Source organism: Nicotiana attenuata, unplaced genomic scaffold (genome assembly GCF_001879085.1).
Source record: "Nicotiana attenuata strain UT unplaced genomic scaffold, NIATTr2, whole genome shotgun sequence".
Lineage (NCBI taxonomy): Eukaryota > Viridiplantae > Streptophyta > Magnoliopsida > Solanales > Solanaceae > Nicotiana > Nicotiana attenuata.
In genome coordinates, this window is record NW_017670351.1 from 525 (window position 1) to 72,613 (window position 72,089).

General features: G+C 41.1%; 1 protein-coding gene across 1 annotated transcript; it reads right to left on the reverse strand.

Moving 5' to 3' along the window:
- Positions 1 to 36,548: 36,548 nt before the first annotated feature.
- On the reverse strand, positions 36,549 to 41,753 carry LOC109238244 (growth-regulating factor 4-like). Its single transcript, XM_019404671.1, has 5 exons — positions 41,433 to 41,753; positions 41,083 to 41,317; positions 39,483 to 39,861; positions 36,962 to 37,425; positions 36,549 to 36,870 (listed from the first exon to the last, which is right to left on the reverse strand). Exons 2-5 carry the CDS (start codon positions 41,279 to 41,281, stop codon positions 36,863 to 36,865), a joined length of 1,050 nt encoding a protein of 349 aa, XP_019260216.1. The 5' UTR covers positions 41,282 to 41,317; positions 41,433 to 41,753; the 3' UTR covers positions 36,549 to 36,862.
- Between the last annotated feature and the right edge of the window lie 30,336 nt (positions 41,754 to 72,089).

A 72,089-nucleotide genomic window follows, 5' to 3' on the forward strand; every position in this document is an offset into this window, starting at 1 on the left:
TTGAGATTGGTCCTGATGGACAGTTTCCTGAAGCAAAGGTTCGCCAGGTTTGGAGCGAATGTCAATACTTGGCGGCGAATACTTATGTACGGGATCGATCTAAAGGAGAAGTGTCACCTGAGTACCATGCTTGGTATAGAAGGGAAGTTGCATTTGGGAGGCCAGCTAAAAGACCTCACCTCCAGGACTTTGCTGAATCATCACAAGAACAGTGGGCTTGGTTAGCTAAAGAAAATGAATACAGGGCCCGCATAGGAGCATTGGAAAAACAAGTCCAAGACCTCCAGTTTGAAAGCAGCGTGCAAGCTGCGGCTGATGAGGGTGAGAGAAAGAAATTGGCCAAAGAGAATGAAGCCTTACGGGCCCAGATCCAAATGATGAAGCTAGCAGCCGAAACTCCTGTCAGGAGTGCCAAAGATGCAAAACTTATAGAAAATCTAAGGCAAAAAGTGAATGACTACAATTTTGATCTCAACAAAGCAGAAAAGGAATTAGCTGGGGTTCGAAAACAATTGGCTAAAAACGCGGAAGAACGAGCCCGCATTATTAAGCAGTTGAGAGAAGAATATGATAATGAGGTCACATGATTGAAGAAAAAGGTCATTGCCACAGAGAACAGAATGATCAAACAGGAAAAAGAATTCAAAGTTGAAAGAGAGCACTGTTACACGGCATTGGCACAATTAGAAATGGACTTGCAACAACTCCAGGAGTAAAACCAGGTAGCCGAGCAAACTTTGGAGGCTAGGGCCCAACAGATAGGGCGGTTGCTTCAAGAAAAAGGCCGAATCAGAGAGAGAATCTTAACCGTTGCTCACTCCATTACTAGGAAATGCCAAGTGTGCGAAAACATGACCCGTACCACCTTCTTTGCATCAGTGATGATATTTGTGAAGCAGATAATGAGTGACCTGGACAGACTTCAAGGGGAACTTGCATATAGGCCCGCGGCGAGACCGAGCGATGTCCCGCGGGCACCAGGAGCTTTAATGTATTCATGATTGTCCTTTGAGTCTGTATTTCCTTTTCTACTAGTGTTTGTCATTTGAGTCTGTATTTCCTTTTCTACTGGAGTCTGTATTTCCTTTTCATTAAAAGTCAGTCAGTTGATTGAGTCTGTATTTTTGTTTGAACTAGAATAGGGATGGTGGAGTCTGTAGTTCTTTTCTGCATTAGAGTCTGGTAGTTGTTTAGTCAGTCAGTTTTGAGTCTTTGTAATAGACGTAGTTGCTATCAATAAAATTGAAATTCCCAAAAACATATTTTGCTTCTACTTTACATTCATTCTTCACGAACTACGCTCGGTCTGATTCACGCGGGGTCGTGATACGTAGGCAATCTCCATAGGATTTGACCGTAACCAAGTAATAAAATGGAAAAATAAGAGAGAAAATGCAAAACGAGAGAGCGGCAAGAAACAATGGAACAACAAAAAGGGAAATGGCACATAGAAATAAGGAAAAGCCGGGATGACGCATGCATCCAAGCAAAGGAATAATAGAAATGGTTAGCTGTTTAGGTGCATTCATTCTCCAATGTGCGGTTATCTATCTGTTAATGCTCTAACCACTAACAAAGTTGTTGTTGATGAGTCCAGGCAAGTGGTTAAGTTGACTGGCATTCTGGCAACCCATCCCTACAACACCCGCTCTAAGGATAAGTCAAACATGGTCAACCAGGAATTAGAAGCAAGCATTGTCGACCCGTCTAGGGAGGAGGAAGTAGTGGACGTTAATGCAATGAAGGAGGAGATGTATAAACTGAAGCAACAAATGGCCGAGATGTACTAGGCCTGGTCAAAGGGACATCCACCACCAGCCTATCCTGCTAACCCCACCTACCTCCCACCACTAGCTCAGCTTCAAGATCCTCCCACAGTGAACTCATCTCCGGCTTTCCCTACTTACCAGCAGTACTACGGAACCACATCTCAAACACCACCACCTCCACCACCCAAACAAATTCCATGCCCTCCACCACCAACTACTCCTGTGTTTGTGGCTCCTCCACCTGTCGCATTACACAGGTCTTCTAGTGAACCTTTGTTCCAAACCCATGATAACCAGTATTACCCGCCCGAAGCCACCTTTAAACCACCAGAACCATGCTCTTACACTCTCCGTCTTGATCTCTCAGCTGAAGAAGAAAAGCCTCCCAAAAACCCTGAGCAAGAGGAAATGATACGGAAGGTTAAGAGCTTAGAACAGTCATTCAGAAATATGCAGGGGCTCGGAGGACAAGTGAGTGTAGCCTACAAGGACCTGTGCCTGTTTCCTGATGTCCAGTTGCCAGCAGGATTCAAGTTACCCAAGTTTGACTTATATGATGGACATGGTGATCCGGTGGCCCATTTAAGGGGGTTCTGCAGCAAAATGAGAGGAGCTGGGGGAAGGGACGAGTTATTGATGGCTTACTTTAGTCAAAGTCTAAGTGGAGCAGCCCTGGAGTGGTACACACGACAGGATCATGCTCGATGGTACACTTGGGACGATCTGGCCCAAGCATTTGCATGTCATTTCCAGTATAATCTCGAAATTGTCCCGGACCGTCTGTCACTGACTAAAATTGAGAAGAAGCCCGGAGAAAGCTTCAGAGAGTATGGTTTCCGGTGGAGAGAGCAGGCGGCAAGAGTCGATCCTCCAGTGAAAGAGAGCGAGATGGTTGATTATTTCCTACAGCTTTGGAACCCACCTACTATGGTCACTTGGTGTCAGCAGTGGAAAAATCTTTCAACGAGGTCGTGAAAATGGGAAGTATGGTGGAAGAGGGTCTCAAGTCTAACAAGATTATGAGCTATTCAGCAATCAAAGCAACTACCCAGGCTATTCAGAGCGGCACTGGAGGGGTATTGGGAAGAAGAAGAAAGAAGATGTTGTAGTAGTGGAATCGAGAGCTTGGTCCAGGGGTCCATCACCATATTATCACCAACCTCGCCCTCATCCCCAAACCTACCCACACACCCCATACGGCCCACCGTAACACTACTACCCACCTCATGTCCCCAATTTCTCTGTCCACCATGCCCAAACATACCCCCAACCTCCTACCCATGCTCAATGGCGCGCACCCACCCCACAAAATACTTACCCAGCTCAAAGCACCTACCCACTCCCAAGAACCAACAGAAATACCACTGGAACCGGTTTTCGACCTAACCCTGCATTTAAAAATGATAGGCTGCAGAAGAAGAAGACTTTCACTCCATTGGGTGAATCTTACACTAGCTTATACCACAGATTGAGACAGTTGGGCATGTTGAGTCCGATTGAATCCAAATTGCCAAACCCTCCCCCAAGGAATCTGGACCACTCTGTGAGTTGCGAGTATTGCTCAAGTGCTCCGGGACATGACACAGAAAAATGCTGGCACTTGAAAACGGCCATCCAGGAGCTCATTGACACCCGCCGAATTGAAGTGCAAGCCCCAGAAACGCCTAACATCACCCAAAATCCATTACCAACCCATCACGAGACCCATATGATTGAGCTAGTATAAAATGGAGAGCATAAGAAGCCGTCACAAACTGTAATGATGATCAGGGCTAGTGAGAATAGGTCAAACTAACAAGGGGGAGAGCATTGATCAAGGTAGAAGAGACAGTTAGCAAACAAGTTGTAGTGGTAAAGAAGGAGCTTTCGAGCAGTGTTGCAGTAAAACAAGAACCAGCTAAAGTGGTAGTGTTGGGGGCAGCTGTCAAGCCCGTTGTGATTGTAAAAGGGGCTCGCACAGAGCCAGTTATCATCAAGCCAGTGACTCAGTTACCAGTAATCAGTGAAAAGGCCGTCCCATGGAATTACGGCCGAGTGGCAGTGACGTATAAGGGGAAGGAAGTTAAGGAAGAAGTGTGTGAAACCCATGGGCTGACTCGCTCAGGAAGATGCTTTGCTCCTGACAAGCTGAGAAAAGCTAAAATTTCCAAAGATAATCCAGTACCAGTAAAGAAAGCTGTAACTGAAGAAGAGGCAGAAGAATTCTTGAAGAAGATGAAGGCACAAGATTATTCCATTGTAGAACAGTTGAGAAAGACCCCAGCGCAGATCTCATTGCTATCATTATTAATCCACTCAGATGAGCACCGCCAGGCATTGATGAAAATTTTGAATGAGGCCCATGTTCCTGATAAGATTTCTGTGAACCATCTAGAGAAAATAGCAAACAAGATTTTTGAAGTCAACAGGGTTACATTTTCTGATGATGAACTGCCTTTGGAAGGCACTGAGCATAATAGAGCAATCTACCTCACGGTGAAATGTGAAGACTCTGTGGTCACCCGGGTGCTGGTTGATAACGGGTCCAGTGCAAACATCTGCCCTCTCTCCACCCTGGAAAAGTTAAAGGTGGACAGTGAGAGAATCCACAAGAATAGTATTTGCGTGCGAGGATTTGATGGAGGAGGAAAGGACACAGTTGGGGATATAGTGTTGGAACTGACGATAGGTCCGGTTAAATTTACTATGGAGTTCCAGGTGCTCGACGTGGCCGTCTCTTACAATCTCTTGTTAGGCCGACCCTGGATCCATGCAGCAAAAGCAGTGCCATCTACCTTGCACCAGATGGTTAAATTCGAGTGGGACAGGCAAGAGATTGTGGTGCATGGGGAAGATAGTTCGTGTACTCTGGGTGGTGCCATTGTGCCTTTCATAGAAGCTGAGGATGACAAAGGTCCATGGGTTTATCAAGTTTTTGATACGGTATCGGTTGAAAAGATCCCGGAAGGGGAATGTATTCCTGTGCCAAAGGTAGCTGCTGCATCCGTCATGGTTGCGTCAGAAATGCTGAAGAACGGATTTGTACCTGGAAAAGGCTTGGGTGCTTCTTTACAAGGCATCGTACAGCCGGTATCCCTTCCTGCAAACCTGGATACTTTTGGTTTAGGCTTCAAGCCCACTGCTGCAGACATAAGGCGAGCTAGAAAGATGAAAAAGAAAGCATGGACCCTTCCAAAACCTATTCCCCGCCTTTCCCGTTCCTTTGTCAGGCCTGGTACTAAGAAGCGCCTAGCAACAGCAATGCCCAGTGGTGTGGTTGATCCCGACAAGGAGCTGATCGAAAGGTTTGAAAAGCTGTTTGATGAGGTGAATGTGTTGGAAGCTGGAGAAGGTCCAAGCAGGGCAGATGTTCAGTTCGTGGGGCCCCAGGCAAAGCTTAACAATTGGGAAGCAACTCCCCTTCCTACCCGGAGGGAGTCTTGGTAGTTAGTTTTGATTTCCTTTAAGTTTAATCTGGATTATTTCCAAGGTTGTAATTCGGATGCTATGTTCCGTCCGTTTGGATGAGTTAAACCTTGTTATCTTAAATATTAATGAAATGCAATTTTCCTCCTTTTTCATTCCTGATAGTTTTTATTTTGTCTTTCTTTTCCTTCTTGTACAGTCCCTTTTACGCTGGTTTCAGTGATATGTCATGCATGAGGAGTCTTCAGCCCAATCTTAAATGCCAATCTAACTCCGACATAATAATACAAGAAATTGAGTGTGATGACGAAATAGAATATGATGATGAGGAAGCTTTTGAGGAAATCAGTAAAGAATTAAGCCATTTTGAAGAAAAACCCAAACCTAATCTGAATGACACAGAGGCAATCAATTTAGGGGATCAGGAGAATGTGCGGGAAACGAAAATAAGTGTCCATTTGGAACCTCAGCTCAGAGAAGAGATAATTAAAGCACTGTTTGAGTACAAAGATGTTTTTGCATGGTCATATGACGATATGCCTGGTTTAAGCACCGATTTGGTGGCCACAAATTGCCCACCGACCCAGCATGCCCTCCTGTCAAGCAGAAGCTAAGGAAATTTAAAACAGACATTAGTGTGAAAATCAAAGAAGAGGTCACCAAGCAGTTTGAGGGAAAGGTCATCCGGGTCACGCGGTATCCCACCTGGTTAGCCAATGTTGTGCCTGTGCCAAAGAAGGATGGAAAGACTAGAGTGTGCATAGATTACCGTGATCTCAATAAGGCGAGTCCAAAAGTCAACTTCCCACTGCCAAATATCCATATATTGATTGACAATTGTGCCAAACATGAGATTGGTTCCTTCGTGGATTGTTATGCGGGCTATCACCAGATTTTGATGGATGAGGAGGATGCGGAAAAAACGGCATTCATCACGCCTTGGGGAACGTATTGTTATAGGGTCATTCCATTTGGGTTGAAGAACGCAGGGGCAACGTATATGAGGGCGATGACCACCATGTTCCATGACATGATACATCGGGAAATTGAGGTCTATGTAGACGACGTGATCATAAAGTCGAGGAAACAATGTGACCATGTCAAGGACTTGAGGAAATTTTTCCAGAGGCTCCGCAGGTACAACCTCAAACTTAATCCAGCGAAGTGTGCGTTTGGAGTCCCATCTGGGAAGTTGTTGGGGTTTGTGGTAAGTCGGCGCGGTATTGAGTTAGACCCGTCCAAGATCAAAGCGATTCAGGAGCTACCGCCGCCAAGGAACAAGAAAGAGGTGATGAGTTTGCCGGGCAGGTTGAATTATATCAGCAGGTTCATTGCACAGCTCACAACGACTTGCGAGCCCATCTTTAAGCTGTTAAAGAAAGATGCTGCAGTTAGATGGACGGATGAATGTCAAGCGGCATTTGACAAGATTAAGGAGTATTTGGCTAGTCCACCTGTGTTGGTCCCGCCGGAGCCGGGAAGACCCTTGATCCTTTATCTGACAGTTTTGGATAATTCTTTTGGTTGTGTACTGGGGCAGCATGACATCACAGGAAAGAAAGAGCAGGCGATTTACTACCTCAGCAAGAAGTTCACATCATATGAGGTGAAGTACACTCAGCTTGAGAGGACGTGTTGTGCCTTAACCTGGGTAGCGTAGAAGTTGAAACATTACTTGTCAGCGTATACCACCTATCTCATCTCTCGGTTGGACCCGTTGAAGTACATTTTTCAGAAGCCCATGCCCACAGGGAGGTTGGCGAAGTGGCAAATCTTGCTTACGGAGTTTGATATTGTCTACGTGACCCGGACTGCAATGAAAGCACAAGCGTTGGCTGATCATTTGGCCGAGAATCCAGTTGATGATGAATATGAACCTTTGAAGACATACTTCCCCGATGAGGAGATAATGCATGTTGAAGAATTGGAACAAGTCGGGAAGCCTGGATGGAAATTGTTCTTTGATGGGGCTTCCAAAGCCAAAGGCGTCGGGATAGGAGTAGTGTTGATTTCAACCCTGTTACGGCTCAACTTCGTTTCTATTGCACCAATAACATGGCTGAATACGAGGCGTGTATCCTGGGATTGAGATTGGCTATAGACATGGGTGTTCAGGAAATCTTGGTCATGGGTGACTCGGATCTTCTGGTGCACTAGATTCAGGGAGAATGGGAGACACGAGATTTGAAGCTCATACCGTACCGGCAGTGTTTGCATGAACTTTGTCAACGGTTTAAATCAATAGATTTCAGGCATATTCCAACGATTCACGATGAGGTTGCCGACGCTTTGGCCACTTTGGCGTCAATGTTGCATCATCTAGACAAGGCTTATGTGGACCCGTTACAAATCCAGGTCCGAGATCAGCATTCCTATTGTAATATGGTGGAAGAAGAGCTTGATGGTGAGCCGTGGTTCCATGATATCAAAGAATACCTCCGGATGGGAGTGTATCCAGCACAGGCTACAGGGGATCAAAAGAGAGCAATTCGACGCTTGGCAAGCGGCTTTTTCTTTAGTGGAGGGGTGTTGTACAAGAGAACTTCAAATCTTGGATTATTGAGATGCATGGATGCTAAACAAGCTACAGTTATCATGACCGAGGTACATGCAGGAGTTTGTGGGCCTCATATGAGTGGATATGTATTGGCAAAGAAGATTCTCCGAGCGGGTTATTATTGGCTTACTATGGAACCGGATTGCATCAGTTTCGTATGCAAGTGTCATCAATGTCAGGTACATGGAGATTCGATTCATTCTCCACCATCTGAATTGCATACAATGTCGGCACCATGGCCGTTCGTTGCTTGGGGAATGGATTTCATTGGGCCAATCGAGCCAGCGGCGTCAAATGGGCACAGGTTCATTCTGGTAGCTATTGATTATTTCACTAAGTGGGTGGAGGCGAAGACCTTCAAATCTATGACCAAGAAGGCAGTGGTCGACTTTGTGCATTCGAATATCATCTGTCGGTTTTGGATCCCGAAGGTAATCATCACGGACAGTGGTGCCAATCTCAACAGTCATTTGATGGTAGAGACATGTCAGCAGTTTAAGATCACGCACCGCAATTCCACCCCATATCGTCCTAAGGCGAATGGAGCAGTCGAAGCAGCTAACAAGAACATCAAGAAAATACTTCGGAAAATGGTAGAGGGGTCCAGGCAATGGCATGAGAAGTTACCTTTCGCCCTTTTAGGCTATTGCACTACTGTCCGCACTTCAGTAGGGGCGACTCCTTATTCACTGGTGTATGGCACTGAGGCAGTAATACCCGCAGAGGTTGAAATCTCGTCCCTTCGGATTATTGCCGGGGCGGAAATTGATGATGTTGAATGGGTTAAAGCCTGCTTGGAACAACTAAGTTTAATTGATGAAAACAGATTGGCAGCAGTATGTCACGGTCAGTTGTACCAACAGAGAATGGCAAGAGCATATAACAAGAAAGTGCGTCCGCGGAAGTTTGAAGTAGGGCAATTGGTGTTGAGGCGTATCTTACCTCATTGGGCAAGGCAAAAGGAAAGTTCGCCCCGAACTGGCAGGGGCCATTTGTTGTAACCAGAGTGTTGTCCAATGGCACATTATATTTGACAGATGTGGAAGGAAAATGTGTAGAAATCGCTATCAACTCCGATGCCGTCAAGCGATACTATGTATGATTTCTTGGTTTAATTGTACTTTATTGTATTTGGCATATTTTTGAGATCGAAATGACGAAGGCATTTTGTTCTGCTATCCAAACACGTTATCCTTTGTCATCCCTTTTAGCCTCATTTATTTTCTTTCGTACCCCTCTTTCGGAATCAGTAGCAATTCGGGAGCTCGAGCAAGGAAAATCGGTGAAGAAACAAGAAAACACAGTCCAAAAGAGAAGAAAAGGAAAAGAAAAGGAAAAGAAGAAAAAAAAAGAGAAAAAGAAGGCAAAAAGAAAAAAAAAAGAAGAAAGAAAAAATAGAAAAAAGGAAAAAGAAAAAAGAAAAAAAATGAAAAGAAAGAAAAGAAAGTGGAAGAAAAGGAAAGATTGCAACAACAAAGTAATTTCTATGACCTGTACTACGTTTGACTTGATCCCGAAAGGGTACGTAGGCAGCCTCTCCCTGAGGTTCAGTCACACCAAAACAAAATCCCAAAAGTCCCCACGAAAGAAACTGGGGCAGCAATTGTGGTTGTGCAAGAAATTTGATTCCGAAAGTTGTAGTTTTGAACCCACGTCGAATTGTTTTAGAGCCTTTGATACCCTTTCTTTCTAACCCTGTCCAAAAGCCTGCATTACGGTCCAAAGAAAGACCTTCCGATCAATCTTTAGGAAGTGCCAATACGAGCAAGTAAAAGCGATTCACGTCATGGGCAACACTCCGGTGCAAGAAAAAATGATAAAAATGAGACAGTCTTACTGGTGAAAACCCTCACGGGCACCGTAAGGCGAAGTGAGTTGAGAGAAATAAAAAATGAGAGAGTCTTATTGGTGAAAACCCTCACGGGCACCGTAAGGCGAAGGTGAGTTTTTCAGATAGGCAAATGAGACAAGTCTGTGGTCAAAAGCTGCTCAAGACATTGCAAGACGAGCAAGGTTTGGGTTTGAGTGAGAATCAGGTTATGAAAGTCCGGAACAACAAATGTGGCAATCGAAAGTTGATTGGTTAGACAGACTGGGCTGGTTAATCCAAAATGCATACCAGTTGTTCCACTCAGATAAGTCTTATTCTCTTCTTTCCTCATTACAAATCATCCGTTCTCGGATTCTCTTTATCCTTAACCCTCGAGGTCGTTGCATTTCATTCTTTTGAGGTCTATCTTTAAGATGTTTCAGTGTCAGTTCTGTTCGAAACAAAAGAAAGGAATGTCAAGGCTAACTACCAGCTTCCTAGTTGTACAGACAGGGCCAGAATATATCAAAGATGTCAAAGAACAAAGTAAGTCATAAAGGACCATTAGAAGTTTCATCGGTGGATTAATCGGATAATTGTGGGGAAGAAGCGAAGTTTCAAAAAGAGGGGTCAGAAACACAAAAACAACAATATGGGATAGAACATTTGGGTCATCAGAGTCAAGGGGTTGAAATTCGGTCAGGAAGTCGAGGGGATTCAAGGCAAGTCCAGGAAAGCGAGACGGAGTAAAGCCCAGCAGCAGGGATGTACCTAGCAAGAATGCCAGCAACTAGCCACCATTTTATATTGACAAGATTTTTCTTTGATTGAAACAGGGGCAGAAATTTTGTTCGTTTCGGAGAAACCCTCCGTAAGGAAAGGTAGCACCCAAACAGGTATGACTGGAAACTCTCAGGACCCTCCTGGAAAATGGGACTTAGTTTAAATTTCAAAGCAATCATGAGTAACACAATTTAGCATAACTGTACCCCAAATGAGCATAAGTGGGTTTCAAAATTGGCATGTTTAAGATAGGATTCAATTAGAAGTTTTCAGGATCCTCCTGGATAATGGGACGTAGTGTTAAGGTCTGTTTAGATAACAAGATATAGGTAACAAGGTCTGCTTAGGTTAAAATTGTTTTTTTAACTAGAAGTTGTCAGGACCCTCCTGGATAATGGGGAGTAGTTAAGACCTATTAGATAACAAAAGTAGTGGGGGTAATACCTTTAGAAGATATAACTTAGGTTCATAATTGTTAGGAGTTGTCAGGACCTCCCTAGATAATAGGACTTAGCTTTCAAATCCTTATAATAGTTGGTAGAATAATTCAATTTAACACTCACATGTGTGCCCAGCCACCAAACTGGGGCAGGAAATGTTCTTTGTTTTCTTTATTTGTTGCAGTCAGGAGCCCACCTGGAGAACAAGGGAATACGTTTCAAGTTCAGCAGTCAGGAGCCCACCTGGAGAACAAGGGAATACTTTTCAAGCTTCAGCAATCAGGCGCCCACCTGGAGAACAAGGGAAGTACAATTCAAATTTTAGCTTTTAATTTTTTATAACATGCTGTACCCAGTCACGAAACTGGGGCAGATGTTTTCTTTGTTTTTGTCTATTTTTGTTGCAGTCAGGAGCCCACCTGGAGAACAAGGGAATACCTTCCAAGCTTCAGCAGTCAGGAGCCCACCTGGAGAACAAGGGAATACTTTCCAAGCTTCAGCAGTCAGGAGCCCACCTGGAGAACAAGGGAATACTTTTCAAGCTTCAGCAGTCAGGAGCCCACCTGGAGAACAAGGGAAGTACAATTCAAATTCTATCCTTTAATTTTTAATATTTGATAACATGATGTGCCCAGCCACCACACTGGGGCAGAAATTTTCTTTGTTTGTCGGTTTTGTCGAAGTCAGGAGCCCGCTTGGAGAACAAGGGAATACTTTTCAAGCGTTGCAGTCAGGAGCCCACCTGGAGAACAAGGGAATACTTTTCAAGCTTCAGCAATCAGGAGCCCACCTGGAGAACAAGGGAATACTTTTCAAGCGTCAGCAATCAGGAGCCCGCCTGGAGAATGGAGGCATATATTTCAAATCTCAGCGGTCAAGCATCACTCGGAGGAATGGCGAAACATCTCAAATCACAATGCAAGGCAACAACGAAAGAATTCCAGTGGAAGAATACAAGTTCAAGGCAACACAAAGAGCAAGTTAGAAGACATAGATAGGACCCTTTTGTAATTCATAGATCATAGCTTAGGCTAGCTTCTTTTTATTTTAACATGGTGTAATAAGGAGGTCAGCGAGCAGTAGCAACAGCAACAGCAGTGAAATCACAGCCCCCGATAGTTCCAGCTACCAAACCTTCCCGAACTACACTGACCTGATTCCTTTTTAGCCAAGGATATGTAGGCAACCTCAGAAGCAGGGTGCGGTCAAATCTTTCAAAAATGCTTCACACGGAGTGTTCAAACGGGCAAAAGTCGCTCGTATCCGCTCACTTATCTTTGCACGAAAACTCTTCGTGTTTCTGAGCAAAGAGGGGCAGCTGTGAGCATGTGATTTTTGCCTCGCATGATTTACTCCTACAGAATTTCTAGATTTAAGATTTTTCTTTTAATTATTTGATTTTAGGAATTAATTGCATCATTTCCATGTTTATTTGCATTTCTGTGTGCATTTTTAATTTGACATAAATTCATAAAAAAATACAAAAATATGCATTGCATTTAGGATTTAATTTTATATATTTTAATTAGTAATTAGGATTTTACGGAAAATACAAAAATCACAAAAAATTGATTTGTTTTGCTTGGTTTGAATTTTAGCTTTATTAGTTTTCTGTGAATTGGTATTCTATTAATAGTGTTGATTGTTAATTAGGACTTAATATGATTTGTAGGTTAATTTTATAATTTAATTTAGGATTTTAGTTTCAATCTTTTGAAAAAAAAAAGAAGAAAAGATTGAAAAGGAAAACAAATGAAATTAATATATGAAAAGAATAAGCTGTTTTGGGCCATAACATTTCGAGCCTAGTTGTTCCCGATCAAATACCCAATGAACCGGCCCAAACCCGCACCCAGAACCCGGTCCAGCCCCCTACTAATTTAAGCGACGTCGTTTCGTTAGAATCAATCCCAGCCGTCGAGGTTTGATGATCAAACGGCTGGGAAGCTTGGGTCAGTTAATATTTAAATGTCCAAACGGACCCCCACCCCCTCAGAACCCCCTACCCCTCCTTCTCTCACCTGTTCATCAGAGACCAACTTAACCTCGCCGTCCCCCGCCGTGAACCGCCGGCCGAAGATGCCTCCGCCGGCGGCGATCGTCCAATAAGCCCCAAAATTACACCGCTGTTTCTCCTTCACCCCCATCTCTAATCTACCATTAGATTTCCTCAAAACCCTCCCAAACTGCTCGAATATGCAAACCCCTAGCAGCCACCTCCGCCGTGTCCGGCGGCACCGCCACCCAACCGCTCCCAAATTAACACCCCACAAGCCCCAAGCCACCCTCTTTCCAAATATCCAACCCATTACCCTCGAATGCCCCCGGAACTGTTCAAATCTCGGATCAAAGAAATGCCTAATTCCCAAAAGGTTTTTCAGAGTCGATCCTGTTGAAGATTTGGGTCTATCTCGATTTTACTCGTGCGTTCTTATTAAGAACACACGATTAATATCGTAGTAGGCCAGAAACCAAAGAGTCAAGGGCTCGAGGGCATTTCCTGGATTTTTTTTTTCACCAAATGATAGGTACTAATTCAAGTTTCTTCTTCTCCTTTGTATTTTTCTTTGTTAATTTTAATCTATTTTCTCTGTTTTGTTCTTAGTTCTGTTTCTCATTTGTTCTTATATTATGTGTTCATTTTATTTTTCTGTTTTTCTGTCGCGTTAATTAGATTAATGACAAAGTTAGTATACATAGTTTTAGAGTTCTAGTGAATAAAATCAAGTAGTTGATTTCCCTTTGGTTTAATTTTGGGGTTTTTCCTTATTTTCTTTCGTTGGAAATTTCGGTCAGTTCTTTAAGGTGTGGATTTTGATTTGGTTGGTCTGATTCCTGGAAATCAAAGGGCCCAAGACAGATTCAATTTGGGTTTGTCTAGACCCGTTAAGTTGGGACAATTGGCCCAGAGTTTATTGGCTTTCTGAAGTAATAACAGGGGTACTGGGAGGGTAGTTTAGGTATTTGGGTTAGGGAATCTTTAATAACAGAATGGGGAAGCTTCTAGTGGGGGCCTTAGTGAAATTTCAGATGTGTAGTTATTATAACTTGGGTAGCAAGTCAATAATTAGAGGTTAGCTGAGCAAAAATGAAAATTCAAAAGGGGGTAAAGTGTAAAAACTAAAATCTGAAGTTTGCCCTATTTGCTTGCCTATAAAGGCACTTTTCCTTGCCTTGCAAGTGGGGATTTTGGAAGAGCTGAAAATCAAAAAAATATAAAAAACTGCATTTTCACTGATTTCCTTCTTGATTTTTACATTCAAACTGCTGAAACAACATTTGATTGCCCAAGTGTTTAAGATGATTTGAATCTGGTTTAATTGTTTGGAATTCTGCTGAAAACCACTGGTTCAGAGTTGATTTTCTGGGTTGCTACACTTTTTATTTGGTTCTGGGTTTGGTGTAGCTGGATTTCTGTTCGTTTGGTGTTAGATTCAGCTTGGGTTTACTGTTCGATTGGTCAAATTTTAAAGCATTTCAAATCATTTTTCTGGGTTCTGCTGGTGCTGACTTCTGATACTGGTTGCTGATACTTCATTTCTGCCTTTTATTTTCAAATTCCAGGTACACTTTTGTTCTATCTCATGTGAAGTCTGGCTCTACGATGAATGAAGATGAAATTTTAAGTTCAAACATGTGCCCCACCATGCTACTATGAGTGTAATCGTACTGTTGCATACTTGTGGGTTTTATAACTTAGCTTATTGTGTTGTTGTAATTGAGCTTGGTTTGGGTCAGTATGTTGTAATTCCAGTTTTCAATTAGCTCCACTTAGAAGTCAGTTTGATATTCCCTGCATATCGAGTTATTGAATGTTGATGATCAGATTTATTTGGCACAATTCTTTGGTGCATATGGCTATTTGTTTCCATTCGAATTCGATTTTGAGGCCTTCGATCTTCAGCCTGCATTTTGTGGAGTTTGGGCCTCATATGGGTCTGAATGTTGAGTTTGTTGATAGACAAAAGGGAGTTTGCTGCCCTGGTTATTTTCTTGACTCTTTGCCTCAAGGTGGAGATTTTCAGCAATTACTGGGCCCGCTGCCAGGCCCAGGATTTGTTTTGGGGCAAATAATGTATCGACACCCTCCTCTTACTAGACCATTGAATAGCATCCTAAATTCACACTTTAGTTTAATAGTGACTGCAATCTCTTTAAAAGCTTGATACAATCAGTCTCCTTTAGATAATTGAGGTGTGCCATGTTAGATAAACAAGTTGCATATGTCCCTCCGAATCTTAGTTCGAATGTCCTTTAAAAATGGAATTGAGGTGCGTCGGGCCGAATAAAATCACAAATGCGTGGCCCTCTTTAATTTTTCTTTAAAATATTTAGAACTCGAGGCTTGCCACTTAGCTAATTCCCATGGCCCTCGCAAAGTTAACAACGCGTTAGTTGCTTTAGGCACGTTATTTAATAATTTTACCTTCCTAAACTCGGGTGCACATTTATGTGACCCAAATCCAAATCTCAACGATGTTAAAATAAGTCGAAAGCCACGGGTGCATTTATGTGACGTGGTTCGAGACATGTTTTAATGACGTTGCAATTCTCTTTAAAAAATAAATAAAAACGGTTAAAGTTAAAATCTGCACATAGGTTCAAAATTGTATAAAATCAGATAATCAAGCCAGATATGACAGTTAAGCGACCGTACTAGAACCACGGAACCTGGGAATGCCTAACACCTTCTCCTAGGTTAACAGAATTTCTTACTCGGGTTTCTGGTTCGCAGACTGTTAAACAGAGTCATTCTTTTCCTTGATTCGGGATTCGAACCGGTGACTTGGGACACCATAAATCTCCCAAGTGGCGACTCTAAATCTTTTTACAATAAATCCCGTTTCGATTGTCCTTTAATTGGTAAAACTCCCTTTGTTATACTCTTTACGGGGTGTAGTAAGAAAAAGGAGGTGTGACAGCGTGTTCTCGCCATCTGCGAAAGAACAGAGTAGAAGTTCAATTAGCATTGAGAAACCAAACCGCACGACAAGAAAGAACAAATGTGAAGTTTTTTCCTAACTCTGTAGTCTCTGGGGATAAATACAGACGTCTCCGTACCGATCCCTCAGACTCTACTAAGCTTGTCCGTGAATTGTGAGACCTATGTAACCTAGAGCTCTGGTACCAACTTGTCACGACCCGGATTTCCCACCCTCGGGGGTCGTGATGGCGCCTACTCGTAGAAGCTAGGCAAGCCACGAAATGCAGAAATCTTAATTCATTCATTTTAATCCCTTTTAACAACTCAAAATAAACAGGCGATTAACATTAAATAATTGCAGAAGATAAAATCAAGCTGAAGACTTAGACTAATATAATACGAAAGTAAATGTGAAAATACCAACAAGTGCCTCTACCCAGAAACCGGTGCCACAACATTCACGGACTGTCTATGAATACTACATACAGATGTTTGAAGAAAAGAGATACAGTCTGCCTCGGATACAAATGAAAACAGAACATATAAGTAGATAGAAGAGATGTCGGGCTTGCGGATGCCTGCAGGACTACCTCGGGATCTCTGGACTGAAGGCTGGCTCCCCAAGTGCTACTGCCCAAATGCTACTCCGGTATCTGCACATAGTGCAGAGTGTAGTATCAGCACAACCGACCCCATGTGCTGGTAAGTGTCTGGCCTAACCCCGGTGAGATAGTGACGAGGCTAGGACCAGACTCCAGATAAACCTGTGCAGTTATATAATGTACAGCGGAAAATAACAGAAATAACAATTTAAATGGGAGGGGGTATATGCTACGCCGAATATGTCAATTCAGCAGGAACTAAAGAGAGATATGGAAGAACAACTTTGAATCTACAACCAAACAATAAGAGAAATGTTGCGGCGCGCAACCCGATCCAATATACATAGTATTGTTGCGGCGTGCAACCCGATCCAATATATAGTATTGTTACGGCGTGCAATCCGATCCATATTTAATATTATTGCGGCGTGAAACCCGATCCATATATATAATATCAACAACAACCATACCAAGTATCCCGGCAAGGGATCATCAATAACTACTCTATCCCAGCAAGGGATTCAATAGTAAAAGAATAAATACGTCCCGGCAAGGGAGAATCAGCTATATCCAATCTCAACTCAACTTCTACTCATCTCAAATAACACCAATACCCAGTCATAAGTACTTTCCACAAAAAAAAACTCAATCCTTGCTCAATATCGAGGATCATCAATTAAAGCATTCGCAATATCATTTAAGAACATAACAATTCGCAATTTAAGACTCACGGTCATGCTCGACACCAACTTATAGATACTCGTCACCATGCCTATACGTCGTACTCAACAAGAAGCAAATAGCAAATAGGACACAACTCCTAATCCCTCAAGCTAAGGTTAGACTGAACACTTACCTCAAACTTCCACGGCCAACTCAAGCCTCAAACACCGCCTTTCCTTTCGTATTTGGCTCCAACACAATTGTATCTGTACATAATCGACTTAATAACATCAATAAAGGCTAAACAATCCAATTCCAATGCTTAATTATAACTTTCCAATCATTCTTTCCAAAAATCCAAAAATGGACCTCGGGCCCGCTTGGTCGAAACACGAAGTTCGAACCAAAATCAAATCACCCATTCACCCACGAGCCCGAATATGTAATTTGTTTTGAAACCCGACCCCAAAACGAGGTTAAATTCCCAAATAATCAAAAATCCCTAACTCTACCCAATTCCCCAATCTTCTACCATTAAAACCCTAAGATTACTGATAAAAGTTGATGAAAAACATTAGGTAATTGAAAGAAATCAGTTAGTGAGTGCTTACTTGTGATTTGGGAAGAAAATCTCTTGAGAAAATCGCCGTAGTTCTTCTATTTTTGTGTGAAAGTTTGAAAGAAAATCGCTGAAGTTATGTTTTTAAAAATACTCACTGCCCGACTTCCGCATCTGCGGCTCAGGGGTCGCATCTGCGCAACCGCATGTGCGGAAAAATTGTCGCTTCTGCGGAAATGGCTAGGCCCCGCTGGGGCCGCACCTGCGAGAAAGGACCCGCTCCTACGGAACCGCATCTGCGGAAAATTGTCCGCATCTGCGAAGAATTCCGCACCTGCGATGTACTTCTCGCACCTGCGAGTCCGCATCTGCGGCCCAAGAACCGCAGGTGCGGTTACACCAGAATAGATGTTTCTGCAATTTTTCTTAAGTCCAAAACTTCCCGAAACACACCCGAGCCCTCGGGGCTCCTAACCAAATACACGTACTAACTCAACAACATCATACAAACTTATCTGTGCGATCAAATCGCCAAAATAACCTCTCAATCAACGAATTAAACCTCAAAATCAAAGAATTTTTCTCAAACTTCATAAAGCATCAAATTTTCCATTTTAAGTCCGAATCACGTCAAACGGATTCTGTTTTTCACCAAATTTCACAGAATCATCTTAAATCATATATAAGACCCGTACTGGGCGCCGGAACCAAAATACGGGACGGATACCATCATGTTCTAATCAAATTTCATTTCAAAATCCTTTAAGCAATTTCAGAAAACAATTTTCTTTAAAAATTCATTTCTCGGGCTTGGGACCTCGAAATTTGATTCCGGGCATACGTCCACACCCCTTATTTTCCTACGGACCCTCCGGGACCATTTGTGATGACCCAAAAGGTCATCACTTGCTTTAATTTAAAATCTGTGTTTCCAAGGCCTTCAAAACCTCGTTTAGAAGTCACCTCGATTTACGTGCGCAGTCCGGACGCGTAGTCAGAAAGCTTAAATATTAAAATCTGTGAAAAATGGTAAAATTTGGCTATAAAATGAGTTAATTTGACTTTGGTCAATGTTTTGGGTAAACGGACCCGGACTCGTGATTTGACGGTCCCGAAGGGTCCCTAGGAAAATATGGGACTTGGGTATATGCCCGGAATCGAATTCCGAGGTCCCGAGCCCGAGAAATGAATTTTTAAAGGAAATTGTTTTCTGAAATTATTTAAGGAAATTTGAAATGAAATTTGATTAGAACATGATGGTATCGTGCCCGTATTTTGGTTCCGGCGCCCGGCACAGGTCTTATATATGATTTAAGATGTTTCTATGAAATTTGATGAAAAACGGATATCATTTGACGTGATTTCGGAACTTAAATGCAAATTTGATGTTTAAAGACATTTTGAGAAATTTCATTGATCTTGAGGTTTAATTCGATGTCCATGATGTTATTTTGGTAATTTGAGTACACGAATTAGTCTGTAGGATGTTTTTGAGGTTGTGTGTATATTTGGTTGGGAGCCCCGAGGGCTCGGGTGAGTTTTGGATAGGCCACGGGGTAAAATTTTGGACTTAAGGAATTGCAGGCCTACAGACTTCGCATTTCCCAAACTTTCTTCGCAATTCTCAGGTTCGCATTTCCCAAACATTTTTCGCAATTACCAGGCTTGTTCGCATTTCCCAAACTTTCTTCGCAATTCCCAGGTTAGCATTTCCCAAATATTTTTCGCAATTCCCATGCTTTTTCGCATTTCCCAAACTTTTTTTGCAATTCCCAAGCCAGCAGAGGTTGGTTCGCAATTGCGAACCCCTGTTCGCAATTCCCACATCTGAGACCTACAATTTTATACTTAGCCAATTTTAAACCCCATTTTCATATTCTCTCAAACACAAACACACTTAGGCGATTTTTCAAGAATTTCTTCTTCTCCAAATCAATTGTAAGTCATTTTTAACTAACTTTCTTCAATTCTTAGCATCTTTTAACATGATTTCAACTTAAAATCAAGGATTTTCATGGGGGAAATTGGGTGTTTTGGGTAGAACCTAGGTTTTTCAAAAATTGGGGATTTGGACCTCGATTTGAGGTATGATTTCAAAACAAATTATATATTTGGGTTCGTAGGGGAATGGGTAATCGGGTTTTGGTTCTAACCTCGGGTTTTGACCATGTGGGCCCGGGGGCGATTTTTGACTTTTTGGGTAAAACTTTGGAAAATTCATTTTTATGCATTCAAATTGATTCATTTAGCGTTTATTGATGTAATTAAGTAACTTGTGACTAGATACGACCGAATTGGTGGTGGAATCAAGGGGTAAAGCTATAATTGAATCGTGAATTATGTTCGAGGCATCGAGGTAAGTGTTTGGTCTAACCTTAGCTTGAGGGATTAGGAGTTGAGTCTTATTTGCTATGTGGTAATTGTTGAGTACGACGTATAGGCATGGTGACGAGTATCTATACGTTAGTGTCTAGCATGCCCGTGAGTCTTTATATTGTGATTATCATGACTTCGTTGTATCTTTCATGCCTTGGTGATGGTTTCTAATTGTTGTATAAAGTTTTTAGAAAAGAATTGTGACCTATGAACATTGAGGAGCGTTGGCTCAAGTTGTATAACGAAATGTGAAAGTGTAAGTGACAATTGAACTTTTAGAGCATTGGCTCGAGTTGTGAAATGATCTGTGAAGGTAAAAGTGATAATCTAACCTCTAGAGCATTGGCTCAAGTTGTGAAGTGAATTGTGAAGTAAAAGTGAGAAAGAGAAGAGCTCATTATGTTGTCACCCTTGCCTGGCTATTGTTGGTTTATTTGCTATCTCCCTTGCCGGGATGTGGATATTATTGATGTTGTTCCCTTGCCGAGATTTAATTGTTGACTTGTTGCTCCCTTGCCGGGATTCTTATTGCAAATTTCCTTTATTTCCTTGCCCTACTGTTTGTGATTGTTGTTTGGGTGAGGAAGAGCGTAAAGCACGAAGGGTGATGCCGTGCATTGTTTGTTTTGTGAGGAAAGAGTGTAAAGCACGAAGGGTGATGCTGTGTCGCACGATGTACCATTCCGTGCCTATTATATTGATTTCATGGTGAGGAAAGAGTGTAAAGCACGAAGGGTGATGCCGTGCCGCACGATGTACCATTCCGTGCCTATTATATTGATTCTTATGGTGAGGACGAGAGTAAAAGGAGGCAGGGTGATGCCGTGCACTTGTCCTTGATTTCCCTAACCCTTGCTGATAATTGAGTTACATTTTCCTTTACGTTTATTTACTAATTTTCTGTTGTTACTTGACTTTATTTCGAGGTTATAGATTCCCTTACCCTATTTGCCTTGTGATTGTTGTTTGGGTGAGGAAGAGCGTAAAGCACGAAGGGTGATGCCGTGTATTGTTTCGGTGAGAGAGTGTTAAAGCACGAAGGGTGATGCCGTGTATTGTTTTGGTGAGAGTGAGTAAAAGCACGAAGGGTGATGCCGTGCACTTGTCCTTGATTTCTTAATTTTTTATTGATAACTGTGTTACGGTTTCTCTACACTAAATTGCTGGCTTCCTGTTGATACTTGTTGTACCCCGCAGCATGATTTCCCCTTCCTATTTTCAATTAAACTGTGGTGATCCTCATATTTATTTGTTGCTCTTCTGTTACTATTCGGTATTTCCCCGCAGCATGTTTTCCCCCTCCCATACTTGACTGTATATGACTGTTTCTTTCTGTACTTCTTTTCTGTTTATATAGTTAAATTGCACAGGTTTATTTGGTAGTCTGGTCCTTGCCTTGTCACTACTTCGCCGAGGTTAGGCTAGGCACTTACCAGCACATGGGGTCGGTTGTGCTGATACTACACTCTGCACTCTTTTGTGCAGACCCCAGTGTTGCAGACTTTGGACCGTAGTGGGATTGCTGATTCTTGCTCATCAGGCGACCGGAGGTAGTCCTGCAGGCGTCCGCAGGCCTTGGCGTCTCCTTCTATCTACTATTACTGTTTCTTTCATGCATTTCCAGAGACAGTGTTGTATTTATTTCTTTCAGACCTTTAATTGCGGTATTCTTAGACCGTCTGTGAAACTGTGACACCAGTTCTGGGTAGTCGAGACTCAAACAGTTGTACTAGGTATTTATGTTCAGATAGTTTGTTGTTTTCTTCCGCCTATGTTAAATTCAATTGTTTAAATATTATTATTATTATTAAAATTGCTAATGAATATAAAAATGTAAAAAGGGTAAACTGTGAAATTAATTGGCTTGCCTAGCTCGTACTAGTAGGCGCCATCACGACTCCCGAGGGTGGGAATCCGGGTCGTGACAAGTTGGTATCAGAGCTCTAGGTTACATGGGTCTCGCAGTTCACAGACAAGCTTTGTAGAGTCTGAGGGATCGGTACAGGGACGTCTGTATTTATCCCCCAGGGGCTACAGAGTTGGGAAAAACTTCACATTCATTCTTTCCTGTCGTGCGATTTTGTTCTCTCAATGCTAAATTGAAGCCTCTACTCTTGTCCTTCCGCGAATGGAGAGGTCATGTACCGCTTCTTCAGCCGAGCAGTAGCACATACCAGTGGTAGATCAACTACATCTTCGGAGGCTTTGTGGAGGTTGGATAAGTTTCACCAAGCTCCTCACTACTACTTTCAGCGGTGCATCTACTGAGGATCCCTAGGATTTTCTAGGCAGCTGTCACGAGGTTCTCAGAAACATGGGGATAGTTGAGACCAATGGGGTCGATTTTGCTACTTTTCGCTTGTCTGGATCCGCCAAGACTTGGTGGAGAGATTATTGCTTGGCTAGACCAGCCGGATCGCCAGCTTCGACTTGGGAGCAGTTTACGCGGCTATTTCTGGAGAAGTTTCTCCACATCACTCAGAGAGAGGTATTAGAGGGGGAGGTAGAGGTATTAGAGGTGGAAGTAGAGATTCTAGACGTGGAGGTAAAGGTATTAGAGGTGGAGGTGCAAGTATTGTTCGGGTTTGTGGTAGAGAAGCTTCGGTTTTATTTTGCGCCGTATCTGGTCATGCCTAGTGATTCTTTGAGTGCTCCTGTTTATGTGTCTACGCCGGCGGGTGATTCTATTGTGGTGGATCGCGTCCATTGTTCTTGTATAGTGGTTATTGGAGGTCTTGAGACTCGTGCAGATTTGCTTCTTCTGGACATGGATGATTTCGATGTTATATTGGGGATAGACTGGTTATCGCCTTACCACGCTATCTTGGACTGTCATGCCAAGACTGTGACGTTCGTTTTACCGGGTATGCCTCGTTTAGAGTGGAGAGGGACTCTTGGTCATTCTACCCATAGTGTTATATCTTATGTGAAGGCTCGACGCATGGTCGAGAAGGGGTGTTTGGCATATTTGGCATATGTTCGTGATTCTAGTGCTGAGGTTCCTTCCATAAATTCTTTGCCCGTTGTTCATGAGTTTCCTAAGGTTTTCCCTTCAGACCTGCCGGGTATGCCACCCGACAGGGATATTAACTTTTGCATTGATTTGGCTCCGGGCACTCAGCCCATTTCTATCCCTCCGTATCGTATGGCCCCGCCTGAGTTGAAAGAGTTAAAGAAGCAGTTGCAAGACTTTCTTGAGAAGTGTTTCATTAGACATAGTGTTTCGCCTTGGGTGCGCTGGTGTTATTTGTTAAGAAGAAGGATGGGTCAATGAGAATGTGTATTGATTACCGGCAAATTGAACAAGGTTACAATCAAGAATAAGTACCCGCTGCCGAGGATTGATGATTTTTTCGATCAGCTTCAGGGTGCCAAGGTATTTTCCAAGATTGACTTGAGATCTGGCTACCATCAGTTGAGGATTAGGGCATCCGATGTCCCTAAGATAGCTTTCCGTACTCGGTACAGGCATTATGAGTTCTTGGTGATGTCATTCGGGTTGACAAATGACCCAGCAGCTCTTATGGATTTGATGAACCGAGTGTTTGGGCCTTATTTGGATTCGTTCGTGATAGTCTTCATGATGATATTTTGATATATTCCCGCAGCCGAGAGGAGCACGAGCAGCATCTTAGAGTGGTTCTTCAGACTTTGAGGGATAGTCAGTTGTACGCCAAGTTTTCGAAGTGTGAGTTCTGGTTGAGTTCAGTTGCATTCCTGGGTCATGTTGTGTCAGAAGAGGGTATTCAGGTTGATCCGAAGGAGATTGAGGCAGTCAAGAACTGGCCTAGACCAGCATCAGCTACAGAGATTCGGAGTTTCTTGGGATTGGCAGGCTATTATCGTCGGTTTGTGGAGTGGTTTTCATCTATTGCAGCCCCAATGACCAGGTTGACCCAGAAGGGTGCCCAGTTCAGATGGTCGGACGAGTGTGAGGAGAGCTTTCAGAAGCTCAAGATAGCTCTGACTATGGCACCGGTGTTGGTTTTGCCCACAGGTTCCGGGCCTTATACAGTTTATTGTGATGTATCTCGTATTGGACTTGGTGCAGTGTTGATGCAGGATGACAAAGTCATTGCCTACGCTTCGCGGCAGTTCAAGATCCATGAGAAGAACTATCTGGTTCATGATTTGGAGTTAGCAGCCATTGTCCACGCGTTGAAGATCTGGAGGCATTATCTATATGGCGTGGCATGTGAGGTGCTCACGGATCACAAGAGTTTTCAGTATTTGTTCGAGCAAAAGGAGTTGAATTGAGGCAGAGGAGGTGGTTGGAGTTGTTGAAAGATTATGATATCACTATCTTATATCATCCGGGAAAGGCCAATGTGGTGGCCGATGCTTGGAGTAGGAAGTTAGTCGGTATGGGCAGTCTTGCTTATATTCCGGTCAATGAGAGACCGCTTGCTTTGGATGTTCAGTCTTTGGCCAATCAGTTATGAGGTTGGATGTTTCTGAGCCCAGCCGTATGTTAGCTTGCACAGTCGCCCGTTCAACATTGTTGGAGCGTATCCGAGATCGGCAGTATGATGATCCTCATTTGTGTGTCCTTAGAGACACGGTGTAGCACGGAGGTGCCAAGCAGATTACCTTGGGTGATGATGGAGTTTTGAGATTGCAAGGTCGAGTTTGTGTGCCTAATGCGGATGGACGCCGAGAGTTGATTTTATCAGGATTTGCGGCAGCATTACCGATGGAGAAGAATAAAGAAGGATATCGTTGCGTATGTGGCTCGGTGTTTGAATTGTCAGCAGGTTAAGCACGAGCATCAGAGGCCCGGTGGTTCATTTCAGAGGATTGAGCTTCCCGAGTGGAAGTGGGAGCGGATCACTATGGATTTCGTTGTTGGACTCCCACAGACCCGCAGAAAGTTTGAGGCAGTATGGGTCATTGTTGATAGGCTGACCAAGTCACCACATTTCATTCCTGTGGCAGTCTCCTATTCTTCAGAGAGGTTAGCTGAGATCTATATCCGGGAGATTGTTCGCTCTCATGGTGTGCCCGTGTCTATCATTTCGGACCGAGGTATGCAGTTTACCTCGCATTTCTGGAGAGCAGTTCAGCAAGAGTTGGGCACATGGGTTAAGTTGAGCACAACATTTCATCCCCAGGCGGACGGGCAGTCCGAGCGGACTATTCAGATTTTGGAGGATATTCTCCGAGCTTGTGTCATTGACTTTGGAGGCTCGTGGGATCATTTTTTGCCTTTAGCAGAGTTTGCCTAAAACAACAGCTACCAGTCGAGTATCCAGATGGCTCCTTATGAGGCTTTATATGGTAGGCAGTGTCGGTCTCCGGTTGGATGGTTTGAGCCGGGAGAGGCTCGATTGTTGGGTACGGATCTGGTTCAGGATGCCTTGGACAAGGTCAGTATTATTCAAGATAGGCTTCGTGCAGCTCAGTACAGGCAAAAGAGTTATGCAGACCGCAAGGTTCGAGATGTGGCTTTTATGGTCGGTGAGCGGGTATCGCTTCGAGTGTCGCCTTTGAAGGGCGTGATGAGATTTGGGAAGAAGGGCAAGCTCAGCCCTAGGTTCATTGGCCCGTTTGAGACTCTTGATCGAGTGGGAGAGGTGGCTTATAGACTTGCATTGCCTTCGAGCTTATCAGCCGCGCATCCAGTGTTTCATGTGTCCATGCTTCGGAAATATCACGGCGATCCATCCCACGTGTTAGATTTCAGCATTGTCCAGTTGGACAACGACTTGTCTTATGAGGAAGAGCCGATAGCTATTCTAGACCGGCAGATTCGTCAGTTGAGATCGAAGAGTTTTCCTTCTGTTCGTGTTCAGTGGAGAGGTCAGCCTTCCGAGGCATCGACCTGGGAGTTCGAGTCTGATATGCGGAGCCGTTATCCTCATCTTTTCCCCGACTCAGGTACTTCCTTCTTTCTTCTGCCCATTCGAGGACGAACAGTTGTTTTAGAGGTGGAGAATGTGATGACCCAAAAGGTCATCACTTGCTTTAAATTAAAATTTGTGTTTCCGAAGCCTTGAAAACCTCGTTTAGAGTCACCTCGATTTGCATGCGCAGTCCGGGCGCGTTGCCAGAAAGCTTAAATATGAAAATCTGTGAAAAATGGTAAAATTTGGCTATAAAATGAGTTAATTTGACTTCGGTCAACGTTTTGGGTAAACGGACCCAGACTCGTGATTTGACGGTCCCGGAGGGTCCGTAGGAAAATGTGGGACTTGGGCGTATGCCCGGAATCGAATTCCGAGGTCCCGAGCCCGAGAAATGAATTTTTAAAGGAATTTGTTTTCTGAAATTGTTTAAGAAAATTTGAAATGAAATTTGATTAGAACGTGATGGTATCGGGCCCGTATTTTGGTTCCGGCGCCCGGTACAAGTCATATATATGATTTAAGATGTTTCTGTGAAATTTGATGAAAAAACGGATATCATTTGACGTGATTCGGACCTTAAATGCAAATTTGATGTTTAAAGAAGTTTTGAGAAATTTCATTGATCTTGAGGTTTAATTCGATGTTCATGATATTATTTTGGTGATTTGAGTACACGAATAAGTCCGTAGGATATTTTTGAGGTTGTGTGTATATTTGGTTTGGAGCCCCGAGGGCTCGGGTGAGTTTTGGATAGGCCAGGGGGTGAAATTTTGGACTTAAGGAATTGCAGGCCTGCAGACTTCGCATTTCCCAAACTTTCTTCGCAATTCTCAGGTTCGCATTTCCCAAACATTTTTCGCAATTACCAGGCTTGTTCGCATTTCCCAAACTTTCTTCGCAATTCCTAGGTTAGCATTTCCCAAACATTTTTCGCAATTGCCAGGCTTTTTTGCATTTTCCAAACTTTTTTCGCAATTCCCAGGTTCGCATTTCCCAAACTTTTTTCGCAATTCCCAAGCCAGCAGAGGTTGGTTCGCAATTGCGAACCCCTGTTCGCAATTGCGAACCCCTGTTCGCAATTCCCACATCTGAGACCTGCAATTTTATACTTAGCCAATTTTAAACCCCATTTTTCATATTCTCTCAAACACAAACACACTTAGGCGATTTTTCAAGAATTTCTTCTTCTCCAAATCAATTGTAAATCATTTTTAACTAACTTTCTTCAATTCTTAGCATCTTTTAACATGATTTCAACTTAAAATCAAGGATTTTCATGGGGGAAATTGGGTGTTTTGGGTAGAACCTAGGTTTTTCAAAAATTGGGGATTTGGACCTCGATTTGAGGTACGATTTCAAAACAAATTATATATTTGGATTCGTAGGGGAATGGGTAATCGGGTTTTGGTTCTAACATCGGGTTTTGACCATGTGGGCCCGGGACTTTTTGGGTAAAACTTTGGAAAATTCATTTTCATGCATTCAAATTGATTCATTTAGCGTTTATTGATGTAATTAAGTAACTTGTGACTAGATACGAGCGAATTGGTGGTGGAATCAAGGGGTAAAGCTATAATTGAATCGTGAATTATGTTCGAGGCATCGAGGTAAGTGTTTGGTCTAACCTTAGCTTGAGGGATTAGGAGTTGAGTCTTATTTGCTATGTGGTAATTGTTGAGTACGACGTATAGGCATGGTGACGAGTATCTATACGTTGGTGTCTAGCATGCCCGTGAGTCTTTATATTGTGATTATCATGACTTCGTTGTATCTTTCATGCCTTGGTGATGGTTTCTAATTGTTGTATAAAGTTTGTAGAAAAGAATTGTGACCTATGAACATTGAGGAGCGTTGGCTCAAGTTGTATAACGAAATGTGAAAGTGTAAGTGACAATTGAACTTTTAGAGCATTGGCTCGAGTTGTGAAATGAGTTGTGAAGGTAAAAGTGATAATTGAACCTCTAGAGCATTGGCTCGAGTTGTGAAGTGAATTGTGAAGTAAAAGTGAGAAAGAGAAGAGATCATTATGTTGTCACCCTTGCCGGGCTATTGTTGGTTTATTTGTTATCTCCCTTGCCGGGATGTGGATATTATTGATGTTGTTCCCTTGCCGGGATTTAATTGTTGATTTGTTGCTCCCTTGCCGGGATTCTTATTGCAAAATTTCCTTTATTTCCTTTCCCTATTGTTTGTGATTGTTGTTTGGGTGAGGAAGAGAGTAAAAGCACGAAGGGTGATGCCGTGCACTTGTCCTTGATTTCCCTGACCCTTGCTGATAATTGAGTTAAGTTGTCCTTTACGTTTATTTACTGATTTTCTGTTGTTACTTGACTTTATTTCGAGGTTATAGATTCCCTTACCCTATTTTCCTTGTGATTGTTGTTTGGGTGAGNATTTTCCTTGTGATTGTTGTTGGGTTGAGGAAGAGCGTAAAGCATGAAGGGTGATGCCGTGTATTATTTTGGTGAGAGAGTGTTAAAGCACGAAGGGTGATGCCGTGTATTGTTTTGGTGAGAGAAAGTTAAAGCACGAAGGGTGATGCCGTGCACTTGTCCTTGATTTCCTAATTTTTTATTGATAACTGTGTTACGGTTTCTCTACACTAAATTGCTGGTTTCCTGTTGATACTTGTTGTACCCTACATCATGATTTCCCCTTCCTATTTTCAATTAAACTGTGGTGATCCTCACATTTATTTGTTGCTCTTCTGTTACTATTCGGTGTTTCCCCGCAGCATGTTTTCCCCCTCCCATACTTGACTGTATATGACTGTTTCTTTCTGTACTTCTTTTCTGCTGTATATAGTTAAATTGCACAGGTTTATTTGGCAGTTTGGTCCTAGCCTCGTCACTACTTCGCCGAGGTTAGGCTAGGCACTTACCAGCACATGGGGTCGGTTGTGCTGATACTACACTTTGCACTCATTTGTGCAGACCCCAGTGTTGCAGACTTCGGACCGTAGTGGGATTGTTGATTCTTGCTCATCAGGCGACCCGAGGTAGTCCTGCAGGCGTCCGCAGGCCTTGGCGTCTCCTTCTATCTACTATTACTGTTTCTTTCATGCATTTCCAGAGACAGTGTTGTATTTATTTCTTTCAGACCTTTAATTGCAGTATTCTTAGACCGTCTGTGAAACTGTGACATCAGTTCTGGGTAGTCGAGACTCAAACAGTTGTACTAGGTATTTATGTTCAGATAGTTTGTTGTTTTCTTCCGCTTATGTTAAAATCCGTTGTTTAAATATTATTATTATTATTAAAATTGCTAATGAATATAAAATGAGTAAAAAGGGTAAACTTTGAAATTAATTGGCTTGCCTAGCTCGTACTAGTAGGCGCCATCATGACTCTCGAGAGTGGGAATCCGGGTCGTGACACCGTCAAATTACGGGTCCGGGTCCGTTTACCAAAAATGTTGACCGAAGTCAACTTAGATGCATTTTTAAGTCCAAATTTCAATATTTCACAGATTTTGCACATAACAGCTTTCCGGCTACACGCCCGGACTGCGAACGCAAATCGAGGTGAAGATAAAAGAGGTTTTTAAGGCCTCGAAAACACAGAATGTAATTTAAAAGCAAGTGATGACCTTTTGGGTCATCACATGATATAAGTCGAGTCGTTTTGTTTTTAATATTCAAAGATGCATCTGAGTAGGTTATCAGTCGATGAATCAATTTACAAGTGTATCAATACCTAAAAGAACCTAGCCCTGTGTTCCGAGCGCTTCATGTACATATGTAGGTTATAAGTCGAGGATTTTAATTCAATTTAAAATTATATACATATGTAGTGTGTGTGTGTGTGTGTGTGTATATATATATATATATATATATAAGCTATATTCGATATAATATTAGCTAATGCACTAATACTTAGTGTAATGTCAATCTATAAGTTAATTACAACTAATACACTTACTAATTACTATAAAGTATTGATTAATATGTATGTATATATATATATATATATAGACACACACTCACATACACACACAGAGACACTTCAATTCACTGTAATACTATAACGTATATATAACTTGTTATAGTATATGTTAGTGTGTGTATATATATAACACACACACTTCGTGCTACTTTAACTACATATATAGCATGTTATAGTACATGATACTGTATTCATTATTTGTATTGTAACAGAGTTAATGAATTACATTCATTCATCACTAGGTTATAAGTCGATGAATCAATTATAACATATTAATTGATATAAGTCGAGACGTTTTGTTTTTAATATATATACATGCATCTGAGTAGGTTATAAGTCGATGAATCAATTTACAAGTGTATCAATACCTAAAAGAACCCGGCCCTGTGTTCTGAGCGCTTCGTTGTACTACTTTAACTACATATATAGCATGTTAGAGTATAATTTAGTGTATTCATCCCTTGTAGTACAAAAGTGTTAACGGATTACATTTATATTATTTAGATAGTAAATACAAAAGTGATTTTTAATTTTGACCAATGTTGACCTGAAAAGAGACCAACTTTGGTCGCTAATTATCCAGAAATTAAAATTAGCGACCAACTTTGGTCGCTAATTATCCAGAAATTCAAATTAGCGATCAAAGTTGGTCGCTAAATTTAAATCAGATTTATTTATATTTTATATAATATTTAAAATAATAATATAATTGTTAAGCGTTAGAACTGGGTCCCAGATTAGCGACCAAAGTTGGTCTCTATCTGCTTCCCCTTTCGTAAGCGACCAACTTTGGTCGCTAACTTTGAATTATATTTATTTATATTTTATAAAAAAAATTTGAATAACAATATAATTATTCAAATTTTATAACTGGGTCCCATATTAGCTACCAAATTTGGTCTCTATCTGCTTCCCCTTTCGTGAGCGACCATCTTTGGTCGCTAATTTTAAATTATATTTATTTGTATTTTATAATTTTTTTTAAATAATAATATAATTATTAAAATTTTATAAGTGGGTCGCCCTTTAGCGACCAATGTTGGTCGCTAATTTCAGTATTTCTTTGACCAAGCAAGTCTGACCAGTCCGGTCAATATTATGACCAAATTATCGACCAAAAAGCGACCAACTTTGGTCGCTAATGTATTTAGAATAATTATTTAATTATTTTTGTAACGACGATGTAACGACCCGACCGGTCGTTTTGAGCCCTAGCGCGCCGTTCAGCAGTTCGAGGCCATGAGCAGCTTCAATTCAGGCATTTTGACTTGTACGCGTGGTCGGAATTAAATTTCGGGAAGTTCGGAGTTGACTTGGAGGGGAAATTCTCATTTCGGAAGCTTTAAGTTGAAAGAATTGACAAGGATTGGATTTCAGAGTAAAGTACATCGGAATCGGGATCTGAAGGTTTCAGCAGGTTCGTACGATGATTTCGGACTAGGGCGTATGCCCGGATCGGGTTTTGGATGACCCGGGAGCGTTTTGGCGCCTATTATGGAAGTTAGCATTTTGAAGGAAATTTCATAAGGTTGGGTCGAAGTGAATTTCGGTTTTATTGATGTCCGTTTGGGAATCCGAGTTTGGGAGTGGCTCCGTATGGTGATTCTGGTGTTGGGAGCGCGATCGGAAGTGAATTCGGAGGTCGGTGGGTCATTTTGGAGTCATTTGGCTAAAGATAGAAATTTGAAGGTTTCTGAGAAGTTTGACCGGAAGTGGACTTTTTGATATCAGGGTCGGAATCCGATTCCGGAAGTTGGAGTAGGTCCGTGATGTCAAATATGACTTGTGCGCAAAATTTGAAGTCAATCGGACGTGATTTGATAGGTTTAAACATCGAAAGTAGAAGTTTTAAATTCTAAAGTTCATAAAGCTCGGATTGGAGGTCGATTCTTGGTTTTGGCGTTGTTTGATATGACTTGAGGCCTCGAGCAGGTCCGTAATGTATTTTGGGACTGGTTAGTATGATTGGTTGGGGTACCGGGGGCCTCGGGTGGATTCCGGGTGGTTAACGGATCGAAAATAGAAGTTTTGGAAGGCTGAAGTTGCTGGTTGCTGGTGTAACCGCACCTGCGAGAATATGGCCGCAAAAGCGGCCCAGTAGTCGCAGATGCGGTTTTGGCAAAAGAGAGTTGGGACCGCAGATGCGGTCATTTGGCCGCAGAAGCGGGACCGCATCTGCGGGAATAGAAGCGCAGAAGCGAAAAAGGGGAGCCTGGGGGAAACCGCAGAAGCGGTGGGCTGGCTCGCACCTGCGGAACCGCAGAAGCGGTCAAGGGACTGCAGGTGCGGAAAGTGCTGGAGGCAGAGAGGTGTTTTAAAAATCGGGATTTGGCCATTTCCTCTCATATTTTCTTGGCTTGGGCGATTTTTGGGAGAGCTTCAAGTGGGATTTTTCATGATCAACGATAAGGTAAGCTAATCCCATCCATCTTGAGTTAAATACATCGATTATGTATGGATTTTAGCATGTAAATTGGTAGAAATTTGGGTTTTTGGTAGAAAGACCTAGAAATTAATATTCTTGAAATTTGACCACGATTTTGGGTATGGAATTAAGAGAAAATTTTATATTTGAGTTCGTGAGGCTATGGGTAAACTTATTATTCGAAAATTTTGGAAATCCGGGCACATGGGCCCGAGGGCGTTTTTTTCAACTTTCCGATCGGGGTTAGGAATTGTTATAAATTGGATTAATATGAGTAGTTTATCATATATTAATGGATTTTCATAACTATTGGCTAGTTTTGGAGCGTTGTGCATCAATTTGAGTTTTCAGAAGGGCGTGGAAGGCCGGTTATGGATCTTCAGAGCGAGGTGAGTCTCCTTTCTAACCTTGTAAGAGGGAATTGTCCCCATAGGTGAAATAATTGGTTATGTGCTCCTATTTGTGGGGGCTACGTACGCACGAGGTGACGAGAGTCCGTGCGTAGCTACTAATATGTGTAAGTCCGGGTAGTCTAGGACCCAAAAAACATGTTATACTTGGAATATCTGTGATCTTATTGACAGTTGAATTTCTTAAATCTTATCGAATAGGTAAATGAATTCCTAAGAGGATTAAACTTCATTTTTCTTAAATCATTAAAAGAGAATTGGCTTTTATTTGGATAAATATTCCCCGATAAATTCTTAATTTGCTGTTTGAGCATGTATTTCTATGTGTACCTGCATCGCATGTATAATTCGCGAGCAGGGTGATTGTTTAGTTAAATTTGACCGCGTCGCATGTGTGATTCGCGAGCAGGGTAATAGATGCATCTGTGGTTCGTGCCGCTCGATCCTCGGCAGTGCACATTTTACATTATATGTTGGATCGGACCGTACGATCTCGGCATGAGTTGCGCATATTTGAATTGCTTGCCTTGAGATTTATTGATAGTGTTGTCTGCTCTCCCGACTTGAGATAATTGTTAATTAATGGATTATGAATCCAGAGACTTTATATAAAAAGGAACTTTCACCTGTTTAGTGAATCATTTAAATTTTATTGTTGTTCTTAATAAATCCGTGAGGAGTCACATTAATAATATTATTACTGGACTTTTAGTAAGTGTCGAAGTTGCCATCTCGTCTCTACTTCTTCGAGATTAGGCGGGATACCTACTGAGTACACGTTGTTTTTGTACTCATACTACACTTCTGTGCATTTTTGTTGCACAGGCACATGCGCCACTAATGGCTTAGCAGGCATAGCAGCATGGCTGACACAGAGACTAGGTGAGTTGTATTTCCTCGAGGCGACCCGCAGCTAGTATAGTCTCTCTCAGGATTCTATTTATTTTCTGTCCAATTGTATTTCGGACAGCTGTTGTACTTTATTCGATTTTTCTTAGAAATTGCTCATGCACTTGTGATACGGGGTTCTGGGATGGTTATGGAGTATTTTGTATTAATTGCTTATTATTTAATTTGACTTGAAGCAATTATCTTCTTAAATTGGTAAATTTGAAGAAAAGTCATAGTTTTCAAGAGTATTAAAATGAGAATTTAATTAAGTATTTTGGGTTGGCTTGCCTGACAGTGGTGTCCGGCGCCATCACGACCTTTAGTGGAATTTGGGTCGTGACAATTTTCTCCAATTTAGCGACCAACTTTGGTCGGTATTCTTGACAGACCAATTTTGGTCGCCAAATTTTGGTCGCTTTTTCCCAGAATTCTAGTAATGGATTCTCCCCTCCTATATAAAGGGGACCCTTGTTATTTTGTAGAGGACACGATACATTGAATACAAGACAACATTCTCTCCTCTCTTTGCTTAAACAATTGTTCTACATATTTATTGCTTATTCTTTCATTGTTCATTCATCGTTCATTTATTGTTCTTCATTTATTGTCCATTATTAACCGCAAAAGGCTATCTTTTAGGGCTTCATTATCATTGTCTCTTCATCAATTGTTCATCGCTAACTGCCTTAACTACCTCGAAGCCCCTGTTCCAGTCAGCTCGAGGCTCAGTTTCGCGATAGCTTTGGTTTGCGTTTCTTATTCTCTTTATTTACACTCAGCATCTATTGCTTAACAACTACTCCCTCCGTTCCAATTTATGTGAACCTGTTTGACTAGGCACGGAGTTTAAGAAAAAATGAAGACTTTTGGAATTTGTGGTCCTGAATAAGTCAAAAAGGGCCCCAGAGTATTTGTGTGGTTCTAAAAGCTTCTCATTAAGGGTAGAATTGTAAGTTTAAGCTAAATTGTTACCAAATTTAGAAAGGGGTCATTCTTTTTGGAACGGACCAAAAAGAAAATAGGTTCACATAAACTGGAACAGAGCGAGTAGTAGTGAAATAAATCACGTATTTTTAGAATCACAAAATCAAATATAATTGTAAATACCATTTTCAAGATAAACATTACGAGCTTTATGTCCTTTTTATCTTCTGCAAATGCTTTATGTTCATGTTCGTTTCTTATCAATTTCTATATATATCACTTATTTTGTTCTACTTAGCCAAAAAAAATACCTTGTGCATAAAAATTGACCACCTCATTAGGATTTCCTCGGGAATACAAGACGATCCTTATTAAAATCAAGCAAAAAGAAAGACTTCAATTTTTTTCAGTATTACTCTGTAAAAGATCGTTTTGTCATACTATTCAATAAACGTTGGCGTAACACGCATGAATTTACTGCATGTGATGTGAGAGGTGTACACGTACCTTAAGGATATAGAGTTGGAGAAAATGACAAAGTAGTAAGAATAGAAAAAGAGAGTACCATGCGTGAGGTAACCGAATTTGTTAGTGAAAATGAGCTAAGAAAAGGTGCCGTGATAAATGGAAGAGGAAGATATGTCGAAAATATATTACTTCCTCCTTTGCAAACAATTTATGTCTAACCTGTTTGATTCGGCACGAAATTTAAAAAAAAATAAAAACTTTTTGAATTTATGGTCCTAAACAAGTCAAAAAGGGTCCAGAGTATTTGTGTAGTTATAAAAGCTTCTCATTAAAGGTAAAATTGAAAGTTTAAGTTAAATTGTTTCCAAATTTAGAAAGGGATCATTCCTTTTGGAACAGACTAAAAAAAAAGTAGGTTCACATCAATTGAAACTGAGGGTGCAAATTTGAAGCTCTCCATTATACAAGGCTAACAGTCTAGTCATACAATAATTATATACAATGCATGATTCTGCAAGAAACACAACATGCTTTATACAACTGAAACACAAACTTGGTCGACGCTAGTAAGAGGGTGTTTGGATTGGCTTATAAAAAGTAGTTTTTAAGCTAAAAGCTAAAAGTCATAAGTTGGTAATATCCAACTTTTGGCTTTTGGCTTATTTTTGTACTTTTTTATGCCTAAAAGTAAGTGCATTTAAGCACTTATTATCATTGTCAAACACTACACAAACTAAAAAAGTATTTAAAAGCCAATAAACACTTAAAATAAGCCAATCCAAACACCCTCTTACTAGCATGTGACAGTCATATCACCAAAAGCATAACCGTTAGTACTAGTAATTGTCCATAAAAAATGGTATTAGTAACATGAAAAATAAGACGAGTTACAAGAGCCATACAATTTTAGCTATTTAATAAAACTCACAATTCCCAAAATTACTACTCGTTAAAAAAAGTTGCATTTTTGCATTTTGTCTCTTTTCTCTCAAACAAGGTCAACATTAAATCCATACAATAAAAATCCAAAATAAGGCGCAACAGAAATTTAAAAATTTAAATTATTTCGAATTTTTTTCAGTACAAGAAATTAAATATATTTTCTTGCAATCTTAATAGATCTAGTGAAAGATAAGACATAATGAAAGAAAAAAAAATCTATACGAGCGACACCAATTGATAGAAAATATATTTTAGCCATATTAGCACATTTACTTTAAGTTATGCGATTCAACTGCCCGTAGAAAATAAATAGAACTTCTAGTATTATTTGCATTGTATAATATTGGTCTAAAAAGAAGTTAAATGGAGACACAGTCGTGAAAATTCATATAGCCAATCCCAATTTATTTGAAATTGCGACATATTGTAGTTGTTTTTGTCAAAAATAGGTGGTTGTAGAGGGGGTTTTGGCGCATTTCTTTCACTTAAAAAGTTTAACTTCTTGTGGAAAAAAAAAATCAAAATTTGAAACAAACATCATTTTCTAAAAATAACTTTACTTCTTGCAAATAATTAGGCAAGAAAAACGTCACCAAAAGATCAAGAACTTTCCAGTAAAGAAAACGTAAGCATAGAAGATATGATGGTCATTCCTCAAGAACCAAGAATAAAGCCAATTATTTGTATAAACGGTGAATTTGGCCAGCTATTTTGCGTAAAAATTCCTTAAATTATAATGATAATGTAAACTATTAGAGTATATGAGTTCAATCCTATTGAACAAGTCGGTCAAACTTGGAATCCTGTAAGTGAAGACAGGAAAAATAAATTAATTTTTATTCAGCAAACTTGGGCTGGTCATTGTCTCACTCCCAGGCTCCAGCTGAAACAGCAAAATACATTTATTTTTGTTCATACATATAGCAAAACTTGGGCTGCACTTGTTTTTTCAACCATTTCACTTGAAAGTGTTGAAAATCCACCACAAAGACATGCAATTATATCAGGATTTTCCAGCAACCAAAAAAAGTACATAGCTCATACAAGCAGAGGTTACTTTGTCACTAACAATACATGTTCCTGAGTACAGCACCAGACACTGATTATTTCGATGGTTGCATCTTTCAAACATCTGCATCCAATACAAAACCAAAAGTCATGGATCAACGCGAAAGAATGCAACTTTAATTGAATAAACAGGTTGCCCAAGGATGTTAACTCACCATTTGGGGAACAAGAACTCCTTGAAAAGAAGTCAGACGGAGCCATTGGAATGGATATCGACAGCTGAGTAGAGGAGAAATTATTTTTGTTGCATCCCTCGTCATCAAGATTGGACCACGATTCCTTAGCTGTAGGCCATTCGTCAAAGAAAGGGCGCATAGAACGTTCCTCCTGCTTTACTGTCCCAGGAGAGCCTATGTCACTATCAAAAAAGCAATGTTGTTGCTGTTTCGAAATAGTTGCATCAATCATAGGCTCAAATGGATGAGGCAGTCGTGTTTGAGGCGAGCCATATAACAACTGAGTCTCATTTTTTGGTTTCACCATGGGGTTTGAGGAAAGTTGTGGTGTTAAACACCATGTGCTGTCTGCATTAGATCCCATCCCTAAACTTCTCATACTAGCAGCAGCTTCTAGAGAGAAATTCTGCTCATCAGCATCAGCAGCCATTCCATGGAAATATCTGTGTTGGCATTTTGCATTTCATTAATGTGGACGTTACACCACTTACAAGACAAGTGCAGCTCAATTTTGCTACATCAAAAATTAAATGAATTTTGCCAATGTTTCGGTTGGAATGAAACAATTACTTTTGGATATTCCAGTTTAAGCAACATTGTTAGTATTTCATAGCAAATCATGAAGTCTAGTTTCAAGTATCCAGATGATTATTGGCCAAGTCGGCCCTAATTATTCTGGGTTCTTCTGGTGTTACATCACTTATTTCTCCAACGAAGTTTATACCATGTAGAATACTTTTGGTGGAAGGTTCAGATAATCATCATTTAAACAGAGTATCACATAACAGATCATTAGATCATAGTTAGACACAAAAGATCATTGTGTAGCCTGAAACATTGTCCAAACTTTGATCACTAAATTCTGTTTATATGTATATATGTGAATAAACATATACGCCTATTGTCTTGTTAGATCTTATTTATGACTTAATAAAGAGATCTGTAAAAAACATTAATCTGTCTTGTTTCTTGTCTATTAAAAGCATAAGATGAGACTGCAAGATCACGTGCCATCTTTACTATCTCAACAACAACAACAACAAACCCAGTATATTCCCAACTGTGAGACAAATTAACATATTTAAGAAGTGGGGCGTTCCGAAAATCGAACTCGGGACCTCTCGCACCCAAAGCGAGAATCATACCATCGTTTCTATCTCGCGTTCCAATATTGCTCTACCTTGTATGCAATTATGTCGTACAATAGTGAACCCATTAGTATTAGTTATATTATATGCATATATTCAATATGGGCAGCGAAACATGCATCAATGAATTCCAGAGCTTCTTGAAGCCCCTTCAAATTATGCTCAGATATTACAATTTCTTAGGTTATGACCATCTCTCATGTAGACTTCCAAATATTGAAGAACTTAAATGCCCCCAACTACGAAATTATCGAGTCCCTGTCCTAGTACAGCTCACTCCAGATTCCAGGTATCTTATGGCCTATACATCTCTCTTATTTAACTTTGCATTCTCTTACCTATTTAGAAATCCAGTCACAATGTTTCTTAGTGACAGAACTCTGTGAGTCCAATAAATTCTTCACTTCTTTCTGCAGTTCCACTTCTAACATTGATCAAGCCCCTGAAAATTCAAACTGAAAGCTCTCATATTCTAAGAAAACCTATTAGGGGGTCGAAACTGCTTGCTGTCCTTGGAACTGCTGAAACTATCCTATCGAAATTAGGCACTATATAATAATCCTGGTGCGCACATATAATAGTCCTCTTTTAGACAGGAAAAATTGGCAAATATGATCATGGGTCACTTTCTGCAGTAATAGCCGCAAAATTGATGCAACTCTCTCTCAACAAGTTTTTACTGTGGTTTCTTCAAAAAAGTAAATGATACTGAAAAGAAGTCCATACAAATTTTTCGCTGTCATTGCAATAAAAACTTTTCAGATTAGTAAGAAGAGCTAATATGATAAATTAACTCCAAGTATTCTTGGTCGACTAAGAAAGAAATGGAGAAAGGAAATCTACTCCCCCTTCAAAGTTCTATAGAACAGAAAATTAGAAGATTTGAACCCTCGAAGTCCTATCAAGCAAACAACAGGATGACAGAAAAGATAATATCATGATTACTGATATGCCCTTAGTGCTCACTACAAAATTTTGTTATTAAACCTTTGCATATAAGATTATTTGGAACTCGAATTATTTCACAAGGAAATAGGGAAAATTTGTATTTCAACAAGAAGAGTATGACCTATTTGTCATCCTTCCAAATGTAAAAGATTTGAGTGTACCATTTTTATATTTACTCAGCAACAGAAACACAGATCATACACGCAAGCCTTTTCACATGTAACCAGTATTTGAACATCACCAAGTACAGCCAAAGACCAAACTTTTACCCAACATTGTATAAGTCATTCAAGGAAGATCCCATTTAAGTAACAAAACGCCAACTGCTTGAAAAAATAAACAAGTACATCAGAGAAAAAAGCATCTAAAGAAAACATGAACCATAGAGGACAAAGAGACTTTACCTATATGCCTTGTTATCTATCCCATAGGAGACAGGCTCCATCTGCATCTTCGTTCCAGTGCTTCCATAATTCAGTCCTTCAGAATAAGCAGCGGAATATAATGGCATATTCTGTAAGCTTCCGCTGCTGCTACTTTGGAAATTTCCACTTGTTTTGCTGCTTCCAGTAGCATTGTTCGACATACTAGTCAACACGGACTGGGAAGTAGATTGAGATTCCACATGCTTTCTTGAACGGTTGCGGCCTCGATTCATGTGCCGCTCGCAATATTTTGAGTCGGGATATGCGTCTTTGGAGCACCTCCACTTCTTTCCATCTGTCCTTCTACACCTTCCTGGCTCAGGGTCAAACTTCTTTCCATAATAGGAACAATAACCCACTGACCACAGAAGATACAAATTAATAAGTTCCATATTTAGAAAACAGAGTATGGCTGCAACATCTCTCCTTCAAACCCCTAAAAAGAAGAACTTTATACCAAAACAAGAAAATATTTTACTACATTTGGTTGGCCATTCCGCAGTCAGAACCCCAACAGATAGGAGTTATACCAGAATAGAGACTGAAACTTATACACTTCACAGACATTGAGATATAATGCAGCCTATAAATTACAAATTATGGCATAAAACCAAAATAAACACCAAATGAGCCTCTGGAAATCAATAACATGATATCTCTTACTGTACTGTGAAACAAAAGAAAACAAAGATATAGTCCACCACTTGCCGTATTCATTTGGATTACATTAGTAACCTACTTAAAATCAAAAGAGACTTATCCTATGGTCCTTCCCAATAAATAAAAGAGAGAAATGTTTCTCTTAGATCTAACGAATTACAGAAATAAGCTAAAATGAATGGATCAGTAAATGTCCAAACAAGAAAACAGAATGAGGAGAAAACAAATGTAAGGGCTACTAATGATTGTTGGCTTAACAAAAATATTAGACCAAAAAAAGTGGAAAGCAATTTTCTTTATCTGCATGCTCCAATTTCCCTATCAAAGCATGGTAAACTTCCCTTTCAGAAATGCAGACATTTCCAACACACTGCTTAACTGAAAGAAGCTAAAAGAATTAACTATTGATAAATGAGCAAATTAACTTACAAAATGAAGAGCGGAACATTTTTACTTAAAATGAGAAAAAAATGGATCTTCCTCAGAATGGGATCCAGAATTTAAACCCGTTGCATTTTTAAATTATGGATTCAAAATTTAATACTATTCCATAAATATAGTTTTTCCCTGCGAAACTCGGGATAATGGGCTCGTCGCTCTACCTTCTCCACTTAAATATTAGGCTTGGTTTGCATAAGTCACAGGTCCGTCAACCTTTGCACTTGAACTAAGCCCTCTAATTTTTACACATACATATATATATTCTGTGTCAAAAATACTAGTTCGCCTACTGAAATGAGATCCATCCGCCTCTAGACTCTGAACCTAGGTGGGCAAAGTTACTGGATAATTGTACTGGTGAGAGGATGCAAATGACGATGAAATATTCGAGGTACATGCAAGTTGGTCCGACACCACCATTATGAAAAAAAAATAAAAAATAAAATGAGAATTACTAAAAGAGGAAAGAGAAACATACAGCTAGTATGATGGAAGAACCTCGCAGAGATGGCTTCAAAGCTACGTCGTATAGGAAGAACAAGGTCCGGAGGCACAGGAATACCCGCCACTAAGTACTTATATATCATTGCTTGATGCTCCAACTCCTGCCATTGCACCGCCGTGAATGGCGGCCTGTACCCATCCTCCGCCACCGTCCTCGTCGTAGTACCACTCATATTATCCACTTCACAAAAAAAGAAAAAAGAAAAAAGCTGCACCCAGAAATAATCACAACTGCAGTTAATATAAAGTAGGTTCAGTGTGTGTGTGCGTGTTTTTTTTTTTTTTTTGGTGTGAGTTATAGAGAGCAAAGGTTGTTGGAGTTACCTAAGAGGGGGACAGATCTAGGGTTTGTACAAACATTGAAAGAGATCAGAATGAAAAAAGCTGGAAAAAAACAGCTAAGTGAGAGAAGTACAGAGTAGAGAACTGATAGTACACTTCATTATATTAGCTAGCAAGTACTTCCATTATTACTCGAATGGAGATTTTTAAGGTTTGAAATTGTGTTTTAGCAGAGTTGTAAGAGGAGTTTTGGCAAAGTTAATGTAGAGTTTAAGGTTGAGAAAGTGAAGTGTTGAGGCTAAGGGAAACATTGGGACATGGGAATAACTTGGTGGGGTTGAAGAAGAAAGGCTGATGTGGGGACCTAACATAGTGGGGTGGGGGTGGGAGTGTGGGGGGGGGGGTGAGGGATAAATTATATCTTCTTGTGGTCCATTAATGTAACAGCTCCTTCTCTATTTTCAAAAATGGTCTTTTTTTTTTTGGGTTTTTCATACCATGTTCTTTGTCCAATTTGAGACTATGATTAATAGACTGTTTGGCCAAGTTTTTTTTGGGCTAAAAGTGCTATTTTTAGCCAAAAATTGAGGTGTTTGGCCAAGCTTTTGGAAGGAAAAAAAGTGCTTTTGAGGAGAAGCAGAAGCAGTTTTGGAGAAGCAAAAAAAAGTAGCTTCTCTCCAAAAGCACTTTTCTGAAAAAACACTTAGAAGCAGTTTTCAAAAGCTTGACCAAACACTAATTACTGCTCAAAAGTGCTTTTCTAATTAATTAGCCAAACACAAACTACTTCTCACCAAAACCACTTTTTTTAAAAGTACTTTTGAGAAAAGCACTTCTCAAAATAAGCTGATTTTAGAAGCTTGGCCAAACGGGCTATAATTCAGATTTGGATCGAAAAATTTCAATTTAGCTAAAAATTACCTACTTACTAAAGATAATTTTATTTTAAAGTTTGAAATCGAGATCTCTGATTAAAGATGAACGTGTATTTATCATCACACCATGATCTTAGTAGTTTAAGAAATATCATGTGATAGTATCATAAACCAAACTACCAATCATTTAAACTTTGTTCTTAAGGTTCCATAATTATTAGGGATGATTGACTACAAAAAGATCAATTTGTAGTAGCAAGCTTTTTCCCTTTGCATATTTTTTTTTTTTTTTTTTTGAGTGAGGAGGGAAATGTCTTGTAACTGAAGTCTTGAAATTCAGGGGCCGGCTACTTTTCACATTTAAGTTTCTTCCATGTGATGAAGTTTACTTTGGTTGTTTGTGACCATTGTGTCTGACTTCCTGCTTTATTGTTAAAGAGAAGTATCTTAACAAACGAAAATTTAAGAGAGATCAAGTTTAATAACCTCAAAAATAAACGGCAGATTGATAAAATTTAAAGGGATTTTATATGAGGCACTATTTTTGAGAAGAAAAAGCTCCATATGATTAATTGGGACATCATTACTAAGCCTAAAAACAGGGGGTTTGATCACGCCCAACTATGCCTTATAAAAGATAAATCGATCGTTGCAAATATAATCCGGTTTTTCAAGTCCGGAGTCGAATCTTCAGGGAACTAACCAATCTATTACAACTCTTAGTGATGCTAGTACAAGTTCAAACAATTTCCAGATGCAAGATTTTTATCAATAAACAGTGAGATTTGTTTAACTAATGTAAAAGGATATTAAGACTAACAATATTCTAAATTAAAGATAATTCAATGGTAAAAAGATCTAGGGTATTGATTTCCCCAATTGCTAGCTTAATTCTTAACTCCTTTGCTATAATCTCGTCGTGATACTCTATGAGCATTGTGAACTATGGGTTACCGCAATTATCTCTCGATTAACTACGACAATTTACTAGAGCATTCTCTCGAACTACTCTAGCTGATAATTTATGCAGCTCTGAATTATCCCACCAAAGTTTCGTTATCTCTAACCCCACTTTTAAATTGAAGTAATGAATCTCTTCAATTACCCAAAAGTTGTGTTGTTCAACAACAATCTAACCTAGTATTCTTTCTCAAGCAACACAAGATAATTAGACACGATTAATCGAGGGCCCATTCAATTAATCACCATACAAAACACAGTTGAACAATCATATAATAAACCCGGCTCGATTATAACAAAATTGAGTCAAAACTTCATCTAACAATTGGTTCCATCAACCCTAGATTAAATGTTTAGCTACTCATGAGAAAAGAAGATAAAAACATAAAATAATTCATAGTTCACAAAATAATGATAACAAGAAGAAGAATGAAAAACTCTAATGGTGTCTTGATCTTCTCACACTTGTTCTCGCCTCCAATTCAGTCTAAAAACAAGCTCAACCTTGACTTGGGCGAGTTTGTTGAGTTTATATAGGGTTAGGATAAGTTTTCCACGTTTTACACTTTAGCCCTTAAACTTCTTGGCTTCCTCCAGATCGACCGCGGTCGCGGTACAACCGCGGCGCGACCGCGGTGATTTACAACTATTCTGTTTTCCGCTTTCTTTCACCGTGTTACAGCCGCGGTCCGACTGCGGTCGCGCTGGACTGTTGTCCAGTTTTTCTTCGCCTTTTCTTGCTCGTTTTCATCCGGGCTCTTCTCGATTGGCCTCGTATCTTCATTTTGACTCCAAAATACTCTATATTCTTCTCCTAACTCGGAGTAGCTCCTGCAAAGTATAAAAACCTCAATTAGAGAATTTTGTTATCATTTAGCACTTAAAACATCAATAAGGTATGGTTAATTTAGAGCATAAAAAGCATCTACATCGCATAATATAGGCTACTATCAACACCCCACACTTAAACCGTTGCTAGTCCTCTAGCAACAAAACCACACTCTATAGGCCTAATCATCTCTGGGTCACTTCCCTACTCCTTATACCAAGAATAATTCGTATAGATAGACTACCTTAGTGTAACCTCCTAACCTCAAGAGTTGACTCCCTCTCTAGCCACGTAATGTCCCTAACCGGCTTTCATACTCTCAGTCAGAGGTCCAGACTTACATTTCCTTCATGAATCACGTGCCTAATCACCACAAAAGAGACTTTTGTCATGTCATTATTATTCACACACTGAGGAATTCAAACACGTAAGATTTCACTCACCCTCAGAAATAAATTCTTATGCCACAAACAACGCACCATAGGCTTGCCCGTAGTGTAATACTCGACTAATCGAGCCCATTTGGTCTAGAATCAAGTAGGACTTTATTTGGTTGTAATGTTGGTTGCGGGACAGGTATGATACATATGGGTATAGTGACTACATCTCCCTAAGCACTTCAATACACTTTCCACTTTTAAGCCCATACCTTTATCAAACCTTCATTCCACCTTTACATTATTGAGTTAAACCACCTACTTCTTTAAGCACACTTCCTCTTTTGAAGACCACCACCATTTTGAGACTTATTCTTGTAAAAATTATTCAGCTCAATCTCTTCTTTTCTTCTTTTTTTTTATTTAGATTCTGGTAGCTTCTAATATTGTTATCACACAGTGCACCCCTTTTTTTTTGTCTTCTTGGTTCCACTCGAAAGCCCAACCAACCACCCCACACTTTAACTTTTCCATATTCATTACAATTCAAGTGTTTCTAAGAGGTGATAGGGTTCAAAAAGATTGGTACTTCAAAACTTGGGTAAGGCTTGTAATGTGGTTGCCAAGGAAACAGGATTACAGGCTCAAAGGGGTTAACTAGGATATATACACTCCGGTGGATAAAAACATATATAGATAAGTTCAACAAGAAAACGCCTATATCATTTTCCAGACCAATTAAGACTACCATTTCGCTTCGTACATACAGGGCAAGTTCTAGGCATTGAGTGTTAGCATAGAATACACAAAGCGTCACTCACACATGGTACATGACTCAATTCAGTTAGGACCATCCGACACTCTGCTCAAAGTGCTTAAGCCAACTCAAGAACACACAATTTAAGGCTTTATTGCTAGAGTCAACTAATGAGCCTAAGTGTCACACTAAAGCAATCTCTATTTCAAGGTACCATGGAGTCAAGGGATCCTATTCCTAATCTTTCCTCGCCCAAAAATTCCTATACTACAAAAGAAAAAAAAACTAACTACACCGGTTCAAATGGAAGCCCTTGGAAAAGAACCGTGGTTTAAAGAAAAACCAAGGGGGAATTGATACACTACCTAACAGAAGAAAATCTTTTTGTTTTATTTTTTTTTGTTCGACTTAAGTCCCTCAAGAGACCCGTCGAGAGGTGTCCGTCTTTGGGCCAAGTTGAGGTTAATTAAAAACAATCACAAACACCAAACAAATGTATACACCTGTACAACAACAACAATCAACAACAATCATCCCCCACCCCACACTTAAAGATTTGGCATGTCTCCATGTCAAAGAATTTAAAGCAGAGTAAGGTAAGGGGGCTTCACTGGTGCTCAGTCCTGATCGAAGACAGTGTTGATATCCAATTTTCCCCTATATATTTCATATATGCACAAAAGCCTTCAAAATAGCATATATATGCATATATAAGCATGCACAAGGATTTCATTATTTTTTCAATAATTTTAAGGGTTTAAATTGATTTATTTTCCCCCCTTCTATCCATAAAATCCCCAATAATTATTTCCAAAATTTTTGTTTTGATAATTCATTTATTTGATTTTCTATACTTATGCCAAAATATGGCTAATGTAATTTCTATGTATTTTTTACAATTACATTTAGTATTTTTAAGCTAAATTGCATATAATTGCAATGATAGCCCATTTTAAAATATAATTATATTTTATATGCATAAAATTGGCCCCCGTATTTTTAAAATGTTATTATGTATTTTAAAATATTTTGGCACCTTAAATTATTTTCCAAATATCACTTATTATTTATTAAAATTAAAATAGAGAAAACTGGCTATTTAAATAATAGCCAAATTTGGCTTTCAATTATAGCCAAATCGGACCCCAATTCCCAGCCCAATTTTACAATTAATAACCCGACCCATACCCTATTAGCCCTTACCCAAACCCGGAACCCACCTACCAATTTGAATCCTAACCGTTGATCTCCCAGATCAACGGTCCAAATAATTCCCTTCCTTTTTAATTCTAATCAACCCCCCTAACCCTAATCATTTTTTCCAATCCGCCGCCTTCAGATGCTCTCTCGTCTCCACTCTTCTCTCAAACCTAACCCTAGACTCTTCCACTCACCTCCTTCTCCGGTCATCTCCAGCGACTATCTCTCAAACCCCAAGCCTCCAATGGTCACTCCACCGCCTTGCTCATCATCTCTAAGGCCCTCAAGGGTCCTGGGCCATGTTGATTGGGACCTAAGATTTCTGATTCTGTTATTCGAGGCTTCTCTGGTGTGATTTTGGGCAAAATCACACCATATGTGTTACGATTTGTGAAGTTACTACATGTTCTTTCGATTTTTATTTGGGTTCCTTTGAAACCCTAACTCTCTTCTGAATCTCTCAGATCCGTGTTATTTTCATGCTTTAAGCCTGTTTCCTTCTATGATTTGCTTATTCTAGAGCTTTCCTCTGAAAGATCCTCTACCTTAAACCGTTTTTACTTTCGTTGAAAACTAGGGGTTTTTTCGGAGTTCTTTCTACACCTGTTTTAACCGATTTCCTTATGATTAAACCTTTTTCCCTTGTTTATTTTGACCGATTTTATGTTCCTACAACTTTTTAACTTGACTCTGTTAAAAGCCCTAATTTTTAAAGATTTTCATTACTTCGTTTCTATCTGTGCTAGCATAATTTTCTCTACTTCTTTTCTGTGTGTTAACATGATTTTTTTTACTTCGTTTCTGTGTGTTAGCATGTTTACCTGATTCTTGTTAATCTCTCATGGTCCCCCATGCTTCGAATATGTTCTGCCGAATCTTTAGCCTACTTATATCATCCCTATATGATTGTGTTTGCTCATCTCTTGTTTCTTCCTGTCTATATAACTGACCTTGTTTGTTTGCTACTCCTGTTCATTCGTCTCTATTTATAAGGTGAAATATATAGAATCATGACTCCCCATGATTGATTCTGATTTTCCTTAATTGATGGTGATTGAAAGATCTTCTTTTAAATCCCTTGAAGCTTTACCTCGTCTGTTTAAATTAACTGATTTCATTACCTTATTTACCATGGTACTTTGTTTACTAAGTCTTTCCTTAATTGGGTTTTTTCTGAATTTGGTCCTAATTGACTACTCTATGCCTACTGAACCTTGACTCTGTTTGATCTTAATTCCCTTAACTTAAGGAAGTACTTCCTTGATTCTCCGATTGATTGATTCTGAGTTCTTAAGTGTACTACTATGATTTTTTACCTTATTCCACTACCTACTTTCAACTATAAATACTCTAAGTCTTTCACAAACAAGGCACCGGCACTTGGCTTTCAAAAACTCCTCTCTTGTAAAAATCTCCGTTTCTCCCTTCTTCCTTGTGTTATTTGCTACTATTAGCCGGCTGCAAGCCAAGGCTAATCATCTGTGCCCTTTGGTTCTTTCATTCTGCTTGCTTCTATCTTCACTGGTATGTCCTAGTTTAACTTAAAGCCTCAACAACAACATGTTTCTCTTCTTGTTTCAATTTCTTTTATTTCTAGCCTGCTTTTACTTGTGGTTCTGTTGTGAAGTTTGTAGTTAGGCTATATTATCAGCATGCTAGTATGACTCCCCTCCCTTTTAATTCATGTATTCCCTTGTGTGATTTAAACATGCCTAGACAATTGTTCTCCTTACCTGTTGTGTGCTTACCATTCTTATGAATCCCAAATCCCTATTCCCCTCTATGAGTCTATGTTCTCCCTGATTGGTTTGTGATTATGCCAGTTTCAACTATTTCTGAGCATGTCCAAACCAGTCCAAATACCCTTACTGGGGTTATGTGTTTGCAGTCAAATGCCTGTGTATTCCCAAACCCTTGACCCATGTGTGACTACTAAGTTCAATTGGACTCTGTGATTATTGAAGTACTTGACTTTGTGTATCATTCCAACTTCTTTCAAACAACCTCTATTACCTTATTAATTGCTTTCATAAACAGACTTTTGAGTCCAGTCTTTAATAAATTTCTTTCAACCTGTGTCTTGCACTTACACTTCATTCTTAGTTAATAAGTTCTGCCCCCCTCTAGTATGTGTACTGCCTTAGGATCCTCTTGAGAACCCTCTGAACTTTGGCATACTGAGACTGGCATTTCCACGCTGCACTGGTTCAATGCTTGGCTACTAAGTCTAGGTGTAAGCATTGCACGGGGTCCTTGAGACCCTTAGGGAACTTTGATGCACCTAGACCCTGATTTGTCTATGGAAATGGGGCTTGAAAGACCATTGGAGGCTTCTGGGAACTTGGGCCTAATTACAGGCTCTCTATAGAATAGCTTCTTGATTTTCTATTTTTACTTGTGTAATTCATTTATTGGCCTGTAATAATTTGTAAACAGAAATTTGGGGTACTTAGTAAAAAGGGGTGGGTAGATGTATACTTTGTGGGGTAACATGGGTAGAAATCCTGCTCTTAGGGTTTACTTCCAAATCTGCCTGCTTCACTCGATAGAAACATGTTCATAGGGTTTTTGTTCTTGTTGAATCTGATTACTTTTGCATAATAGAACCATGCCTATAGGATTCCACTTCTAATTTCATTTGCATCATAATAGAAATCATGCCTATAAGGACTTCACTTCCAGTGTCGTTTGCATCAAACAGGAATCATGTTCTTAAGGTTCTGCATTTTCGTCATGTTAGAAATCATGTTCATAGGGTTTCAAACAACCGTGTCTTAAATCATTTCAAATATAGAAACCATGTCTATAGGGTTTAATTCCGATTCAGTTCTAATAAGTCTTTCATATGTTACTAAAACATGTGACGCGCCTAGATACCATGCCTGTAGGGATTTCCATTCGCAATTACGTCTAGTAGTCTAATTAGCCTAATAAATCAATTTCATTTTCGCCTAGTTTACTTCTTAAAACTGGCCTTATTAACATTTCCTGAAACTAGTTCTTTCAAATTTGACTTAACCTCATTAGATATCCTGCTTGTAGGTGTCAAAAGGGTCTATTTCGAAACTTGTTTGTCTCTGCATTAATATATAGACACAATACTGCACATAGGCAAGCCTTAGGGCATTTTTTCAAAACCTGCATTTCCCTGAAGTTGTTTCCATCGTTCAACATTTCTGATTCTAATAAGTTGTTAAAAAGGAGTCACTAGGCAACTATTAGGTTATAACTTCTGAATCTGAAAGTGGTCTATTTCTGCATAATCACTTAGAAATCATGCTCTAGGACTTTGATTAATAACGACCTTAACTGTGTTTGAGTCGTGCTGCTTGTATGTTTGTTTGAGGAGGAAATTGTGAGCCTCTTAATTGCTCCCATTATGTGAAAGTCCTAAATGTTTTTGACTGTCGCCTTAGATTTTTGCCTTTGAAACCTTAGGGGTACGTTTAGAACCACCCATAGGTAGAGGTCCTAACACCCTCCGGGATCGTTAAGAAGGGACGGGTAGCAGCACGCAATAGGAATCAGTAACCAAACACTCGCTTTGCATGACCAATAAGGGGATGGGAAGGGTAGACATGGATATGATGAGCGGTGCGCTAATGCCATGCGTAGCCCCTTTCTAAGGAGTGATTACCGGGCATTGTACTGACGCGATCCTATAGGATAACCAACCTAGGACCCCTATTTACCAAATCCTTTCTTTAAGACTTTGTTTTACAACTTGTTCAAAACTTTATCTTACTACTTGAGTTACTCTACCGTGCTTTACTTGCAACCTATTTGATTCAACTGTCTACTTGTAATGGACTGATTTGTGAATACAAGTTCGGTCGGGACCCACAGTTGTGGACCAAGAGGGGTGCCTAACACCCTCCCCTCGAGGTTATTTCGAGCCCTTACCCTAATCTCTGGTAATACAAACCAACCCAAGAGTTGATTACTCTAGGTGCCCTAACGCACCTTAACTCGTTAGGTAGCGACTCTTCAAATACCCAATTCCCAAAAGGAAATGAGTCATTACACCCCGTGAATGTCGAAATCCAGACTCCTCCCTACGGAGGAGAAAAAAGGGGGGCGCGACAGACGGTGCCAGGATCGAGGTGACACGCTCGTCCTAACGCCCGGAGCCAGCCCATGATCTTTTTCTCTGACCTGGCATTTTGAGTGGCCAAAGTGTCAACTCTGGCAGTCAGGTCATTGACTGACATGCGTAGGCCAGCCATCTCCTATTCCAAAGCTGTCATCCGGGTACTCCGGCGGGCCTGTGATGGCCCCGCCTCATCAGCAATATGCCCAGGTGGGGCAGCAGCCTGCGTATCTCCCTCATCATCATCGTCAGTATCAACATCAATCGCCACAGCCTGCTCTCTCCCAACTGTGATCTTGCTAGCCTTGAATGGGGCTTTTAATTGCACTTTCCCATCTACTATGGGATTTTCAGGAACTCGTGAGGCACGACATAGCTTGGTGACCAGGGAGGGGAAGTAGAACCCTTTGAGTATTTCCGGGGAGCGGATGAACATTTCCTCTTGAATGAGCCGGGCCACATCAAAATCGTGTTGGGTCATGAAACAATAAATCGTCGCTGCTCTTGGCCCATTAACATATGTGGTGTTGCTGGATGGAAGCAAACGGTTGTTGATGATTGTGAGCCAACACTTAGCTTCCCAAGTGAGAGATTGGGAGTTCAGGGTAATTCTGTGCTTTATCCTATTGGATCCCGGCCAGCCACACAGATTGTTTCAATAATTGGTTGCCAACAGACAGGTGGGCGTTGAAACTCTTGGTAATAATCTGTCTCTCCAATGAACACCGATAACCTGTACAACCGGTGGATGGCCTCAAGAGACGCATCCACCGGGTATTGCGGACCGTGACAACCTTATCAACNTTTGTTTTTCACTTTAATTCAAACCTCTTTGGAATTTCCAGCACTATTTTCATTTTTTAAACTTTCGCCCATTTTACTTTTTTGTCTGATTATTTGCATTTGTTACTTGACCCTCATTTTTCTGCATTTATACATTCTTTTAAACGAACATGAAACCATATATTCCCTAACTTCAGCATGCTTATTTAACCTTTATATAATCCTACTTGTAATCGTTATGTGAAGTCGTCTTGTATGTTTTAAAGTCACAAATTGTAGCATGGCCGGGAACCACACTAGTGGATCTTGGGGGGTGCCTAACATCTTCCCCCTGGGATAATTTCAAGCCCTTACCCGTTCTCTGGTTCTTTTCATTTTTTTACTCCTTGGTGTCCTAATGCACTCAATCATTAGGTGGCGACTCTTCTAAATCTCAAAACCCAAATTCCCAAAAGGAATAGAGTTGTCCGCCCAAATGTCGTAAACCCGATTTCGCCTTTAGAAAAAGGGGGCATCGACAAACTTCATCTAGCAATTGGTTCTATCAACCCTAGATTAAATGTTTAGCTACTCATGGGAAAAGAAGATAAAAACATAAAATAATTCATAGTTCACAAAATAATGATAACAAGAAAAAGAATGAAAAACTCTAATGGTGTCTTGATCTTCTCACACTTGTTCTTGCCTCCAATTCAGTCTAAAAACAAGCTTAACCTTGACTTGGGTGAGTTTGTTGAGTTTATATAGGGTTAGGATAAGTTTCCCACGTTTTACACTTTAGCCCTTAAACTTCTTGGCTTTCTCCAGATCAACTGCGGTCGCGGGACAACCGCGGCGCGACCGCGGTGATTTATATCCATTCTGTTTTCTGCTTTCTTCCACCACGTTCCAGCCGCAGCGGTCCGACCGCGGTCGTGATGGACTGTTGTCCAGTTTTTCTTCGCCTTTTCTTGCTCCTTTTCGTCCGGGCTCTTCTCGATTGGCCTTGTATCTTCATTTTTTGACCCCAAAACACTCAATATCTTCCTCCTAACTCGGAGTAGCTCCTGAAAGCATAAAAACCTCAATTAGAGTATTTTGTTATTATTTATCACTTAAATCATCAATAAGGTATGGTTAATTTAGAGCATAAATAGCATCTACACCGCATAATATAGGCTACTATCAACACCCCACACTTAAATCGTTGCTAGTCCTCAAGCAACAAAACCACACTCTATAGGCCTAATCATCTCTAGGTCACTTCCCTACTCCTTATACCAAGAATAATTCACATAGATAGACTACCTTAGCGTTACCTCCTAACCTCAAGAGTGGACTCCCTCTCTAGCCACATAATGTCCCTAACCGGCTTTCATACTCTCAGTTAGAGGTCCAGACTTACCTTTCCTTCATGAATCACGTGCCTACTCACCACAAAAGAGACTTGTGTCATGTCATTATAATTCACACACTGAGGAATTCAAACACGTAAGATTTCACTCACCCTCAGAAATAAATTCTTATGCCACAAAAAACGCACCATATGCTTGCCCGTAGTGTAATACTCGACTAATCAAGCCCATTTGGTCTAGAATCAAGTAGGACTTTATTTGGTTGTAATGTTGGCTGCGGGACAGGTAGGATACATATGGGTATAGTGACTACACCTCCCTAAGCACTTCAATACAATTTTCACTTTTAAGCCCATACCTTATCAAACCTTCATTCCACCTTTACATCATTAAGTTAAACCCCCTACTTCTTTAAGCACACTTTCTCTTTTAAAGACCACCACAATTTTGAGACTTGTTCTTGTAAAAAATATTCAGCTCGGTCTCTTTTTTTTTTAGATTCTGGTGGCTTCTAATATTGTTTATCACACAATGCACCCCTTTTGTTTTTATGTCTTCTTGGTTCCACTCAAAAGCCCAACCAACCACCCCACACTTTAACTTTTCCATATTCATTACAATTCAAGTGCTTCTAAGAGGTGATAGGGTTCAAAGAGATTGGTACATCAAAACTTGGTAAGGCTTGTAATGTGGTTGCCAAGGAAACAGGATTACAGGCTCAAAGGGGTTAACTAGGATATATACACTCCGGTGGGTAAAAACATATATAGATAGGTTCAACAAGGAAACACCTATATCATTTTCCAGACCAACTAAGACTACCATTTCGCTTCGTACACACACAGGGCAAGTTCTAGGCATTGAGTGTTAGCATAGAATACACAAAGACTCACTCACACATGGCACATGACTCAATTCAGTTAGGACCATCCGACACTCTGCTCAAAGTGTTTAAGCCAACTCAAGAACACACAATTTAAGGCTTTATTGCTAGAGTCCACTAATGAGCCTAAGTGTCACACTAAAGCAATCTCTATTCAAAGTACCATGGAGTCAAGGGATCCTATTTCTAATTTTTCCTCGCCCAAAAATTACTAAACTACAAAAGACAAAAAACTAACTACACCCGGTTCAAATGGAAACCCTTGGAAAAGAACTATATTTTATAGAAAAACCAAGGGGGAGTTGATACACTACCTAACAGAAGAAAATCTTTTTGTTTTTTCTTTTTCTTTGTTCAACTTAAGTCCCTCAAGAGACCCGTCGAGAGGTGTCCGTCTTCGGGCCAAGTCGAAGTTAACTAAAAACAACCAACAACACCAAACAAGTTTATACAATTGTACAACAATAACAATCAACAACACTCATCCCCACCCCACACTTAAAGATTTGGCATGTCCTCATGTCAAAGAATTTAAAGCAGAGTAAGGTAAGGGGACTTCCCTGGTGCTCAGTCTTGATCGGAGACGGTGCCAGGATTGAGGTGACACGTTCGTCCTAGCCCGGAGCTATCCCATGATCTTTTTCTCTGACCTGTCATTTTGAGTGGCCAAAGTGTCAACTCTGGCAGTCAGGTCATTGACTGACGTGCGTAGGCCAGCCATCTCCAGTTCCAAAGCTGTCATCCGGGTACTCCAACGGGCCTGTGATGGCCCCGCCTCATCAGCAATCTGCCCAGGCAGGGTGGCAGCCTGCGTAGCTCCCTCATCATCATCGTCGGTATCATCATCAACTACCACAGCCTGCTCTTTCCCAACTGTGATCTTGCTAGCCTTGAATGGGGCTTTTAATGGCACTTTCCCATCTACTATGGGATTTTCAGGAACTCGTGAGGCACGACACAGCTTGGTGACCAGGGAGGGGAAGTAGAACCCTTTGAGTATTTCCGGGGAGCGGATGAACATTTCCTCTTGAATGAGCCGGGCCACATCAAAATCGTGTTGGGTCATGAAACAATAAATCATCGCTGCTCTTGGCCCGTTAACATCGGTGGTGTTGCTGGATGGCAGCAAACGGCTGTTGATGATTGTGAGCCAACACTTAGCTTCCCAAGTGAGAGATTGGGAGTTCAGGGTAATTCTGTGCTTTATCCTATTGGATCCCGGCCAGCCACACAGATTGTTTCAATAATTGGTTGCCAACAGACAGGTGGGCGTTGAAACTCTTGGTAATAATCTGTCTCTCCAATGAACACCGATAACCTGTACAACCGGTGGATGGCCTCAAGAGACGCATCCACCGGGTATTGCGGACCGTGACAACCTTATCAACATGTTCTGAGCAATTGGCATAAAATTCCCGTACTAGCAGCACATTGCCCTCTTCCGGTTCATTAAAGAAGATGTCCAGATGAGGTCTCCTCAATTCCTCATAGTTACGTGGGCATTCAACTTGCAAGGCATGCCTGTCAATGTGTACTTCCGGCAGCAGCTTCTTGGATGCTTTTGCATTAAACCTATCTTGAGCCGCTTTGGATACAAATTGAGTGCGGTCAAACTGGTCTGCACTAGCCTGAGCTCGAGCTCTGGATGAACCTCCTGGTCCACTAGCGGAGGAACCTGTGGCCCGTCTTTTTCTTGACTGATGCATTGTTCCTGACAAAACAAGGGCTACTATTAGTGAGGGTTTGAGTTGTGCGAACCTGGGGTGGTTACTCAGACTTCACCACCACCATGGTCACATTACCCATTACAGCTCATTTGGGGCAATTTCACAAGCACCTAGTGTGCATAGAACTACAATCTAACACATCTATCCCATGGAAGTATAAGCTCTCCCCCAAAATCAACCATTATCACTTCATAACTCCACCTTACTACAATGAACTTCACACAGCAATACCATGCCCTTCTCTACAACAATTTACACATTACCCACTAAAAAAGAAGCAAAGAATACCAAAAATCTAACTATAGATACTACAACAATTCAAGCGTTAAAATTGCAAAATAGAAAGGTAAAAGAAGAGAGATGGAAAGCATAACATACCTGGTTATTGTAGAAGTAGAGAGTAATGGAAGGTGGGGAGGAGGGAGGCAGAAGTGTGTGGGGGGGGGGGGGGAGGGTGTGGGAAAGAAGTGGGTTGTGGAGATGGGAAGAAGAGAAGGAGAAAAGGGGCGTAAGTAGGGTTTAGAGTGAGAGTGAGGAGTGGGGAAAGTGGGGGGGGGGGGGGTGTTGGGTTAGAATAGAAAAAGAAGAAAGAGAAAAAAAGGAAAAATAAAATAAAATACAAAATTAAGTGGACTTACCTGGGCGGGCAGAATACTCACGTTTCACCACGGTCGCGGTGAAAGGAGGGCACCAAAACAGAATACTCACGTTTCACCGCTGTCGCGTCGCGGTCGCGGTGCCCCAGAGACAGAATACTTCAATTTTGCCGCGGTCACAGGCTTCCGAATTATTTTTTTTCTAATAAGGGGTTAGTTTCATACACATCAAGTACAACATAAAAAAATAAAAGAAAACATGGGTTGCCTCCCACGCAGCGCCTGATTTAACGTCGCGGCACGACGCAGGCTCATATCATAACTCCTCATTTGTGTACTTGGGATCTTCCAACGTTATCACCACGTTGTCCCATTTTTCTTCAGTCATTCCAAGGTAATGTTTCAACCTCTGTCCATTCACTGTGAATTTGTTCGTCCCATTTTCAGATTCGATCTCCACAGCTCCACTTGGGAACATTTGCACCACTCTGAACGGTCCTCATCGGGACTTTAACTTACCCGGGAACAACCTCAATCTTGAGTTGTATAGCAACACTAATTCTCTGGGTTTGAAGTTCTGATCCAAGATGTGCTTGTCATGCATCAGTTTCATCCTTTCTTTATATAGTCTAGCACTCTCGAATGCCTGGAACCGAAATTCCTCAAGCTCATGCAACCCATTAACTCTATTGGTGCCCGTTGTCTCCATGTTTAAGTTCAGCTGCCGCAATGCCCACAGTGCTTTATGTTCTAGCTCAACCGGAAGGTGGCATTCCTTTCCAAATACCAACTTATATGGTGACATACCAATTGGAGTTTTGACGGCTGTGCGGTATGCCCATAATGCATCATCCAGCTTCCTTGCCCAATCAGTTCTTGTTGCATTCACTGTTTTTGAGAGGAAACTTTTGATTTCCCTATTGGACACTTCCACCTGCCCGCTTGTTTGTGGGTGGTAGGGTGAGGCTACCTTGTTGCGAACTCCATACTTCTCCAACAAGCGTGCAAACGCTCTATTGCAAAAATGAGAGCCACCATCACTGATTATGGCTCGGGGGGTGCCAAAACGTGTGAAGATATTTTTCTTGAGGAAACTGGTCACCCCTTTCGCATCATTGGTTGGGAGAGCAACTGCTTCGACCCACTTGGAGACATAGTCAACGGCAACCGGTATATACTTGTTACCGTATGAGCTGACGAAAGGCCCCATGAAGTCGATCCCCCACATGTCAAACACTTCCACTTCTTGGATTGTGGTCATTGGCATCTCATGACGACGGGAAATGTTGCCCGTCCTTTGACATTCATCACAGCTTTCGACCCAAGCATGGGCATCCTTGAACAATGTAGGCCAATACAGGCCTGATTCCAGCACCTTTGCTGCTGTCCGAATTCCTCCAAAGTGTCCACCATATGGCGAAGCATGGCAAGCCTGCAAAATAGAGGGTTGATCTTGCTCGGGGATACACCGCCGGATCATGTTATCAACACATATTTTAAACAATAGGGGTTCATCCCAATAATACGCACGACAATCACGGAAAAATTTCTTCTTTTGAATTGAGGAGAGGTCATGAGGTACAATACCGCATGCTAAATAATGAGCAATATCAGCATACCATGGTGCCTCCTCCATTGTCATAGCAAGTAATTGCTCATCCGGGAATGTCTCAATGATATCTTGAACCTCCGTTCTCTTCTCTGCCCCTACCAACCTCGAAAGGCGGTCTGCTACTTGATTGTCTGTCCCCTTTCGATCACGAATCTCCAAGTCAAATTCTTGTAGCAACAGAACCCAGCGAATCAAGCGGGGCTTTAACTCCTTCTTTGCTATCAAGTACCTAATGGCTGCATGGTCAGTATAAATAATAACTTTCGAACCAATAAGATATGACCTGAATTTGTCGAAGGCAAACACTACAGCGAGCATTTCCTTTTCTGTGACCGTGTAGTTCAGTTGTGCACCACTAAGTGTCCTGCTTGCACAGTAAATTGGATGCATAATTTTCTCCTTGCGCTGCCCCAAAACCGCTCCTATAGCGTAATCACTAGCATCGCACATCAGCTCGAATGGTTGCTCCCAGTTGGGTGCAACAATGATGGATACAGTCACCAATCTCTTCTTTAGCTCCTCGAATGCTAACCTGCAATCGTCAAAAAACATAAAGTGCCGGTCTTTTTCAAGCAGCTTACATAAGGGGTTAGCAATTTTTGAAAAATCCTTGATGAAACGCCTGTAGAATCCGGCGTGCCCAAGGAAACTGCTAACTGCTTTCACTGAAGTGGGTGCTGGGAGCTTCTCAATCACATCAACTTTTGCATGGTCTACTTCAATCCCCTTTTTGGACACCTAATGCCCCAACACTATGCCTTCTTGTACCATAAAATGGCACTTTTCCCAGTTCAGCACCAAATTTGTCTCCACACAGCGGTTGAGCACTCTTTTAAGATTGTGAAGACAATCTTCGAATGAATCCCCTACCACGGAGAAATCATCCATGAACACCTCCATAATGTCTTCGACCATGTCGGTGAAAATGGCTAACATACACCGCTGGAATGTGGCCGGTGCATTGCAAAGTCCAAAGGGCATTCTCCGAAAGGCAAAGATGCCATACGGACATGTGAAAGACATTTTCTCTCTATCTTCCGGGGCTATTGAGATCTGATTGTACCCCGAGTATCCATCCAAAAAACAAAAATGGGATCGCCTAGCTAACCTGTCCAATATCTGGTCAATGAAGGGTAAGGGGAAATGGTCATTTCTGGTGGCTGCGTTTAATTTCCTATAATCCATGCAAATCCGCCACCCTGTGACTGTACGAGTTGAGATCAACTCGTTCTTCTCATTATGTACAAGTGTCATTCCCCCTTTTTCGGTACGCATTGGACGGGGCTTACCCAATTGCTGTCAGAGATGGGAAAGATGATGTCCGCGTCTAGCCACTTGATTACCTCCGTTTTCACTACCTCCTTCATATTCGCGTTCAACCTTCATTGATGTTCCCTGGAAGGTTTGTGCCCTTCTTCCAGACGAATCTTGTGCATGCAGAAGGCCGGGATGATACCCTTTATGTTTGCCATGGTCCAACCAATGGCAGTTTTGCATTCCTACAACACCTGCAGTAATTGTTCTACCTGCACAGCTAGCAAACCAGATGATATAATAACAGGCAAAGTAGAATTGGGACCCAAGAAAGCATACCTGAGGTCGGCTGGAAGCGGAATCAGGTCCAGCTGTGGTGGTTCCTCTATTGATGGTTTTGCAGGTGTAGCTCTCTTTTCTAACTCAAGGGGCTCAAACTCAGGCTCCCTCTTCCAGAATCCTTGGCCTTCAAGTGCCATGGCCCACTCTGCCAATCCTTCAGCATCCATCTCCTCTAAATTTGTCAAGCAAGCTCCCAATGGATCTTTGTCTCATCGTCTTCATACAGGATCACATCCACAACTTCCACTAGTGAGCAATTTGCATATTCACTGGGTCTCCTCATGGATTGTTGAACGTTGAATATTACTTCTTCATCGTTCAACCTCATTTTTAATTCCCTAGTTTCACAATCAATCAACGCTCTCCCAGTGGCTAAGAATGGCCTCCCCAGAATGATGGGTATCTCCTCATCTACCTGACAATCCAGAATAACAAAGTCTGCAGGGAATACAAATTTTCCCACTTGTACCAGCACATCATCAAGAATCCCCGTCGGTCTTTTGACCGTACGGTCAGCCAGTTGCAACAGCATCGAAGTCGGTTTACCTCTGTCAATGCCCAGTTTTGTATATATCGCCAAAGGCATCAAGTTTATGCTGGCTCCTAAGTCCCAAAATGCTTTTGCAAAAGCATAACTCCCAATAGTACACGGAATAGTGAAGCTACCTGGATCGGACATCTTTTGAGCCATGGGTCGTGTCACTACTGCGCTGCATGTCTGTGTCAGAGTTACAATGGACAGGTCCTGAAAGTCAAATTTTTGTGACATCAGATCCTTCATCATCTTTGCATAGCCTGGCATTTCCCTCAAAGCATCCATCAGAGAGATATTCAATTGAATCTGACGAAGCATCTCCATGAATTTCCTGTATTGATCTTCTTTCTTTTGTTTTGCCAGTCTCTGAGGGAATGGTGCAGTCATCACTCTTTGTTCACTGCTTACTGGCTGTTCTTTGTTGGAATTTTGTGGCACAAGAGGTACCACCTGTTCTGCAACTTGTTCACTTTCTTTAGCTTTACCCTTATCAACCTGAGCTTGTTCAACCACCACTTCAATGAGTTCTGCTGATTCATCTATCTCTACTGGAACTGGAGTGGCTGGTTTAGTCTCTCTTCTAGATTGAGCAACTTCTTTCTCCTTGTCTAAATCTCTCCCATTCCGGAGACTTACTGCCATCAGCTGATTCGGGTTTTGCTCCTTGGGGTTAATGTTCGTGTCGGCTGGCAATGTTCCCTGGGGCGATTATTCAAGGCCATAGACAGCTGCCCCAGTTGAGTTTTAATACCCTTAATTGCTGAGTCATATGCTGCCAACTTTTCCTGCATCTTACCATTTGTTCCAATGAGTTGTTGCAGCATACCCCTGATTTCTACCATATTGTTGTCCTGTTGCTGATGAGGTGGCTGATATGTCAACTGTTGTTGAGGTTGTTGTTGATAGCCCTGTTGTCTCTGATATGGCACCATTTGGCCTTGGGGCCGCATACCTCCCGGTTGTGGCATGTTCGGTCTGTACTGCAGGTTGGGTGCTGGTGCCCATTGTTGTCCTCCTTGCCTCTGACCCCCAAAGTTGTTGACATAATTCATATCCTCTCTTAACCCTTGGTTATCACCTTCTCCACTCCATGAACACACATAAGACTGATTAATGCAAGGTGTACACAGTCCTTAATTTGTTGTGTCAACTATATGCACTTACTTTGAACCCATCTCATCAATCTTCTTTGTTAGTATACTCATCTGAGTCATAAGTGTGGCTATGTTCTCTGCATGCGAATTATTTGGGTCAAGAGGAACTGAATGCACTATTGGTGACAGGGTCGTACCTCTCGTCATCCATCCCGAATTGTGGGCCATCTTGTCAAGAAGGATTTTACACTCTGTGAATGTCTTGCTCAGGAATGCACCCCCAGCTGAAACATCTACATTGGCCTTTAAATTGTCTGCTAATCCCATGTAGAATCTCAGGCCGAGCATCTGGTCTGGAATACCATGGTGGGGACACGTCACTAGCATCCCTTTGAATCTTTCCCAAGTTTCCTGCAAGGTCTCAGTAGGCTGCTGCTTGAACTGTAATATCTCATCAATCTGTCTTGCAATTTTGTTGGGCGGGTAAAACTTGTTTAGGAACTGCTTGACTAATTCCTCCCAAGTGGCAATGGAATTTATTGGGAGCGAATTTAGCCAAGTCTGAGCTTCCCCAGTCACCGAGAACGGGAACAGTAACAGCTTGATGGCTTCCGGGGTCACATTTGGCTGCCTTTGAGCCACACAAATTGACAGAAAATTTTTCAGGTGTTGTTGAGGGTCTTCAATGTGTGACCCCGAGAACAATCCCTTATTCTGCAAAAGATGCAGCATGTTGTTGGTGATCTGGAATGTCTCCGCTTGTATTTGGGGCACAACAATGGCGGTGGCCAGGTTGTCAGCTGTTGGTTGTGCCCAATCATAAAGTGCAGCTTCTGGCACAAGAGGTGCCACCACTGCTTCGTTTGGCACATTGATGTTTTCCCTGTTGTCATTGTCCATTTCAGTTGCGAGTTGGTGTATGTTGTGATTGTTTGTTCTTCTTGTTGGCACGGTTTAATGCCCTGAATGTTTGCTCGGGGTCTGAGAGTCCTTCAAGCAGTTCACCAGTCCTCGAAGAATTTCTAGGCATACACCTGAATCACACAAAAGTTCAAACGTGAGAATTTCAATGAAAAATTATTTAACACCGTAGAAAATTGATCTAAACTAATAATTCTAGCACTACTTCTAAGTTGCAATAAATAACATCGTTAGGTCCCCGGCAACGGCACCAAAATTGATCACGCCCAACTATGCCTTATAAAAGATAAAGCGGTTGTTGCAAATATAATCCGGTTTTTCAAGTCCGGAGTCGAATCCTCAGGGAACTAACCTATCTATCACAACTCTTAGTGATGCTAGTACAAGTTCAAACAATTTTCAGATGCAAGACTTTTATCAATAACAGTGAGATATGTTTAATGTAAAAGGATATTAAAACTAACAATATTCTAAATTAAAGATAATTCAATGGTAAAAAGATCTAGGGTATTGATTTCCCCAATTACTCTTTTGCTATAATCTCGCCGTAATACTCTATGAGGATTATGAGCTATGGGTTACCACAATTATCTCTCGATCAACTACGATAATTTACTAAAGCATTCTCTCGAACTACTCTAGCTGATCATTTATGCAGCTCTGAATTATCCAAACCAAAGTTTCGTTATCTCTAACCCCAATTTTAAATTGAAGTAATGAATCACTTCAATTACCCAAAAGTGGTGTTGTTCAACAACAATCTAACCTAGTATTCTTTCTCAAGCAACACAAGGCAATTAGACACGATTAATCGAGGGCCCATTCAATTAATCACCATACAAAACATAGTTGAACAATCATATAGTAAACCTGGCTCGATTATAATTTTTAACTCAATTTTGAAGGAGATTGGTAACCAAGGTAGTTGGGATCTAATAATGTTTAGCTACTCATGGGAACAGAAGATAAAAACATAAAATAATTCATAGTTCACAAAATAATGATAACAAGAAGAAGAATGAAAAATTCTAATGGTGTCTTGATCTTCTCACACTTGTTCTTGCCTCCAATTCAGTCTAAAAACAAGCTTAACCTTGACTTGGGCGAGTTTGTTGAGTTTATATAGGGTTAGGATAAGTTTCCCACGTTTTACACTTTAGCCCTTAAAATTCTTGGCTTCCTCCAGATCGACCGCGGTCGCGGTACAACCGCGGCGCGACCGTGGTGATTTACGATCATTCTGTTTTCCGCTCTCTTTCACCGCGTTCCAGCCGCGGTCCGACCGCAGTCGCGGTGGACTATTGCCCAGTTTTTCTTCGCCTTTTCTTGCTCATTTTCATCCGGGCTCTTCTCTATTGGACTTGTATCTTCATTTTTGACCCCAAAACACTCTATATTCTCCTCCAAACTCGGAGTAGCTCCTGCAAAGCATAAAGACCTGAATAAGAGCATTTTGTTATCATTTAGCACTTAAAACATCAATAAGGTATGGTTAATTTAGAGCATAAATAGCATCTACATCGCATAATATAGGCTACTATCAGGCTCCCATGGAGGAAATGAGATGAAATGAGCCAAACCTATTTCTTTACACTTACACACTGCCCAGATGACTCTTCTTCGCATTCGCGAGAACCCCATCGCGTTCGCGAAGAAAAAATTCCCAAATATTATTTTCCAAACTCTTCTCAGACAGCCTCTAGTATAATGGCCACAATATTTTATACAAAACTCCAAATGACAAATGGTTTAACGTTTTGAAAACTAGACACCAAGATCTACAACTTTCATGTTTTGGTCATCCCCCAATTCCTTATAGATTTCAAGATATAAGCTGCCAATGTCAGCCCTCTGCAACACAAATTTCTTCTTCATCTTCCCGGACAGCCTGTAGTGTACCAACCACAACTTTTTGTACATAAATCCAAATGCTGAATGGTTTACTGTGCTGAAAACTAGACACAAAGGGCTATAACTTTCATTTTTGGATCATCTCCAAATTCCTTATAGACTGCGAGATATGAGCCTCCGAAGTCAGACATGTGCAACAGGGATTTCCTTCTTCGCGAACGCGAGGATCTCTTCGCGAACGCGAAGAACAGAGTCCCTGAAGCCAAATCTTCTTCGCGAACGCGAAGAACAACACCAAACACCAGTACCAGCTATTGTAAAACAGCCCGAAATGATCCGAAACCACCCCGAAACACACCCGAGGCCTACGGGACCCCGTTCAAGCACACAAACCAGTCCCATAACATAACACGGACCTGCTCGAGGCCTCAAATCACATCAAACAACATCGAAATCATGAATCGCACCCCAATTCAAGCTTAATGAACTTTAAAACTTCAAATTTCTACATTCGATGTCGAGACCTATCAAATCACGTCCAATTAATCTCAAATTTTGCACACAAGTCACAATCGACATTACGTACCTACTCCAACTTCCGGAATTGGATTCTGACCCTGATATCAAAAAGTCCACTTCCGGCCAAACTCCTCAAAAACCTTCAAATTTCTATCTTTAGCCAAATGACTCCAAAATGACCCACGGACCTCCGAATTCACTTCCGATCGCGTTCCCAACACCAGAATCACCATACGGAGCTATTCCCAAACTCGAAATCGCGAACGGACATTGATAACACTGAAATGCACTTCAACCCAAACTTATGAAATTCTTCCAAAAATGCTAACTTCCACAATAGGTGCCGAAACGTTCCCGGGTCTTCCAAATCCCGATTCGGACATACGCCCAAGTCCGAAATCATCATACGAACCTGTTGGAACCTTCAAATCCTGATTCCGAGGTGGTTTACTCAAAAACCCAATCTTAGTCAATTCTTTCAACTTAAAGCTTCCGAAATGAGATTTTTCTTTCCAAATCAACTCCGAACTTGCCGAAATTCAATTCCGACCATGCGTACAAGTCATAATACTTGAAGTGAAGCTGCTCATGGCCTCAATCTGCTGAACGACGCGCTAGAGCTCAAAACGACCGATCGGGTCGTTACATTCCTTCCCACTTAAACATATGTTCGTCCTTGAACGAGCTAAGAACTGCGCTGGAGTTGTCCGAAATCACTGTTTAACACCTCGTGCACCTACCCGTGCTACTACAACCCAGTTGAGCACATTATTTCGATCCATTCTGAAGATATTCCCTATAATTCAAGCAAATAAGCTTAGAGCCCAATTCCAACATCAGGAATTCTCTGCCGGGCCTACTTCCAATATATGAACACCGTATCAATCACTACACGAGGTACCAGAACATGACTGTATGCCTTTGCCGAATTCTCAGCATGCACCACATCATTCACATGACCATAATAACATTCTCTGATCATAATAACCGACATTCTCCGAATCTGATGCTCACAATGCACCTCGTGATATATATATAAGTCTTATTCGAACTCTCGCAATACTGCCACGACGGAAGAGATGTGTAGAAATTCATAACCAACTGTCGAGTCAACAAATCATTGAGTCTATACTTCTGACAAGGACCATTACCTCATTCTGAACCAAATAATGATTTTTGCTCTTTAATATACTTCATATAATCCGATTACACTGATCCTAGATCCAATAATCTCGTCTCACCCAATACGAACTGCTCAGGCAATAAGCCACCCCGGTCATGATCAAAAGTCTCATATGATGCCACAACATGCCAATAGGCCACAAGCTCGAACGTGATACATAAGGAAAACGAACTCTGGAAGGGACTACTCTATGAACTTTCCTCAGAAAATGGGAAACAAAACACACAAAAATAGATATAGGAAACTGTACTCAACATCATACTGTCACGACGTGCAACCCGATCCAAACAACATACCCGTGGCGGCGTGCCACCCGATCCACACATAAAATTCACATAAGAAGATACACACCGAGCAAAATCGCTCATTACTACAAAATACCGAATATTGGTTACAAGCACGCTAAGTGCATAATACCATCCCTGGGGAGAAAGATAGCCATAAGGTACAAAACTCAAGCACAACTGAAGTGTGATATATGATCTGAATCTCAAGAGCCATCCTGCTCACATAACACCATCGCTACGTGGAACCTCAACACACAAGAAATTTATCAAGCCATTTCGCAACTCACACGGCACAATATAGCATTACATAAAATGGCCGACGACGAAATAACATCCAACGTCCGAATACTCCTCCATAAGGAGCGCTATGCTGAAATGAACACATCCGGCCTGATATAGAGCCCATATTCATATTTAAATCCATTCACAGACCTCAAGCCGATTCTTATCGTACCGAACTAGGCCAATAATCTTTCCCGGGTCCATAATAACCCCCTTTTCCTATAACACACAAGAACAGCCGCCCAATCCGAAACAACCTTCCACATTCCACAACCAAATAAACCGAGCGCCCTTCAAGCATAAATTCTCAATTAGCGATAGTACCACAATCTCCATACTTGGTTTAAATCCTCAATCAATTAAGTGATTACACGTCACACTTATACAATCTTTCCGTGGGATTGCTCTCATGGCCTTCTGCACCAGGTAACAAGTCTGCACATCCATACCACCGGCCATACAAATGCTGCAAAGCGAATCAAGGATCCGCAAGTCAATACACAAAACCTCTTACTCATGACACAGATCTCAGGTGACGCCGAAGATAATACCAGCTTACTCTAAACATCTAAATTCTTTACCTGCTCATCCGAGCCCGTGACCTCCTTATCAACACCGAACCGCAACCTTGATTCTCAACTTCCAAATTCCACGCTACTCACGGCACTTAATCATGATAATGCGCAAGAGTACAAGAATTTTATCATAACTCCTGAACCACTAATAGGGGAAACACTTCACCATATAAAAGCCTTTTACTAAACTCATTTCAAGAGAACCATTACAACCCATGACTAAATTCTCATAACCGCAGAAAATACCAACCTCAAGTAGTGGTCTAAACCACCATAACTCTTCCGGGATCCATCTGCACATAATAGGCCATAATACTCGAAAGCCTCTAAATAAAATTAATTACGGCGACCGTCAAACCTCGCACGCATTACTATAATCATGTGTATAACTTAACACGCTGAAGGAACTAATCGTTGCCACCATTATACCAATTCAACCATTGCTGACTGATTTTACTTCTTCCAATTTACTCTGGGCTTGACTTGGGAATAATAGTAGCCCTATTCAAAACGTCACGAACCCAAATCCGCACTCATCCTGAGTGACCTTATTTCACGAGACGACGTTGTCTCAATTCCCACGAACCATCTCATACCCTCCTTATGCGCATATGCGCATCCTCAACTGGTACACCCATTCTGATAATTCCTCTATGAATCCGAAGTCATTTTCTCCCATTCCTCTCAATTTATACCGCAGACCGAAGATAACACAGAACACTCCAAGCTCCTTATCAAAATCTGCTGCAAAAGCTTGATACTCAACCATACTATGGAATCGAAACCCTTAGGCACCACACCTTAACCTTTGAACCCACTAGGACCGTTATTGAGAGTCACCCACTCTGACATGGTCCCGAATATAATCAACTGCAAGGCTCCGCTAGCACATGACCACCCTCTCAAAGAAGCACCCAGCCGAATCACCTTCCTTGCAACTCACTTCTATGCGAAGCATAATTCCTGAGTCTTCCCAAAGCCTGAACATGAATCGATGATGCCAATTATAGAACACATTCTTCAATTCCTTTGCTCAAATTACCACTAATGTTCTCTTTCCTTAGTCTCACTCATCAGTATGCCGATAACTAGAAATCTCACAAATAGGCAACCAGGCAATCCAATCGTAGGCGGTGGGACTCTCCCACTTAGCTTGAAGCCACTATTACACAACTTTGGAACCCACCAAGATTCTTTATCTCTTATTGACATGACCTTGCGCAATTAAACCGCCAGATTCCTCGAAATCCTTCCTTTAGCATTTCATGAACACTCTAAATCTCTAGCAACATTCACATATTAGACCTCTTACCGGATAGCCAGTAAAATCCTTCGCAGGAGCTTCACCAACCACGCGAACGCTTGCTCATAAGAGATAACCCACCTGAGTACGTGCTCATTCACCAGATGCACAAGTCCATTCACTCCTCGTGGACATCAACTAAATGTGCGACAATATCATCCAATTCAAAGTTATATTTGTATCCTTCTTCATATCAAGCAGCTCTTTTCCGTCATATCAAATCTCCCGCCATTATGCTAGCCAATATTTCAAATTAAGCTCGTAGACCTAGTCACTGTCCACCATAAATCCCAAATCACTCTAAACTTTTCTCAAGGAGTGTAGTCATCCTACCACAGAACCCATATGCTACTCTGCCCCAAAGGCAAATTGAAGAAAACCATAACACCAGCGAACTTAACGTATTCAATAAGGACAATGACACCACATCACAGATGAAAATTCCACCACGCTCGAAAATACCAAGTCTTGTTACTCCATCAAACCAAACTTGAACATTCATAGCCCAATTGCCTCTCCTCCACCGGAAATAAAATTCTGAATCTCTGAATCGTGCATTGAGTAAACATCCTTCCAAGTCATTCACTGCTTCAACGCATGGACAAGCATCCTACCATTACACCAATACTGTGCGATAGCGACGCACGAATCGTCATAACAATTAATGCCAAATCTCAAAACCTTAGGTAATACTGATACTGAGCAGAAACGACAGAACGGCTTTCCGCAAGGCGACGATATAGCCCCATCAAATACGCAGGGAGGAACATCCCGCACCATATCTGTAGTACCATTACAATTTCTCAATTCTCGATCGATATAGCAAGCGTTTCACGTCGCATAAGATTGAGTAGGAAATAAACAAAGGCATAAGCCTCAAAGGAATCAAACCGCACGATGAGGAATCAAGAAGGGAAGTGCTCCTAACAGTCTTGTAGCCTCTCGAAGATAAGTACAGACGTCTCCGTACCGATCCGCAAGACTCTACTAGACTTGCTCATGACTCGTGAGACCTAAGTGAACCTAGTGCTCTGATACCATGTTGTCTCGATCCAAAATCCACTAAGGGTCGTGATGGTGCCGGACACCGCTGTCGGACAAGCCAACCATAAATACTTAATTAAATTCTCGTTTAAATAATTGTGAAAACTATGATTTTCCTTCACTTTGGCTAGTAAAAGATAATCTTTACAAAATAAATAAAAGAATATTTAGAAGTTAATACAGAATACTTCATAATCATCCCAAAACCCGGTGTCACAAGTGCATGAGCAGTTTCTACGAAATAATATAATACAACAACTGTCCGGAATACAAATTGGACAGAAAAGAAAATACAGTACAATACTCTGAAGGAGACTCTGCTGGTTGCGGGTCGTCTCGAGAGGTGCAAATCACCTAAGTCTCCGTATCAACCATGTCGCTGCGCCCAACTAGGCCACTAGACATACATGTGCCTGTGCAACAAAAATGCACAACAAGTGTAGTATGAGTACAAAAACAACGTGTACCCAGTAAGTATCCCGTCTAACCTCGAAGAAGTAGAGACGAGAGGTCGACTTCGACACTTACTAGTGGTCCAATAATAATATATTAATAATGCGAATAATCATGGATTTATTAAAAACGATAGTAAACTCAAGTAAGTCAAGAAACAAGTAAACATTCTTTTTTATATTTAGAAGTCTCCGTATTCATAATCCATTATTTATCAATTTATCTCAGACCAGGGAGGCGATATCAATTTGTAAATCTCAAGCAAGCGTTACAAGCATGCGCAAATCATGACGAGGTCGTACGGCCCGATCCAATAAATATTTAAACTATGCACTGCCATAGGGTCGAATGGCGTGAACCATAGATGCATCTATTATCCCGCTCGCGAATCATACGTGCGACGCGGTCAAATATAAATAATAGAGTTACCCCGCTCGCGAATCATACGTGCGCCGCAGGTACTCATAGATACACACATTCAAACAGTCAATTTAGAATTCATCAAGAAATATTTATCCAAGAAAAAGTCAATTCTCTTTTAACGATTTAATAAAATGAGGTCTAATCCTTTTTAGAAATTCTTTTACTAATTCGATATGATTTAGGCAATTTCAGTTGTCTATAAGATTACAAATATTTCTGGTATAGCACGCTTTTGGGTCCTAGGCTACCCGGACTTAAATATAATAGTAGCTACGCACGGACTCTCGTCACCTCGTGCGTACGTAGCCCCCACAAATAGGAGCACATAATCAATTATTTCACCTATGGGGACAATTCCCTCTTACAAGATTAAAAAGGAGACTTACCTCGCTCCGAAGTCCAATAACCGGCTTCCAAGCCCCTTCCGACAACTCAAACCAATGCCCCAACGCTCCAAAACTAGCCAAATAACGGGCAAACAAATGAAAATACACCCTAATACTCATAACAATTAAATTTATATAAAATCCCAACTCCGCTCAAAGAGTTGACAAAATCGCCCTCAGGCCCACGTGTCCGGAGTCCGAAATTTTTCGAAGATAAAGTTTACCCCCAACCTCACGAACTCAAATATATAATTGGCTCTCAATTTCATGTCCAAAATCATGGTCAAAATCCAAGAATACAAATTTCCTAGGTTTTCTTCAAAATCCCAAAATTTCTACTAATTTACATGATTTTCCATGTTAAAATCTAGATATAATCCAAGTAATTAACTTGCAATAGGTGGGAATCACTTACCTTGACATGGATGATGAAAATGGAGCTCTAAAATCGCTCCTAGGTCGGCTCACATGGAGGAAATGAGATGAAATGAGCCAAACCCATTTTTACAGTTATACACTTCCCAGGTGACTCTTCTTCGCGTTCGCGAGAACCCCATCGCGTTCGCGAAGAAGAAAATTCCCAAAAACCATTTTCCAAACTTTTCTCAGACGGCCTCTAGTATAATGGCCATAACTGTTTGTACAAAACTCCAAATGACAAATGGTTTAATATTTTAAAAACTAGACACCAAGATCTACAACTTTCATGTTTTGGTCATCTCCTAATTCCTTATAGATTTTGAGATATAAGCTGCCAATGTTAGCCCTGTAGTGTACCAACCATAACTTTTTGTACACAAATCCAAATGCTAAATGGTTTACTTTTTTGAAAACTAGACACAAAGGGCTACAACTTTCATTTTTAGATCATCTCCAAATTCCTTATAGATTGCGAGATATGAGCCTCCGAAGTCAGACCTGTGCAACAGGAATTTCCTTGCTCGCGAACGCGAGGATCTCTTCGCGAACGCGAAGAACAGAGTCCCTGAAGCCAAATCTTCTTCGCGAACGCGAAGAACAACACCAGACACCAGTACCAGCTATTGTAAAACAACCCGAAATGATCCGAAACCACACCGAAACACACCCGAGGCCCCCGGGACCCCGTCCAATCACACAAACCAGTCCCATAACATAACACGGACCTGCTCAAGGCCTCAAATCACATCAAACAACATCGAAATCATGAATCGCACCCCAATTCAAGCTTAATGAACTTTAGAACTTCAAATTTCTACATTCGATGTCGAGACCTATCAAATCGCGTTCGATTGATCTCAAATTTTGCACACAAGTCACATTCGACATTACGGACCTACTCCAACTTCCGGAATTGGATTCTAACCCCGATATCAAAAAGTCCACTTCCGGTCAAACTCCTCAAAAACCTTCAAATTTCTATCTTTAGCCAAATGACTCCAAAATGACCCACGGACCTCCGAATTCACTTCTGATCGCGCTCCCAACACCGGAATCACCATACGGAGCTATTCCCAAACTCGAAATCGCGAACAGACATTGATAACACTGAAATGCACTTCAACCCAAACTTATGAAATTCTTCCAAAAATGCTAACTTCCACAATAGGTGCCGAAATGTTCCCGAGTCTTCCAAAACCAGATCCCGACATACGCCCAAGTCCGAAATCATCATATGAACCTGCTGGAACCTTCGAATCCCGATTCCGAGGTCGTTTACTCAAAATTCAATCTTAGTCAATTCTTTCAACTTAAAGCTTCCGAAATGAGAATTCTCTTTCCAAGCCAACTCTGAACTTCCCGAAATTCAATTTCGACTATGCGTACAAGTCATAATACCTGAAGTGAAGCTGCTCATGGCCTCAAACTGCTGAACGACGCACTAGAGCTCAAAATGAGCGGTCGGGTCGTTACAACCTACTTATTTTCTACCCTCATTCTTGATATCCATATGCTCTCCTATCTATGGTTATGTCATTGATGAGTTGAAAATTTGTCATGTCATATATGATCACCTCTCCCAAATTCTTCCTCAATCTGCCTCTACCTTCTTAGACTTATCGTCGATCTCCTCTGCCTCTACCTCTACCTCTAGCTCTCGCAAATGATATTTTTTGGTTAAAGGACGGATATTTATATAACTACTAACCAAAAATACGTTACAGAGTATTGTCATTGCTGGGGTATTGTAGTTCTCCCAGCAGTGCGATGTTATGAAATATAGAGTCAATATTACATGCCTGAA

Coding starts and splice junctions, on each gene's coding strand:
- LOC109238244 (XM_019404671.1), bottom strand. CDS start 41,281: ATGAGTGGTACTACGACGAGGACGGTGGCGGAGGATGGGTACAGGCCG. Junction 39,862..41,082: donor GTTCTTCCATCATACTAGCT/GTATGTTTCTCT, acceptor TTCTGTGGTCAG/TGGGTTATTGTTCCTATTAT. Junction 37,426..39,482: donor ATAGATAACAAGGCATATAG/GTAAAGTCTCTT, acceptor ATGCCAACACAG/ATATTTCCATGGAATGGCTG.